Source organism: Heteronotia binoei, chromosome 16, assembly GCF_032191835.1.
Source record: "Heteronotia binoei isolate CCM8104 ecotype False Entrance Well chromosome 16, APGP_CSIRO_Hbin_v1, whole genome shotgun sequence".
In the NCBI taxonomy this organism is placed as follows: domain Eukaryota; kingdom Metazoa; phylum Chordata; class Lepidosauria; order Squamata; family Gekkonidae; genus Heteronotia; species Heteronotia binoei.
Window position 1 is genome coordinate 44579319 of NC_083238.1, and position 60948 is coordinate 44640266.

The following is a 60948-nucleotide window of genomic DNA, read 5'->3' on the forward strand; positions in this document are numbered from 1 at the left end:
CTGGGTCATGTGGGCAATGACACAGACACGCCACTGCATGTCAGACGGGTCTCCTTGCTGTTCCTGCTAAGTCCGTTCCATCCCTTGCCAGTTGCCAAGAGGGAACTGGCAACTTTTTCATGGGGTCACCATGAGTCAGTCATGATTTAACAGCACACGCTTATTATATAAGGCAAATATTATATCCGTATATATTATATCAAAACTTGTTGCAGTGATTAAAAAAAACCCCCTGCATAGCATTTTAATATCTCTGTTTTAAAAAGGCCGACTGTTAGCCTGGGCGTAACAACTTCTAGACAAGGCCAGCCCTGCCACTAGGAAAACTAGGTGATTGCCTAGGGTGCCAGCCTGAATTGGGCACCCCCCCATGTGATTCAGTGACATTGTTAGTGCTGGGAGGGGAGTGTTAGAAGTTAGCCTTGCCTAGGGTGCCAGGCAGTCTAGGGCCGTTCCTGCTTCTAGAGGACCCTCTACCTGCTCCATACTCTCCTCCAGGGCTTTTTTTTGTAGCGGGAACTCCTTTGCATATTAGACCACGCACCCCTGATGTAGCCAATCCTTCAAGAGCTTACAGGGCTCTTCTTACAGCACCTACTGTAAGCTCCAGGAGAATTGGCTATCTCAGGGGTGTGTGGCCTAATATGCAAAGGAGTTCCTGCTACAAAAAAAGCCCTGCTCTCCTCCCACTTTTAGATTTAAAAGTAATGGAGTGGAGGAACCATGACCCAGTTACAACAGCCCAACCTTCCTTCCATCGAAGAACACAGACCTTTCCCTCAACAACTGCACCAATCAGGAAGATTCAACCTCAATTCTTCTTTCCCAGCTACTTGCTGCACTGCCGTCATTATCAGCAGGGGAGCCATCCCTGCAAGTCTTCCAATCCGCTGTTTGCTAGCCTCTGGGCATTCAGAAATATACCGTCTGCATTCAGAAACACCCTGTCTCCAAACGTTACCATTCTACTTAGCTGCGACTTGTCGTGTCATACCGACATCAGCATAAACCCCAAGTTCTTCCCATGTTCTTGGCTTTGGATTGATCCGTTTGGGGATCTTATTCTGCACATCTTAGTACTCTTGGCCCGTGTAGTCGATAAGAGCTCATTCTTAAGTAAAGGTCTTCAGGGAACGACACTCCTTGGAGGAGACATTTTTGCATCAGTGGCTCCTACATTAGTAATGATGGCTCGATCGGACCTTAATAGACGTACTTACCGAATATTCCCTTAACCGTGTGCTAAAAACGTAAGGAGGAAGCTGGGACTAGTCTGCGCTGGAAATTAGTTCACTCTCTCCTTTGTTCCCCTCACGTTGCTCTAGGCCAGGGGTGGGGAACCTTTTCTCTGCCAAGGGCCGTTTGGATATTTGTAACATCATTCATGGGCCATACAAAATCATCAACTTAAAAAAACAGTGCTCTGCCGAGGCAGAACAATTCAGGCCGAGAAATATAATGCAAATAATTGTTTTTCTATTTGAAGTCATGTGGGGAGAGCCTAATTTGGCACACACACACACCCGGCCTGCCACCCTAGACAAATGCCTAGGTCCAGGGCATTTTTAATAGAAAAAGCCCAGCAGGAACTTATTAGCATATTAGACCACATCCCCTAATATTAGCATATTAGGTAGGGTTGCCAATTCCAATTTCAGAAATATCTGGGGACTTTGGGGGTGGAGCCAGGAGACTTTGGGGGTAGAGTCAGGAGACTTTGGGGGTGGGGCCAGGAGACACTGGGGTGGAGCTAGGAGCAAGGGTGTGACAAGCACAATTGAACTCCAAAAGAAGTTCTGTCCATCACAATTAAAGGGACCTCACAACTTTTTAAATGCCTTCCTTCCCTCCACCCTCCCCTTCTCTGATTTCACCTCAGAGGCGGAGCGGGCGACGCCGCTGCACTGCTGCCACCTCTTCTCTGCTTCACCGTAGCTCCTCCTCTGAGATGGGCTCAGCCTGAGCCCATCTCGGAGAAGCAGCTACGGTGAAGCGGAGAAAAGGCGGCAGCACAGCGGCGTCGCCCGCTCCGCTCCGCCTCTGAGGTGAAATCAGAGAAGGGGAGGGTGGAGGCAGGCCAGGAGCGTGGCGAGCCGCGAGTCCGGGTCCTAGAAGGATGGAGCCCATCTCGGAGGAGCAGCTACGGTGAAGTGGAGAAGAGGCGGCAGCAGTGCAGCGGCATCGCCCGCTCCGAGATGGGGCGGCTCACCACGCTCCTTGGTGCCGTTTCCTCCCCTCCCCCCGCTTCCATTTTTTGGGGGAGCAGGGGAAGAGGCTGGAAATCCTGGGGTCCCCCGCCAGGGCGGGAGGGTTGGGAAGTCTAATATTAGGTCACACGCTCATGAGCACATTAGACCACACCATCTGGAATAATCAAGTGCAAATTGAACTGGTGCTAGCTGGCTCCCACGCCCCACCCCTGCCAGCCCTCTCTTCCTTCCTTCATGCAGAAACTGCAGCTGCTCCCAGCAGGCCTTTAAAGATGCCCACATACCCCAGCAGCAGTCCTTCACAATGCCCACCACTCAGGCTCCACAGAGAGCGCGAGCCAGGCCCCAGGGAGGCCACTGCTCAGCATGGCTGGACCCCACAATCCTCACCGGCCAGCCGGGCCTCAGGGAGGCTGCCACGTGGCTCAGCTTAGCCCAGCAATCCCCCTGGGGCTGCCACATGGCTCAGCTTAGCCCAGCAATTCCCGAGGGCCAGACCAAGTGATCTCGAGGGCAGTAAACAGCGCCCCCCCATGAATGTTCCCCTCACACTGCTCTAGGCAAATACTTTCTCTCCTGTTCTTCTCTCTCCACCCCCTTTCTTTTTCTGGACATGTTGTTGAAGAATGGCCTTTGCTGGTCTCTCCGGTCGCTTTCCCATGTAATGAGATTCATTTCCTGTTAAACATTTGTTCAAGTAGATGCAGACAGTGATGGATTTTTCAAAAGAGGTCTACGCAGGAAGTAATCGGAGACGCACGCTAATAACAGGGGGTGGGGAGAGGAGAAACCCCCACGCCGCACCGCAAGACGGTGATCAGAAAGCTCTGCTTCTTTAATTCCCATTTCTAATTTCGGAGAGTGTATTAAAAAAGAAAAACCAGGAGAGGAGGCAGCCACTTTGCCAGTCTTTGCTCGTCCTGTCAGGGGTATAAAGCCTTCAAAGTGACACATTTCTTTTTCTATATAAATAACCAGTGAGTAAGAGATGCTGCTCCGATTTCTATAAAAATTCTCCTACAAATGATAAAAGAGTGGTAAATAATTTAACAAAGTGATCCAACGGTACTAAATGTAGTACAGTGCCATTTATATTTCAAGAGGCTGCTTATTTATAGGCAGATTAATTTAAGACCTTGAGGGTGGTTAATGAAGGGGCCTGTACATTCCCTGCCCAAAGGGGCCAGGATTCCTCACTGTACTGAGGAGAAGACTGGAAATTCTGTCATACACCAGTGAATAAGGGGTACATTCCTATTTACGGTATATCCTGCGTATGCTAGGTAGGGTTGCCAGGTCTTACCTGGCTCCGGGTGGGGGGAATCTTCTCTCTCACACTCAATGTGCCCACTGTGATGTTGTGACCCTGAAGTGATGTCATCATGCTGGACATGTTGCACAGGTCGCTCTAGCAATTTGGGTAAAAACTCTATGGTACCATAGAGTTTTTACCAGGACTTTTTGGGTAGGAAAAGCCCAGTAGGAACTCATTTGCATATTAGGCCACACCCCCTGATGTCACCATTATTTCACATAGGGGTTTTTTGTAGAAAAAGCCCAGCAGAAATTCATTTACATAGTAGGCCACACCCCCTGACACCAAGCCAGCCGGAGCTGCGTTCCTGTGCGTTCCTGCTCAAAAAAAAAAGGCCCTGGTTTTTACCCAGATTGCTAGAAGAAGAAGAAGATTGCAGATTTATACCCTGCCCTTCTCTCTGAATCAGAGACTCAGAGCAACTTACAATCTCCTATATCTTCTCCTCCCACAACAGACACCCTGTGAGGTGGGTGGGGCTGAGAGGGCTCTCACAGCAGCTGCCCTTTCGAAATTCAAAATTCATGAACAATTTGATTGGTTCCAATTGGTGTTCCATTTGCCACTTCCACTGGCCACCTGTAAATAACAAACAAGAAGAATACAGGCGGCCAGTGGAAATGGCAAATGGAACACGAATCAAACCTGGGACTAGTGTAGCCGCACCTGTTGAACAGAGGACTGCTACCTCTACATCTACAAAGGAAGGTATACCTGCACCTTTCAGGAAATGGGACTTCAGGACAGCAGGAACATATACCTTATGAACATAGGACTATACGTGGACTTTATTGGAACCAATCAAATTGTTCGTGAATTTTGAATTTGCTCTGAGTTATATGAATTTTGCTTTGAAATATGTGTGAGTTCCAATGAGATGCATAAGTGAGAAACAAAAAAAGTGTATAAGAAATTATTTGTGTGTATAAGTATTCACAGTGTTTCCTCCATATTTTTTACCCACCTGGGAATTGGCAGCCCTACGTGTGAGACAGAATGCTGGACTAGACAGACCACTAGTCTGATCCAGGGCTCTTCTTATGTTCCTAGCTCTGCCTAGAACCTAAAACGACTAAATTGAGTCCATTGTGCTTTGGTCACATTTTGAGAAGACAGGAGTCACTAGAAAGTACACTAATGCTGGGAGAAACTGAAGGCAGCAGGAAAAGAGAATGACCCAATGTGAGATGGATTGAGTCAATACAGAAAGCTGAGTTTGGAAGACCTGAGCAAGGCTGTTAATGCTAGACATTCCGGAGGTCATTAATTCCTAGAGTCACCATAAATTGGAAGTAACTGACTTGACACACACACCTTGAGAGAGTAGACCAGGGAGAGACTTCCTTATTTTGGCAAATGAACCCCAACTGATGAGTTTGAGAAATTAGGCTTTAACCTTAAACTGTCAGCAAAAGCCGCATCGTCTCAATGGCATCTTTCTTCTCCTGCCATGTTGACAAATAGCAAGCCAGCCTCTGCAGAGCACTTAAATTTTAGCCACTTACTTGGTGGGGGAGCTCCTCTATTTGCGTCTTGAGCAAATTATGAACAGACTGTGCACCAACAATGGAAATGCACATGGTCAGGGCTTTTATTGTAGTAGGAACCCCTCTGCATATTAGACCACACACACCTGATGTAGCCAATCCTCAAGAAGAAGAAGATATTGGATTTATATCCCGCCCTCTACTTTGAGTCTCAGAGTGGCTCACAATCTCCTTTATCTTCCTCTTCCTCCCAACAGACACCCTGTGAGATGGGTGGGGCTGAGAGGCACTCTCAGAAGCTGCCCTTTCAAGGACAACTCCTATGAGAGCTATGGCTGACCCAAGGCCATTCCAGCAGCTGCAAGTGGAGGAGTGGGGAATCAAACCCAGTTCTCCCAGATAAGCAGGGGCGAAATTCTAGCAGGAGCTCCTTTGCATATTAGGCCACACACCCCTGGTGTACCTAATCCTCCAAGAGTTTACAGTAGGTCCTGTACTTAAGAGCCCTGTAAGCTCTTGGAGAATTGGCTACTTCAGGGGGTGTGGCCTAATATGTAAAGGAGCTCCTGCTAGAATTCCACTCCTGCAGATAAGAGTCTGCAAACTAACCACTACACCAAACTGGAGCTTACAGTAGGCTTTGTACTAAGAGCCCTGTAAGCTCTTGGAGGATTGGCTACTTCAGGGGGTGTGGCCTAATATGTAAAGGAGCTCCTGCTAGAATTCCACCCCTGCAGATAAGAGTCTGTACACTTAACCATTATACCAAACTGAAGCTTACAGTAGGCCCTGTAAGAAGAGCCCTACAAGCTCCAGGAGGACTGGCTGCATCAGGGGTGTGTGGCCTAATATGCAGTGGAGTTTCTGCTACAAAAAAAGCCCTGGAAGAGAGTGTGGTTATTTTTGCTCCTGCGTACATCTCAAAAATGCAGAGTGCTCCACCATATCAAGCCCTCTGGTCATCCTGTAACTTTAACATCAGCTCTACTCAATCAGATTCCTGGGAGGATGCTGAAAGTCCCATGAAACCAGTCTACGAGCAGATGATACTGCTGTCTATGAAATCACACCATTGACTCATCCCGCTCTGTATTAAGAGTAAACAACACTGCCGGATCTCACGGGACTCAAGGCAGAGAAAGACATTTCCCAATACCTGGTACCAGAGATTGTTTAAGGGCTGGCAGCAGGGACTGACTCTGAGGGCGCCTGAATGCAAGGCATGTATTCTACCACTCAGCCATGGCCCCTCCAGAATGAGAACTGAAAAGGTTCATGTATATAAGATACATATGATTGGAGAAAGGTACATTAGATAAGAGGTTGACAGGATGTATTGCAATAGTAGCAACATGTAAGATGTAAGTATGGAAAGGAAAGGTCCCCTGCGCGAGCACCAGTCGTTTCTGACTCTGGGGTGATGTTGCTTTCACAACGTTTTCATGGCAGAAATTTTTATGGGGTGGTTTGCCATTGCCTTCTCCAGTCATCTACGCTTCCCCCCCCAGCAAGCTGGGTACTCCTTTTACCGACATTGGAAGGATGGAAGGCTGAGTCAACCTTGAGCCTATTACCTGAAAACCCAGCTTCCACTGGGGATCAAACTCAGGTCATGAGCAGAGCTTAGGACTGCAGTACTGCAGCTTTAACACTCTGCGCCTGAGGCTCAAGATGTAAGTATAGGAAAGATGAAAATGTGAATTATAAGATGAGCATTAACAAAATTAGGGTTTGTAGAATCTTTCGGGATCAAGTGCCGTGTTCTACTGGAGAAAGTTTTCCTTCCAGACGTTTCGTTCTCAGCTGCGGAGAACATCCTCAGTGGCGTTGCAGCCGGAGCAGGCGCTCAAACCTTCTTGGCTGCTGTGCATTGAGTGGGGCCAGGGCTGCTGGAGAGCTGCTATTTGTAGGCTGGAGGGGGTGTGATGAAAGGGCAATTGGTTTGTGGATGTGCCCATTGTTTGGTGGGGCTTCCTGGAAGGGTAGTGTTAAGGAAACTGGCTGTTGAATGTGACCATTGTTCTGTGTTAATTGCTGGGAAGGTTGGAAGGGGTTTGAAGATAAGGAAGATGGTTGTTGACTGAGCTGATTGTTCTGTGGAATTTGCTGGTTGTTCTGAGACTTTCTGCAATTTATAGTCTGTAGGGTGTTTTCAAGCCCACACAACAGATCCGCCACATGCTGCGCTCGGCCAAAGATATGAGAGATCCACTTTCAACCCCTGGAGTCTACAAAATACCCTGCTCCTGTGGTGCAGTCTACATTGGCACTACCCAACGCAGTATCAACACCTGTCTCACCGAACACAAGAGACACTGTCGCTTGTTTCAGCCAGAAAAATCAGCTGTAGCTGAACATGCACTTCAAGAAGGAGACCACGTCATCCACTTTGAAAGAACTGAAGTCCTTTCTACGGTCTCACATTATCATACTCACCTGAACAGAGAAGCTATTGAAATTTACAAACACCAGCAAAATTTTAACAGAAAGGAAGAAGGCATTTTCATCCACCAATCTTGGTACCCAGCTCTGCAAATTCCACAGAACAATCAGCACAGTCAACAACCATCTTCCTTATCTTCAAACCCCTTCCAACCTTCCCAGCAATTAACACAGAACAATGGTCACATTCAACAGCCAGTTTCCTTATCACTACCCTTCCAGGAAGCCCCACCAAACAATGGGCACATTCACAAACCAATTGCCCTTTCATCACACCCCCTCCAGCCTACAAATAGCAGCTCTCCAGCAGCCCTGGCCCCACTCAATGCACAGCAGCCAAGAAGGTCTGAGCGCCTGCTCCAGCTGCAACGCCACTGAGGATGTTCTCTGCAGCTGAGAACGAAATGTCTGGAAGGAAAACTTTCTCCAGTAGAACACGGCACTTGATCCCGAAAGATTCTACAAACCCTAATGATGTTACCAGCCGTGAAAACCTGAAATCTTTCATTAACAAAATGTTTGGATGATATAAGAGATGAAGAGAAAGGACAAATATAAATGTAAATGTTATAAAGATTATGAAATGATAGTAAATATTAAGTGATAACATAAAAAAATGTAAATGGAAAAGATATGTGCTCTTCCCCCCCCCTTTCCTCTGCCCCCCATGTTCCTTCTTTCCCTCCCCATAACTGAAAACTTAATGATAAAAAATTGTTATAAGCAGAATGAGAACTGAGAACAATTCATCCATAGTGGGCAGTGGAAGAGCTCTGTATGGATTGCATTCCTGCACTGAATGAATCAGTAAGGACAAGCCTCTGAGGTTGCCAACCCCCAAGTGGTGGCTGGAGATCACCCACTGTTACACCAAGGGGTGGAATTCTAGCAGGAGCTCCTTTGCTCGTCTTACAGGGCCTACTGTAAGCTCTTGGAGGATTGGCTACATCAGGGGTGTGTGGTCTAATATGCATCCTGCGAGAATTCCACCCCTGGTTACAACGGATCTGCAGGTGACAGATACCAGTTCACCTGGAGAAATTGGCTGCTTTGGAAGGCAGACTTTATGGCACTATTCTGCACAGATGTCCCTCCTCCCAAACCCCACCATTCTCAGCGTCTACCCCAAAAATCTCCGGGTATTTCCCAACCCAGAGCTGGCAACCCTACAAGAACACCAACTGTATAAATGTATTTATTTATTTGCTTTATTTATATCCTCCCTTTCTCTCCAATGGGGACCATAAAGTGGTCTTACGGTGTTTTTCTCTCCCTCACAACAGCCCTCTGAGGTAGGTTACGCTGAGCGTGTGCAGAGGTCACTTCAGTGGGGGGATTTGGGGGGCATTCTGGGGGTGAGCGGAGATGTCATGAGTTATCATCCAACGCGCTGACATCATCCGGAAGTGACGTCATTATGTAGGTGACATGATTTTTGTGAGAAACTGTGTAGTAAATTCTCACTCACACCATAGAGTTCTGCCCTAAAACAAGAGCATCCCTGACACAATGACATCACTTCCGGGTGACATCATTGCATCAAGGATGTCGCACAGTGATATCCCTGTATAGGGGTGGGGCCAGCCAGATGGTCCACAGTGGGGAGAAGCCCCCAAAACCGGGGGATCCCCTGATTGGACTTGGGGACTGGCAACCCTAAGTGTGCAGCTGGCCCAAGGTCACCCAACAAGCTTCCATGGCAAAGCGAGACTTTAGACCTGAACCTCTCAGATCCTAGTCCGACACTCAGGGCTGCCAAGCTCCCGGGTGGGGCGAGGGTTATCCCACTTTGGTGGTCCCCAACCTGCAGTGAGCCAGTGGGGGGGATCCCCTCCTAACATTGGTGCAGCGATGATGTCACTCATAAGTGACATCATCACACTGATGACATCACGTGCTGGCCGCTCTAGGAGCTTCCTGGAAAACTCTATGGTTTTCCCAGACGCTCTAGCAATTTGAGAGGAAAATTCTATGGTACTAGGTCTGTGCTGGAAGATACCTGGAGACTTTGGGGGTGGATCAGGGAGAGGACAGGGGCTGGGGAGGGGCCTCAGCATAGTACAACGCCATAGAGTTCACCCTTCCAAGCAACTATTTTCTCCAGGGGAGCTGATTCCTGCCAGCTAGAGATCAGCTGTAAAAGCAGGAGCTCTCCAGGCCTCACCTGGAGGCTGGCAACCCTAGTTTGGGGATTCCTATAATCTAGAGCTCAGTTGTAATTCTGGGAGGGCCTGGAGTTGGCAACTCTATCCACATGCTTCTTTTTTCACCATCAGGGCTATGGGGTTGCCAAGTCCAATTAAAGAAACATCTGGGGACTTTAGGGGTGGAACCAGGAGCAAGGTTGTGACAAGCACAACTGAACTCCAAAGGGAGTTCTGGCCATCACATTTAAAGGGACCGCACACCTTTTAAATGCCTTCCTTCCATAGGAAATAATGAAGGATAGGGGCACCTTCTTTTGGGGCTCATAGAATTGGACCCCTTGGTCCAATCCTTTTGAAACTTGGAGAATATTTTGAGGAGAGGCACTGGATGCTTCTACCTCAAATAACAGCCCCCCCAGAGCCCCAGATATCCACGGATCAATTCTCCATTATTCCCTATGAGAATCAGTCTCCATAGGGAATAATGAGTGCCCAGCAGACATTTCCCTCCCCCCCTCCCGCTTTCTGGTAACCCTGAAGTGGGGGGGAGGGCTCCCAAACCGGGGGATCCCCACCTCCCACCTGGGGATTGGCAACCCTATGGGGTTAAGAAAGAATACCTTTGTTGCTGACTCATCTAGATCGGCCCTGAGTTTCCTCAGCTCTTTCTTGTCTCCTTCAAGTAACACCCCCCCCCCCCCAATTCTTCTGCATCTTTAAAATCTTCCAGCCTTTCTCTCACTTTGCCTGGAGCCTTTCCTCCAATATGTTTAGAAGCAGTGTTATCACCCTCACTGGGGCATTACACAATTGCAGGAACAACAATAGAAAACGGTTCAAAAGGGAGGGGGGGGGAACCCTGCAAGCATTTGTCATAATCTGTCCTACAGAACCTAAAGAAGGAGGCAGCACAGCCTTCTAAAAATAGCACACTGCATTCTAGCAGGATACCCAAATTCACCTTCTGTGTTACGCGACTTGCAAGAGATTTAAATCCAGGCGATGACGGAGCAAACATGATTTTTATTCGCACATTCCTTAGCAATCAGAAAGTTCTTCAGCTCTTCAAGGTGGGCTGTGAGCATGAACTAACAATGGGGGGGGGAGGTCAAATCCGCTGACTTTGGTTGGAGCATGGTGCCGACCGCAGTCTCCATAAAGCAAAAGGTACATGATCTTGGCAGGAGTGCAAAAACGACAGCGTTCTGGAACAAGATGATATACAGCCTGCCGTTAGAGAGAGGCACATAAGCACAGACAAGCCATGCATGTGTCCTGTAAAATGGAATCTTTAAAAAATTTAATATATGAAACATAGGCAATGTCTGATCATGGGGAGAGTTGATTCGCACAATTATGTGTTACCCTCTCCCAGATCTGCCTTCTCATCCCAACTGCTGGGACATCTTTTGCTCAGGCGGTATTACTTCCCCAAGGACAGTCCTTGATTAGATAAATCTAGCCCAAGTTGAAAATGCTCTCAAATTTTCCATTTGAACCTGAACTTGGGCACAAAGCAGGGCTTTTTTAATAGCAGGAACTCCTTTGCATATTAGGCCACACACCCCTGATGTAACCGATCCTCCTGGAGCTTACAGTAGGCCCTGTACTAAGAGCTCTGTAACCTCTTGGAGGACTGGCTACATCAGGGGTGTGTAGCCTAATATGCAGATGAGTTCCTGCTACAAAGAATAAGACCGTAGATTTATACCCCATACTTCTCTCTGAATCAGTCTCAGAGTAGTTTACAATCTCGTTTATTTTATTCCCCCCAAACTGACACCCTATGAGAAGATAGAAGAAGATATTGGATTTATATCCCGCCCTCCACTCTGAAGAGTCTCAGAGCGGCTCACAATCTCCTTTACCTTCCTCCCCCACAACAGACACCCTGTGAGGTGGGTGGGGCTGGAGAGGGCTCTCACAGCAGCTGCCCTTTCAAGGACAACTCTGAGAGAGCTATGGCTGACCCAAGGCCATCTCAGCAGGTGCAAGTGGAGGAGTGGGGGAATCAAACCCGGTTCTCCAAGAGTCCGCACACTTAACCACTACACCAAACTGGCTCTCCAAAGCCAGGTGGGGCTGAGAGAGCTCTCGCAAGAAGCTGCCCTTTCAAGGACAACTTCTTCAAGAGCTATGACTGACCCAAAGCCATTCCAGCAGCTGCAAGTGGAAGAGTGAGGAATCAAACCTGTTTCTCCCAGATAAGGGTCCGCACACTTAACCACTACAGCAAACTGGCTCTCCAAAAAAAGCCCTAACAAAATGTATGGTAGAGTGAAGAGCCTCCAAACAATGACTGGACCATTCTTCAACATGGCTTCCGGAAAGGTTGGCAGCTCTGGGTCAGGAAATACCTGGAGTTTTAGGGGATGAAGCATGAGGAGGGTGAGATTTGGGAAGGGGAGGGGCTCTAACTAGGATGTCATCCACAGAGTCCACTTTCCAAAGCAGCCATTTTCTCCAAGGAAACTGATCTCTGTAACTTGGAGGCCAGTTATAATTCCAGGAAAACTCCAGGTGCCCCCTGGAGGTTGACATGCCTAGCTCCCCACCTCTTCTTTGATGCTGTTCAGTCAGGAGTTCTCACACAGTGTGTCGTGACCCGAAAGTGGGTCTTGACTCTTTGGCAGGTGGTCACAAGGCTCACACTCAAGTGGGAGAACGAGCACTTGGTAACATTTCTTTCCAGTGTGAAGAGAGGGCCATAGTTGCCAAATGTACTCGCTCCTCCGCTCTACACCTCCATTAATTACTGGGAATGTACCAATAGAGTACCAGATCCATGTCAAGGTTTTGGTCTTACCATTTAAAGCCTTACGTGGCCTGGGACCGACATACCTGCCGGAACGCTTCTCCCTATATGCGCCCCGGAGATTGCTGTGTTCCGCTTTGCAGCATCTTTTGACTACCCCTTGCCCAAAGGATGTTCAACAAGCCTCGACCAGGGCCAGGGCCTTTTCAGCCTTGGCCCCGGCCTAGTGGAATCAGCTCCCTATGGAGATCCGGGCCCTACTTAATTTAATGCCATTCTGTAGGGCCTGCAAGAGTTATTCCGCCGGGCCTTTGGTTAAGGCAGCGGACATCCTTATTCCATCTGCTTGGCCTTCCTTGCCTGTTATGATGCTATCTTATTTTAATCTTAATTTATTATTCCACCTCTGGGCCTACTGCTGTACTGGTAATATAAAATGCGCCCAATGGAAACTGTCGCCTGTGACATATATGTTGTTTATTTGATTGTTTTAGTTTGTAGTTTTTAATTGTTTTAACTTTTTATCTGCCCTGAGCCCATTCGTGGGAAAGGGTGGAATACAAATTAACACAAATAACACAAAACATTTTCAAAACCACACAGGTCTTAGTTTTCCTTAGCCCTTTCTGTGTGATATTACTGTGTGGTATTTTTACTGGAGACCCGTGATGAGACATAGAGGCGGGTAGTGTTAGACTCCCTGCTGTGAGACTGAGGTAACTCTCTCACTCCATCCTGTTTTCACAATGCAAATTGGTCCAGGCAGGACTTATTACTTTACTAGATAAAACTCAGAGCTCAATTTGTGTCTCTTTAACTTCCTTCTCTGTACATGCAGAATCTACTTTGGGTCAAACTAGGGTCTTCGGTTCGTTTTCTTGTTCACAGAAGTGTCTCTCAGCATTGTTTTAACAGAAAAACAGCCCAGAGAGATTTCAGGTTTAGTAGAATAGGAGAGGGGCCCGGTAGAGAAAATTCCTTCGTTTCCTGCAGCTTTTTCCTGCTCAAAATGTTCTAATTTTTTCCACCCATGGATGATCATCTCACTTTAATTCTTTTCCCATAATGGGAGGGAATAGTGGCATCTTTTCCCACGTGGGCAAAAAAAAAAAAGGTGGGGAGCTGCTGAGGGCAACTTTAAGTGAAAAAACGACTGTAACGAAAAGGCTTAAGTATGTCCTCTTCCTTTCCTTGGACTGGCAGTCTCCTGTGAATGTGTCATATTTACACTCATCTTCCAGTAGATTCGCATCTGGAGATTACATATCCTAGAGCAGTTGGAAGATGGGAGAGACCAGCTGTCCTGGAGAAGATGGCCGCACTGGTGGGTGGACTCTGGAACATTCTATCCCACTGAGGTTCCTCCCCAAATCACCAGGAATTTCCCAACCCAGAGTTAGCAACTCTGAGCCTAGTACTCACACAGCACTGAGGTGATAGACTGTAGTATTTCAAAGAATCTGTAGTACGAGATTATATTTTGAAGTTCCCTGTAATTGGAAAACTAGTACAGCATGCAAGAAGCTGGTCTTGATCATGTGGGGATTTTTTGTGTGTGTGTTTTGTTATTTACAGGGAGTTTTTACCTGGGAGAGCATGATAAACGTGACTCTCTCCACTAGGAGAGTAGCACTGCACCACAACAGATTTTTTTCTTTAAATCAACTAAACCTCAAAGGGTTGCTGCCTAGATGACATTGCCAAGCTCCAAGTAGGATTGCCAGCGCCCAGTTGAGGGCAGGGGATCCCCCAGTTTGGAGGCCCTCCCCTCACTTCATGATCATCAGAAAGCAAGGGGGGGAATGTCTGTCAGGCACCCCATCATTCCCTATGGAGACCAATTCCCAGGGTATAAAGGAGAATTGACCTGTGGTTATCTGGAGGGGCTGTTTTTTGAGGTAGAAGCACCAAATGTGCAGCACAGCATCTGGTACCTCTCCTCGAAACACCCACCAAGTTTCTAAAAGATTGGACCGGGGGTCCAATTTTATGAGCCCAAAAATTAGGTGCTCCTACTCTTCATTATTTCCTAAGCAGGGAAGGCATTTAAAAGGTGTGCGGTCCCTTTAAATGTGATGGCCAGAACTCCCTTTGGAGTTCTGTTATGCTTGTCACAACCTTGCTCCTGGCTCCACCCCCAAAGTCCCCAGATGTTTCTTGAACTGGACCTGGCAACCCTTCCTCCAAGTCTGGAGATCAACTGCAATTCCAGATTTCCAGGCACCATCTGGAGATTGGCACCCCTAAATCTGCTGGGGTTCAATGCTACTTTCTCATGGTCAGATAAAAAGACCCTGCAGTGTTTGAAAATATCCTGATGCAGAATTTCATTCCTGCTTGACAGTCAAATGTTTCCTGGTTTTCAGACAGGGTTGGGAGCCGAAGTTCCACAGCTGTGGCCTGTAAGAACATAAGAGAAGCCATGTTGGATTAGGCTAACGGCCCATCCAGTCCAACACTCTGTGTCACACAGTGGTCAAAAAACCCAGGCGCCATCAGGAGGTCCACCAGTGGGGATGGGACACTAGAAGCCCTCCCACTGTGCCCTCCCCAAGCACCAAGAATACAGAGCACCACTGCCCCAGACAAGACCTCTGCTGTGGGTAATTAATTGGTACAATACATTTATAAAAAGAGGAAGAAAGGTACGGTACCTAGCTATTTCTCAGTGTCCACTTTCCATATAAACAACTGCTGCAGTTCCCACAGGGGGTTGCTCGTTGTTGTTGTTCAGTCGCACAGTCGAGTCTGACTCTTTGCGACCCCATGGACAAAGTCACGCCAGGCCCTCCTGTCTTCCACCATCCTCCGAAGTCTGTTCAAATTCGTGTTTGTTACATTAGTAACACTGTCCACCCATCTCATCTTTTGCTGTCCCTTTCTTCTTTTACCTTCTGTCTTCCCCAGCATCAGGATCTTCTCCAGTGAGTGCTCCCTTCTCATTTGGTGGCCAAAGTATTTGAGCTTCAGCACCTGACCTTCCAGGGAACAGTCTGGGTTGATTTCCCTTAGGACTGACTGATTGGATCTTCTTGCAGTCCAAGGGACTCTCAAGGTTCTTCTCCAGCACCACAGCTCAAAAGCTTCCATTCTTCTGCGCTCGGCCTTCCTTATGGTAACAGGGGCTTACGCAATTGTAAATGGTAGGGGAGTTGTCCATGACAATTACGGTAGGGCTTGGAGCCCATGAAGCAAATTCTGCTTTATGGGATTCAACATTTTCTATAAAGAGCACAAGGAATTCTTCACCAAAGTAGATAACATTGGTGTGTATTTATGTGTGTTTTGAATTCCTGCAACAGAAAAAGAAAAAACCCCAAACTATGAAATATTAAATCCAACCTTTATTCTATGAAAAGAAAATGTGCGGGGTCTCTCCAGATTTTTGCTGAAGGAACAAACAAAAATATTACAAGGCATGAGAAAATTTAAATAATTAATTCTGCACACGCCTGCTGAATTTGCCTTAGAAAGATAAGTGTGGTTTGACACGGCAGCATTTACAACAGACCAGCTTTTCAGGTCAAGGGCAATGAGCTGAGCCTTTCACACTATCAATTAGGTACTTTTCCAATCCAGCTTTTTTTTTTTTAAACAAATTTAAACTGCAGTAATTGCAAAGCGTATGTTATGATTTTGAGCAAGTCATTCTTCCAGCGGTCCTATATTCTGCTGCAGTGGAAACAGAGCCTTCATAATTTGCCAAAAGATGAAAAAAGAAAGAACGGGGGGTGGGGGGAAAGAGAAGATGATATTGGATTTATATCTCGCCCTCCACTCTGAATCTCAGCATGGCTCACAATCTCCTTTATCTTCCTCCCCCACAACAGACACCCTGTGAGGTGGGTGGGGCTGAGAGGGCTCTCACAGCAGCTGCCCTTTCAAGGACAACCTCTGCCAGAGCTTAGTGACCCTAAATTCCACGGTGGTCTCCCATCCAAGTATTAGTCAGGGCCGACCCTGCTTAGCTTCTGAGATCTGATAAGAGTGGACCAGCCAAGGGCAGGGTCTGATTAGCTGGTAGCAGGGCTTTTTTAGTAGAAAAAGCCCAGCAGGAACTCATCTGCATATTAGAAGAATTGCAGATTTATACCCCGCCCTTCTCTGAATCAGAGACTCAGAGCAGCTTACAATCTCCTATATCTTCTCCCCCCACAACAGACACCCTGTGAGGTGGGTGGGGCTGAGAGGGCTCTCACAGCAGCTGCCCTTTCAAGGACAACCTCTGCTAGAGCTCTGGGCCTCTGGCTGACCCAAGGCCATTCCAGCAGGTGCAAGTGGAGGAGTGCGGAATCAAACCCGGTTCTCCCAGATAAGAGTCCGTGCACTTAACCACTATACCAAACTGGCTCTCTTTCTTGCAAGAAAGAGCGATGAATAGGACATGGGTGGCCAAACTTGCTTAACATAAGAGTCACGTAGAATAAACGTCTGAGAGCGACAATACATAAATGTCAGATGTTTTTAGCCACAAGACAGGGAGGTAGTCAAGCCGATGGGGATGGGAGAGGTGGAAATAAAGCAACTTTAAATGCATTCTCCAAACTGGCCAATGGGATGGGGTGGGGGGCTTCAAGAGCCACACAATATGTGCATAGGAGTCACATGTGGCTCCCGAGCCACATTTTGGCCACATTCGGAATAGGATTTCTTGTTGCCTGCAAAGTTTCAATTATGAATTAAAGTGTGAAAATATTTAAAGATATTAGCCCACCAGATTGTTGATTTTAACCCAAAAAGGTAGTTCCGTGCTTTGCATTTATAGACAGAAACTGCACTAAAGTTTGTAATGGTAACCAAGGGTGTAGATTCATTGAATACATATCCCCAAACACGCTCCCATTTGGCAGAGATGAAACTGAATTTTAAAGACACGAACACAGAAATCTGAAGCAGCTATACCCTTTTGAGCCAGTGCATTGTAAATGGAACACACTTCAATTCGGCACTTCTAACAAACCTGGTATAAAAAGAACCTGAGTTCAAGGCTCCCCAATCAGTATTCATGGTACTGAAACCAAGCCAATCAAATATGCTTGCCCCATCGGCAATGTGGATGTAAACTGCTCTTAAAATTTTTGAATCTCAATTTTAAGTCAATGGTGAAGCAGCTCCATACTTGAGACTGTAGATCTAGCGCCTGAAGGCGTCAGTGAGCTAGCAGAATCCCCAGAGCTGACTGCTGACCCCTTCACTCTGAGTTTGTGTCCCCCCTCCCCATCTGTTCCTGAAGCTTTGAGAACCTACAGAAGCATGTGGGTGATGTTTGGGGAAACTGCAGAGAGGGGAAATGGGTGGAAACTGCCTGTCCCTTGCATCAGGAAAAAACTGTGCTACTGGTTGGGACCAATGTTCCCTCTAAGACAGTTTTGTGGAAGACAATTTTTCCACGAACCAGTGGGGGGGAGGTGTCAGTGCTGTTTTTGCTGCCTCAGGCTGACCCCCACCAGTGCCCCATACCTGCCCCACATGGGGGTCTTTAAGAGAAGGAGAGACTGGGGCTCTTTCTGCCACCTCCCCACTAGGTGGCCAGGCGGCAGAAGACCGATCTGCCTCCCCCTCCCATTTAAAGACCCCGCCCCCCGCCCATCAGCTGATTGGCAGTGGTCTATAAATGAGGGGTAGGCTATGGTCGCAACCCTGCCACCCCTTTCACCCACCCAGGACCCGGGCAGGCGAAAGGGGTGGCAGAGTTGCTCTGCCTCGCTCCAAGGCTGCCTTCCTGCCTGGGAGCGAGTCCACACTGCCTCTTCGTTCACCCGGGTCCCAGGCAGGGGTGGTGCAGTGCCTCTGCCTCGCTCCGCGGCCCGGTTGCTAGCAGGCCACGGACCGGTGGTTGGAGACCCCTGCTCTAAGCAGTGGAGTCTTGTGAGCAGGAATTCTACTTTGTGAGCTACTAGTCTCAAAGTTGTGAGCTATTACTAGCATTAAAGTTGTAAGCTACTGCATACATTAGTTTGCTCTGGGGCCATTTTTCGTGAGCGAAGACAAAAATGTGTGAGCCAGAGGCTAAAAAACTGCGAGCTAGCTCACACTGACTCAGCTTAGAGGGTTGGGACCCATCCTGATATTCTGCAATGAAACTGGCGAAGAAGGGAGGATCTATAAAATATAAATATACTACAAAAGAAACTCTTGAGACCCCTTTTTGTCACCTCACGGCAGCTCACTTACTAACTAGTAAGTTACTTCTTACTTGCAAGTTAGTAAAAATTATCCTATTACTAGCACAGACACTGGATTCCAGCTCTTTGGATCTATCACACCTCCTGCATTTATTAACAAATCTTTGTTATTCCTGCACCTTCATCTCACTCCTGTATTCGCCAGTTCACACAGAAAATGAACTAAAACTTTTAAAACTCTCCACTGGACTTAAATATACCACCAGGCAAGATTCTGCCACCATATGACTCTCCTATTAAATAGTGCACTGCAGAGGTGGAATTTTAGCAGAAGCTCCTTTGCATATTAGGCCACACACCCCTGATGTAGCCAATCCTCTAAGAGCTTACACAAAAGAGCCTTTTAAACTCTTGGAGGATTGGCTACATCATGGGGTGTGGCCTAATATGCAAAGGTGCTCTTGCTAGAATTCCACGCCTGGTGCACGGCACAATAATGCTGTAAAACACCCCCAGCATATCTGGAAAAGCATTTCAGTGAGGGTAGTCTCAGAGCCTACAGAATTTTAGAGGGGACAGGCCTTTTAAATGGCATGTTATACGCTCTCTTCTAAAGGGACCCTGTTTTAAAGCACTAATCAAGCATCATTCCCATCCAGGCTTTATACATGTGGTTTATTATACATATATTTCTTTGGCAGATCTATTCTCCTTCCTAATTTTTTTGTAAATATTTATGGTCAGGAAACAAGAGCTGGGTGATCAGCCTCTACATGCACACCCAAGGCTGAAATATTACCTACTTCAGTGAGACTTACTCCTGTGTAAATCAGTTCAAGATCACACTGCACAACTCCTGAGTTATGCCCCCACCCCCAATTTGCTTCCATGTGATCCCTGAAAGCTGCTCCCCAAAGCTGGAAGGACCTTCCAGTAGGGCTGGAAACTTTGGGGGTGGAGCCAGGAGAGGGCGGGGTTTGGAAAGGGAGGGGCCTCAGCATGGTAAAATGCCCTTCCAAGCAGCCATTTTCTCCAGAGGAGCTGATCTCTGCCAGTTGTAAAAGTGGGAGATTTCCAGGCCCCTTTGGAGTTCAATCAATTGTCACACCCTTGCTCCTGGCTCCACCCCCAAAGTCCCCAGATATTTCTTGAGTTGGACCTGGCACCCTTAGCCCATTACCCAGGATTTTACTCCTTCCTCTACCCTGTAAAAGCAGACAGGGCCAGATCTAGGGGGAGGGGGTACTTGCCCCGGGTGCCGACGGAGGGGGGGGGGTGCCAAATAGGGTATGGAATCCATTGTATTCTATGGGCCCATAAGATAGAAGGGCCCATAAGGGGTGCCATTTTTTAATTTTGCCCCCCCCCCTCAAAAAACAAACATGTAGATCCGGTCCTAAAAGCAGATAAACCCTGGTCAAAGCTTAAGAGTCTGTAAGGACTGGGACTGAAAATTTTGGCATGATCTCAATTGGAACAAGAAAAAACTGGAACAAGAAGTGGCAGGCAAAAGGCCTTGGATGGATGCTCAGCATTCTGTGGATTCCGGCCCACTTGTTAAACTGTTTCAGTTCACCCCACACGACGGCCTTAGGTTGAGTAACAATAAATCAAGAACACACACACACACGCAAATTTGATTCAACAAAATATATCGATAACCAAAATGTCATGGGTCTTCCCAACATTGTGTAGCGAGCAGAAATAGAAAAGGTCTTTTAACAGTCTTGCGGAAGGCATATACATGAGTAGAAACAAACAGAAGACTCTTTGAGCACTTGTAAGAACCACAGCTTTTTGAGACTCGTACTCTAAGCCCTTTTACCTTTACAAAAAAATAAGATTTTTGTTAGTCTCCATTCTTTTTAAAGAAAATATATCATTACTGAACTTTAAATATAGCCATTTTCCTTTTTAAAAAAAACACTCTGAGGGCAGTATTTACAAAAGGGAGATTTTCATGCAAATATACAAAAGAGTTTTAAAGTTAGAATGTACCTAAGCATCTTGAGATTGTGAAGGAAAATGGGAACGCAGAGAACGGAACTGAGTAAGTAAAACCGTTTATTAACTGCCCTGAACAAATATACTTAAACTAAAACCCTCCTAACATTTTAAAAACAATATGAATGTGTGTACCTGCATTTCTACGCCATTAAAAAAAAAACAAATCTGCAAAAGTTAGGTAGAAAGGACACTCTTTTATCCATAAAAATAAGCTAACTTGAAATCGGTCAGTAGTAATTATTATAACCTACCATAAAATTTTGCTTTTAAAACAGTTTACGAAGAACCCTTTTCTGTCAAACCTTTATTTATAAAGCAACTTCATTGTAAAAAAACCTCTCAGGTTAAGAACTTCTGTTTTAAAAACCATGTTTGTATTAGAGAGAATATCAAATGAGGCACTAATAATTAATGGGCTACTACTGCTCAGGTGAAAAAAAAATATCCCAACGACCAGCAATGCAGTATAAACATTCCAACTTATGTGGATGCCAGGTTAGAAGGCCACTTCCCAGAAAGCAATGTTTTCCAAACCAAATGGACTCTATGTAAATTTTTTAAGGTAGCACATTTTACATACAGCCATAGTAGCTTATATTTCATGGACTATAAAGTTAAGAGAGATTCTGCATTTAAATATGTTTCCTAACAACGTATTCTATAGGACGGGGGGGGGGGGGGGGGGGCAATGGTAGCTCTCCAGATGTTTTTTGCCTACAACTCCCATTAGCCCCAGCCATTGGCCATGCTGGCTAGGGCTGATGGGAGCTGTAGGCAAAAAAAAAACATCTGGAGAGCTACCGTTGGCCACCCCTGCTATAGGACATTCTCTTGCAAATCCAGACTTAGTTAAAAGTAAACGGATGTCTAAACCCTAAACCAGATTTTCTTTGCTTTATTGGGTTTATTTGCAAATACTTCCACCATTTTGTTCTGGGATTTATCAGAACCGTGCTGAGATTTCTTACCTAATGACATTTAAATAAAAGTGTGCATAAATACAGCTTATTGCCAAAGTTGCACACACATTCCCTCCCCCCTTCTTGCATGGAGAATTATGGTTTAAAATTAAAATGCATACAAATGCAGTAACTGGGTAGCAGGGCTTTTTTGTAGCAGGAACTCCTTTGCATATTAGGCCACGCACCCCTGACGTAGCCAATCCTCCTGAACGGCCGGGGCTCCAGGCTCTGCACTGGCTGCCAATAATATACCGAGTCCGGTACAAGGTGCTGGTCATTACCTTTAAAGCCCTATATGGCCTAGGACCTGCCTACCTGAGGGACCGTCTCTCCCCACATGTTCCCCAGAGAGTACTGAGATCGGGAAGCCAAAATCTTTTCGTTGTCCCCGGGCCAAAGGAAGCCCGCCTGAAATCTACCAGGGACAGGGCTTTCTCTGTAATGGCCCCTGCCTGGTGGAACCAGCTGCCGGAAGAGGTGAGGGCCCTGCGGGACCTTGCTTAGTTCCGCAGGGCCTGTAAGACAACCCTCTTCCGGCTGGCCTATAACTAACTGGCATAGGAAATTGAGTGTAGTTCTATGAGATTTCTGCTATGTATTAATGTTTTTAACTGTGTAAAATGCTTAATTTTAACTGTGTAAAATGCATAATTTAATATTTTTATGTTAGATTTTACGTGTTGTGAGCCGCCCTGAGCCACCTTGGTGGGAAGGGCGGGATATAAATCATAAATAAACTAAACTAAACTAAAGCTTACAGGGCTCTTAGTACAGGGCCTACTGTAAACTCCAGGAGCATTGGCTACATCAGGGGGCGGGGCCTAATATGCAAAGGAGTTCTTGCTACAATAAAAGCCCTGCCGGGTAGTAACTGAAAATAAAACAAATTCCCATTAACCACATGCCTGCATTTGTATTTTATGGGTAACTGCAGTTAGTTTTCTATGCAAGGAGGAGAGCGGGGGAGAGCAAGACATGTACTGAAGCCCTACAAACTGGGTTAGTGGAGTTTTATGGCAGTAAAATTTGAACACACCTGTCTCTTCCTACCCAAATGACACAACATCCTGGATTGACAGCTCTCCACTAAGAAGCTGTAGATCAATTTTTGTCGCACGGAGAACATTAAGGATTAGGGGGGGAAACGGTTCTCTTTTCAGCACTGGCCTTAATTCTACAGTGATGGTATCCAGTGTGAAGTTAGCATGATTTTGGAGGAAATAATAATTCTGCAGACTTTGCACAAGGTCTTTAAAGCTACCTAAGATTCATGCTGCAATCTTAAACAGATTCACTAGAGATTAAATCGAGGTTGCCGGGTCTCCCACTTTGGAGGGAGACCTCCTGATTCTATCTGCTGTTCCCAGTGGGAGGAGAATCAGGGGAAAAGGGATGCGGGTGCCAGTGACCTGACGTCATTTCTGGCACAGCTGGAAGTGACATCATTGCACCACCGGCAACGGTGTAGCGTTGGGCCTAAACGTGATGAGCTTTGACCAAATGCTACCATGTCACCAGCCATGCAATGACATCACTTCTGGTTGAGCCAGAAGTGATGTAGTCTCATTCTTGGCAACGGGCAGTATGGTGAGAAGTGACCCCCCCCCACCCCCCACTGGTAAATCTCCTGTTGGTTGCCAGCCTCACATGCTGGCAACCCGAGATTAAATTCCACTGAACGCAGTGTTGTTGTTGTTGTTTTAGTGAACACGTTTAGAATTGCACTGTTCATCTGACTGTTTTTTTCAATACATTATATTGCTGGTCAAAAACTAGACAGATCTAATATATATATATATATATATATTATGTTCTTTAATTTCTATAGCAATTTATTTGGATTCCATAATCCCACTGCATAAACCCAGGGGTGGAATTCTAGTAGGAGCTCATTTGCATATTAGGCCATACCCCCATGACGTAGCCAATCCTCCAAAAGCTTACAAGGAGGGGTGTGTGGCCTAATATGCAAAGGCGCTCCTGCTAGAATTCCACCCCTGCATAAACCTAAAGGATTTATGCTCCTTCGGGGTGGGGGTGGGGGGAAAGCAATTAGTTTCTCCCTTCCCCGTCATATGAAGTCTTCATTATGCTCCCTGAAAATTGGCTCCAGAGGCATGTGGGGTCCTTCAAAGTAGGTTTTACACGGAAAGGACATGGAGGGCTAAAAATCTGGTGAGTCTCCTCCAACATGTGGAAATGCCTTCTCTCCAGCCAAGGCTCTCTTTGTACCCAAGCCACCGTGGGGTGAGCTTTTTTTTTGTAGGACCAGTTTGAAAACTGGAGTCTCCCATGCAAGGCAGCTATGATCTACTACTGTGACGTAATGCAAAACGCTTTAGTAGGGTGGAACAATACACAGCTCAAATTCAACATGTCACTGAGGTGACACACAAAAAGGCCAACCAAACAGGGCCTTTAAGTGCTTTCGACAGTTAACAGAACAAGTGCAACATGAAGAAATACAAACCATATGGGTTAGCTTATTGGGGGTTCTGAACTAGTTCTGTCTGCAGCTCTGGTGCACCAAAAGATTTATAAGCCCGCCCACATCTTTCTTCTTCAGCCTATCCCTGGATGAACGACATTTTAATTGGCCAGCTGTCTATTACTAGAACTGAGACGGAATCCAGTCATTTCACAGTGCAGTGGAGACCCGTGTCTCCATTCACCTCCCATTTTTTAATTTTCAAAGATGCCCTTGTAGCAGCTCTCCGCCTCTTTTCGGGAACGCCCATGATGGCCGTAGTGTTCAAAAATGTCCTTTTGGGCTTCCTCACCACCTTTAGCTTGTTCGTGTCAGGTTTTTCTTTCTTAAGGTGCTTACCTACAGTAGTTTTCTTTGTTTGGTGTCTGTTAATGGGCAAGGCGGAAGATTTCAAGGCAGAAGAAGAAATCTTTCTTCTCTCGCTTTGTTGGGTGCTAGTCCTGGATGGTTGCTTCCTGCTGCTTCTATGCCTGACAAAAACTGGTCCTAACGTTTTTTTGGAAAATCCCGGTTCTCTACTATTGCCTTTTCTTCTTTGCCATGCCGTCTTTGGGTTGCCTTTTTCCAAACAGTCGGCCACAAGCGACTTCAGAGGAGGGTTGACTTCCTTTCGATTCAACAAAGCTCGCGTAAAGTCATCTTCCCACTGCGATCGGCGAGGGGGCCGGGATGAAAGGACTAAGTGTTTGTAGGATTTCTCTGAGTTATTGCAGACCAAACACTCCGGTTTTTCTGTGGAAACGGAAGACATGTCTGTCCTGTGACCCGAATGCGTGTCATTCTCCTTCACTGGGTCCAAGCCGAAAGACGCAGATGAATTGTGGAAGTCGAGCGAATTGAACAACTTGGAGGGGACGCCTCCCTGCTGCATGTCGGCTTGTTTCTTCCTGTTCGCATCGAGGCTGAGACTCCTGAATAACTGCCGAACATGTGGAGGCTTCTTAGCCTTCTCCCCAGCTGTGTTTTTGGGAGGTGTTTTTAGGACTCGATTAGTCAATGGGTCATAATATTTAATAGAACACTGCTTGTACTTGTATCTCACAGATTCCTTACTATCTGTAGAATGATGACTTCTCCTCATTTGGGGGGCATCTACAGCTTTGCTCCTGAACGGCTTCATCTCTGGACAGGAAAGTACATAAACCACAGTTTGGGGCTGCAAAGGACTCATGATTTTGGTGTACGACTCGGGAAGCTTGAGCGCGCACAGCCTCGTTTTCATGTTTGGAGTCTTGTCGTTCTCTGACCAAACAAGGCCAGCTTTCTGACCTGGCGGGTTCTGCCCCTTCCTAACGATTTTCTGTTTCACGATTGGATAGTGCACCAAACTTGTCTGGGTGCCGTGGCTGACCTTGACTACTTGGCATCTTGAGGCAAGGCGCCAAGTTCTTTTCTGAGGCTTCTTCGTCTCTGGAACTGGCCGTGTTTCTGAAGTTACCAAGGAGTTGCTGAAGTCGGAGCCGGCAGTCAGCACCCCGTTAAATTCCGGCAGGCCTTGAGCTGTTTCGGCTTCTATTTTGTTTGCTGTGTTGGTGTCACTCCTCCTCCCGACTTTCTGCTTTTTCTTTCTCACTCCCCTCCTTGCACAGTTAGCCAGGGACTCAGAATCAAAGTGGCATCGGAAACGACCTTCCCGGAAATCCCGAACGAGGGCTTCGATTTTCAAGTCTTCTTCACGCATGATCTGGGACCATGTCTTTCCTACAAAGGAAGGAGGCACATGGGGGAGATCTGGAAGAACCGGCTCTTTGCTGGACACGCCCTCGTCCGCTTCTACAGCTTGCTGCACTGAGTTGCTTTGGAGGACACTACTGAGCTGGGTGCCGTAGCCCTCGTCCTGCAGATTTACCTGAGCCTCTTTAAGAAGCTCCAGATTCTTAACTGCTGACTTGAGTGGGGGTGCCCCAGACTGGACGGCTGCATCACAATCAAAGCTCATGTCTGAGCCATGCAGGCTGCTGCGATCCAGAAGAGACAGGATATTGATGCAGGAATTGCTCTCTTCGTCTTTGCGAGGCAGCTCTTTGGGGGCAGTTTCGTAGCAATATTTCAAAATGACCTCTTCGATGATTTCGTCGACCGAAGTTTCGTCCCTTTGGCTCACCTTGCGTTCTTTTTTCCCTGCTAGCTGAGGGGCAGCTCTGAAAACGAGAGAGCTGCTTTTACCCACAGGGTCGCGAGTGTCCCTGAGACAGACGTCGGAGATCCGAGTTTCATCCTGAGGTTGGGAGCCGTCTTGTTTCCAAAGAAGCTGACCTGAGATTAAAGAGTTGCCTTGGCTGTGGATGGGGCTCTCGTGCGAAACGGTTCTCGACTGGGCAGACCACAAAATGGGACTGGAGTTTGAGTGCAGGAATCCGTCCTGATTGCAAATGCCCTGCTTGGTTTGCTCATACGTGCTGCTTGAAACTAAATCTGGCATCGCTGAGCATCGAATATTTTTCGCAGTTACAGGAGGAGTGGGTGGGAAGTGGCCGGCGGGAAACAAATGGGACAAGAGGTTCACGGCTGCACATGGGGATTTATGGCTACTACCTTCAGTCCGAACACCTTCTGCCTGAAGAGGGGTTTTGGTACTACTGGGGATGCCTGTGGTGTGCTGTGAAGTTCCCAGACTGTGCTCTTGTCCCCTTTCTATCCTTGGAACGGATGCCGCTGGCATAGAAGTCTCTTTCGGTTCCTCCTGCAGTCGCTGGGAAATGAGGCAGCCGGACTCGGCGGTGAATCCGCTGTCAGTGCTGGGTTCCTCCCCCCTGCATGCTGTCCCCTCTTTCTCCAAGGCTTCCACTGAAAGAAGAGATTCGTCCCTGGGAACAAGCAAGGAGCTGGGCAGGGGCATGTCATCGTAAGTTGGTCTAGAGAAGGAGACAAAAATAAAAAACCTCTGGGTGAATGCTGCATTGCACACACACTTAATATCAGAAATGTGTAATTAAAGACCTAAAGCAGGGGTGTCAAATACGCGGCCCAGGGGCTGAATCAGGCCCCCAGATGGCTCCTATCAGGCCCCTGAGCAACTGGCTGTTATCTGCTTCCGTCTCCCTCTCTCTTGCTTCCTTCTACATCACAGCTTGCTTTGCAAGGCTTGCTCAATAACGCAGGAGCTACAAAACCTCTATTTTCTCCATCGGCTGAGGCTCCTCTCTTGGAGAGGAAGGGGGGAAGGTAGAGCTTGTTTTCCCAGGCTCTCTCAATCACACAGCAGAGCTACTGAGCCAAGCCTCTCTCCCTTCTATTGGCTGAGGCTCCTCCCTCCGCTGTTCCCTCAGGGAGGAAGGAAAGAGCCACAGCTTCCTTTGCCCAGTTCCCTGGATCCCATGGGAGAAATACAAAGAAAGCACCTTTAAGACCAACGCGTGCTAACATTTTAAGCATGTTTAAAGGTTTGTTTTTTTAATTTTTAATTTTAATTGTGTTTGTCTGTCCTTTATAAAGTTTATATCACTGCTAATAGTAAAGGTAGTTCCCTGTGCAAGCACCAATTGTTTCTGACTCTGGGGTGACATCACATCATGATGTTTTCACAGCAGACTTTTTTAATGGGTGGTTTGCCATTGCCTTCTATGCTTTCCCCCCAGCAAGCTGGGTACTCATTTTACCAACCTCAGAAGGATGAAAGGCTGAGTCAACCTCAAGCCGGCTACCTGAAACCAGCTTCCGCTGGTATCGAATTCAGGTCATGAGCAGAGCTTAGGACTGCAGTACTGCAGGTTTAACACTCTGCGCCAGAAAGCGTAGATGACTGGAGAAGGCAATGGCAAACCACCCCGAAAAAGTCTGCCGTGAAAACATCGTGAAAGCAACGTCACCCCAGGGTCGGAAATGACTGGTGCTTGCACAGGGGACCTTTCCTTTTCCCTTGCCATTGCCTTCCCCAGTCATCTACACTTTCCCCCCAGCAAGGTGGGTACTCATTTTACAGACTTCGGAAGGATGGAAGGCTGAGTCAACCTTGAGCCAGCTACCTGAACCCAGCTTCCACTGGCCTGGGCCAACAAGGTCTCATTTATGTCAGATCCAGCCCTCATAACAAATAAGTTCGACACCCCTGTCTAGTAGGGTCACTAAACAGAAAATAACAACAATGGTATTGTTATAATTTAAAAACAAAAACTAGGTCCAGCTGGACCACCGGCTCAGCTTATAATCGATTCCAGAACTCACAGGAGTAATGTCACGGGATATTAGAACTGCTCTGGTTCAACCCCATTAATGCAACCCTACGATGGCAGAGGGGGAGAGAAGGGAGGGAAGCGTTAAAATCCTGCTGCACAGTAGAGACTGCAGCAGTATTCCCAGAACTGTTTCAAGTGCCAAGAATCTCTACCATGGTGATTAACGCTCTTTCGAGCTACCAAAGCACTGGGGGGGAGGGGCGGGGAGGATCTTTGGGGACGGCACAAATAAAGGAAAGAACGCTGGCCTTTACCCTGACGGCTTTAGTTACAGCAAAGCGCTCTGTTGCATTTTGCTGCAGGAAAAGCTTTTTCATTTATATATTTTATTGAATTTTGAAAATATACAAGTTAATATCAATATTAATATTCATATACAATTAATTAATCTTATGGAATCAGGTTATAAACAAGCATAGATACCTACATACATACAATAAAATATCTAGTAAGAATTTTAAGTTATATAGATGTGTCTAGATATGTAAACCATTTTCTATCCAAGGAGAGAGATCAAGATGAAAACAAGATGAAAGTAAAGGCAATAATTCCTGCATCAAAATACAATCAATCAAATTGAACCCATATTATCATTAAACTATTAAGGAAGCATTGCGAAGAATTCTTAACTGCCTAAATAATTTTTATGCAAACTATTACAGATTATTCCAAAAATTACTATTGAGTAATTACTATTAGGTGCGATCCACGACTAGCACGGTAAAAGAAAAGGAAGGTAGAAAAAGAGAGAAATAAAAAGTACTAGTGAAAGGAAAAGAAACAAAAAGAAAAATGTTAAAAACTTATAAGTAGAGAAGATCAAGATATTCTGGTTTGTGTGGTTGAATATCATTTGCTGTAATGAACTCAATAAAAGGAAACCATTTCTCTGTGAATTTTGAGATATCATTGTCTGAGTTTGAATGTTGGATATGATCTGGTATTTTTTTCTAGTATGAGAATGTCCCAAACCTTGGATAACCAGCTGCAGATTGTTGGAACTTGAGGTGATTTTGCTGCAGGAAAAGCTGACGGTAACCATGCAGCTAACGGTTTTGCCTGCGCCCATCGCAGCGTACTCTCGTTCAGAAGAGACAAAGCATACCTGCCGGGCCCTTTCTAGTACATAAGAAAAGAGACAAACGATCTGGACAGATTTGTACACTGCCCCAAATTCAAAGAAAGCAAGGAGAGAAGAAATAAGCTGAATTTAGACGCATGCATATAAACCCATTATAGCTCGGAATCTTCGCATAACAGACCGCGGAAGGCATTAAACAAACAACCACAGGACTGTACCAAAGAGTGCAGTTTTATGCACAAGGGGTTAGATCTAGACAATTTCTGCTTTCCCCTTTCCCACTGCAGACACCCTCATGTCACTCCTCAGCCCCCCCCCCCCCAATCCTTCAGGAGCAGCATTTTGTGGAGTTCAGTGGCTAGCAGTAATTCCATTCCACCCCTGGAAAATTTAGTCTGGATCCAACTTCAGGTCTGAACACCAATCTCTATTTAATTGACCTTCCTATGAAAGAAATATGAATGTATATAATTCCTAAATTTTTTGAGATTAATTTTGGGAGCCAGTTTGGTGTAGTGGATAAGAGCGTGGACACTAATCTGGGAGAACCAGGTTTGATTCTCCACTCCTCCACATGATGCCAGCTGGGCAACCTTGGGCAAGCCACGGTTCTCTCGGAGCTGTTCTCTCAAGGGCAGTTCTCTCCAAGCTCTCTCAGGGTGTCTGTTGTGGGGAAAGGAAGGGAAGAAGATTCTAGACTCCAGGTGAAGGTCAGGGTATAAATCCAATCTTTTTCTTCTCCTCTTATCTGTCCTCCAATAAGACCTACCCCAAAAGACTCCTAAGCTCTGCAGCTCTTCATTCATCCCTGTGTACTGCAATACTTCATACCTATTCCCTGGATTTTTTTGTCAGCTAAATCCAAGCTTCCTCTTTTCCTCTAAGTCAATCCTGTAGAGAACTGGGTTTATTCTGGTTCCAAGGGTGGCACCTGAGCTGCTTACCTGGCCCTGTGTCTCCTCTCAGCTACCTCAGCACAAGGGGGGGCGTGGCATGCTCAGCTGAGAGGAAGACGTGTTTTGTTTGAGCTCCCGGTAGAATGCTAAAGGGAATTAAGTATTCCTTCTTCTGGTGATAAAAATAACAAAGCCTTGAAGACTTTAAAATAAGTCGGTGATAGTTGTGAAGTGGGAGTCTGGAAGTTGGCCATAGGCTAAAGTTAAAACTAATTGGTGCTGAGAGAAACGGCAATGGCGACCTCGGACTCAGAAGTTGAAAGTGAAGATAAGGTAATGAAACCAAAAGACTTTCAATTAGAAGTTAAGAGGGCTGTGGAAGCTGCCAAGAATAGCATTATTAAGGCAGTATCAAAGATTGTGGATGAAAAAATAACTAATTTAGCTGAGGCCGTTGAAGCCATGGCAGAGACTGTGAATAGTGCATGGGAAATGGCGCAGCTAAATGAGAAGAAAATTAACTTGTTGCAAAAACAGTCCAGACAGTTGGAAAAGCAAAATAAATACCTTAAAGATAAACTGATGGACTTGGAAAATCGGGCCAGAAGGTCAAATTTGCGGTTGAAAAATATTCCAGAAACGGAGGACATGGATAATGTGATTAAATGGATGGCTGAAATGCTCCCAGACTTAGGAATTTCAAGGGAAGATTTGGATCGTATTCATCGAGTTGGGAAGCAGACAGCTGAGTGGAGGTGGCCGAGAGATGTGATAATGTGTTTTGGAAAATATACATTAAAGGAGCAGGTGCTTAAAGGCATGAAGGCCTTGGATAGGCAAGATAAGTTACTGTATAATGATAAAAAAGTGTTGGCTTTTGAAGATTTATCACAGGAAACAATCAACAGGAAGAAAAAGTTAAGAGTGTTTACCAAGGTGCTGCAGGATAAAGGAATGAAATACAGCTGGAGAATGGCACCCTTTGCTCTGAAAATGGTGCATGAAGGAGTAGAGCTGTTTGCAGAAGATCAGAAGCAGATGGAGGAGCTATTTAAACGTGTGGGACTGCAGCTGCCTAAGGATTACAAGCATTCCCCTGACTGGGACTCAGAAGGGGAAAATAGTTTGGAAGAGCAAATGGGGAACACTCAGAAACAGAAGAAGAAGAAAAAGGAGGAAAAAAAGACTTGGGACTTCAGGGAAAGGACTAAGACTAAGAAATGATTGAGGGAAGATGGATTAAGGAAGAAGGAAAGAAGATAGAAGGACCGGAATAGCTCAACATGAACAGTTTTTTTGGTGTTTTTTTTTTAATTGCTGCTGTTGCTCTTTTTGAGTTTACAGTGTGGGAGAGATGTCTTTTTTCTCCCCCCCCCCCCCCCCAATATGGATGTTAGTGGTAGCTGGATGTCTGATGTGTTTAGTGGTAGGATTGGGAAGAAGATGTGTAGATGGTGGCTGATTGGGATGATGTTGGTATGTTTGGATGGTGTGATTGGGGTATGGATGGATAATTGGGACCTAAGGGGTGAATGGGTGGAGTATGAATGGAGTAAGAAGGTGAGTGAATGCATATTGGGTAGAATTCTTTATACAAGAAATATGCCACGAGCATTGGCATATTGCATTTTTCTTGGATGGGTAGAATTGGTAATGGAGGGTAGGTGGAGGGTAGATAAGCAACATCAGGTGGGGTTGGTTAAGGGTGATTGGGGTTTAGAATTCCAGGCTGGTAGAGAACAGAAGAGATATGGGGAAGAGCTATGGTTAGGTATAATATGATAAAAAATGTTAATGTTATATGTACAACTCTTAATGTTAGAGGGCTAGGAAATCCAGTGAAACGGGCAAGAGTTGGGAGATATATTCAAGAGTTAAAAGCAGATGTGCTGTTCTTGCAGGAGGTATATAATGGGGGGGAAAGAGAGATGAATTTCCCTGGATTTGGGAAAGGTAAGAAATTTATTGCTCCAGGCTCCTCAAAGAGCAGAGGGGTGGGAATAGTATTTAATTCTAAAATAGATTTTGTTGCAGATAAAGTAATGAGAGATAAGGATGGAAGGTTTATTTTTGTACAGGGTCATTTGGAGGGAGAGCCGGTGGCTTTAGCTTCTTTGTATCTCCCTAATGTGCATCAGTTGAATGTATTGTATAGATTTTTGCAGAAGTTTGAAAAATTTTCACCCTATACTAAAATAATAGGGGGGGATTTTAATATTAACTTGCAGGGGAAAGGTAATGTTAAAAAAAGGAAGGCGGAGAAATTTAAAAGAATGTGCGGGAAATTTGGTCTGCTAGAATCATGGATGGAAATGTTTCCTAATGATGATGTATATTCTTTTTACTCTGCCGTGCATGGAACTTACTCAAGATTAGATGGAATCTTAGTCTCTCAAGAAATGAGGAATTGGGTAAAAGATATGGAGATCGGGATGATTAAGATTACTGATCATGCCCCTGTTTCAGCCTTTTTGCAAATAGGTCATTGTAATAGATCGTATAATTGGAAGTTTAATCCATGGTTAGTGGCAGATGAAGAAAGTAAGTGTAACATTAAAAATGCAATGGAAAGATATTTTGAAGAGAATAGGAAATCAGATACTTCATTAACAATAGTATGGGAAGCAATGAAAGCCACTATTAGAGGTGTGTGTATACAGAATTTGGTGAGATTGAAGAAGGGTAAAGATAGGAAAATTAAAGAAGTAGAAGAAGAAGTTAGAGTATTGGAGGAGAAATTTAGGAAATCTAAGAAGAAGGAGGATAAAGAACAAGTAATTAGGAAAAGGGAAGAGTTGAATGTATTGGATGTTAATAGGACTACGTTAAAATTATGGTATAACAGACAGAAGTATTATGAGTTTGAAGGGAAAGGAGGAAGAATTTTAGCAAATAAAATTAAGAATTTTCAGGTTAGGAAAAATATTAAGGCAATCAGGAACGATATAGGGTTTTTGGAAACTGAACCTAAAATGATACTGGAGAATTTTATAGAATTCTATAACAAATTGTATGCAAACAAAGGGATTAAAAAGGAAGATATAGAAAAATTCTGTGAGGGGTTGGAATTTTTAGAATTAAGTGAAGATAGTAGGAAAGAATTAGATAAGGATATAACGGAAGAAGAAGTTAAGATGGCTATAGATTCTATGAATATGCAATCTGCACCCGGACTGGATGGTTTTAATGCGGTATTTTATAAGCATTTTAAGGATATATTGGTGCCTCATGTGACTGAATTGTTTCAAGGAATTTTGGATGGATCTCCTACACCGCCTACATGGTTGGAGTCGAGATTGGTGTTAATTCCGAAACCTGGGAAAGATCAGACTTTAAGGGATTCATATAGGCCAATTTCAATCACCAATATGGATTATCGAATATTTGCAAAGGTTATGGCAATGAGACTCAAAAAATGTATTGCACAATTGATAGGGAAAGAGCAATTTGGGTTTATGCCTCAAAAATATTTAGTAGAGGCAGTTAGGAAGGTGATGGGTATGGTTTATTTAGCTAAAAATAAGGATTTGCCGCTTACGCTTTTGGCGTTGGATATTTATAAGGCCTTTGATTCTGTGGATTGGACATACATGAAGACTATATTTCAAAAGTATAGGTTTGGGGAGAAATTTCAAAATATGATTGAGGCAATATATTCTAAATCTAAGGCGTTGATAGGAGTTGGTGGTTCAGTAGAGGGATATGTTCAGGTATTGAGTGGTACGAAGCAGGGATGCCCTTTATCCCCTATGTTATTTATTTTAGCATTGGAACCGTTAGTGAATAAATTAAAAAAGGATAAAAGAATTATAGGCTTTGAAGTTCCAGGGAAAGGGAAAATAGATGGGAATCTCTTAACAATGTATGCAGATGACATGATGGTGACAATTAAGGATGTGGAGCCCGCAGTGGCACCTTTAAAAAAGATACTACAGGAATTTGAGGAAGTGTCAGGGTTAAAAGTGAATTTTTCAAAATCTTCAATGATGTGTGTTAATGTAAAACCAGGGTTACAATTAGCAGCTTCAAAAATTTTGGGTATTCCCATAGCAAATAAAATGGTGAAATATTTAGGGGTTAATATTCCTAGGAATATTAAAAAAATATTTGAGTATAATTATAAAAAAATCTGGAGTGGAATTCAAGTTAAAATGAGAGACTGGAGGAAGAGGAAGGAGTCAATTAGTACAAGGAATGCCATGGTTAAAATGTTTCTAGTTCCTAGGTTGACTTATTTATTTTATGTATTGCCTTGGCATATACCAGAATACGTACTGAAGAGATGGCAAGGAGATATAGATAGATTTGTTTTTGCATCAAAGAAACCAAGGACAGCCAATAGGTATAGATATTATGGTATTAAAGATGGGGGATGGGGGATTCCCAATATAATTTATTATTATGATGCATATCAATTAAGGCACTTAATGATTTGGTTGGAGGGAGAGTTAGGAGAAGAGCTGAACGGGATAGAAAAGGAAAATTTAGAGGTAGTAGGAGGAAAGGAAAGTTTATTTGATAGAACGAAAAGGAGGAAGAAGATAGGTGATAAATTATCAACTTTTATAGGGCCCAGTAGGGTATGGGAGAAGTGGAAGATAGAACTCGCTCCGGAGATATCATCTATTATTAAAATGTGGTACTATGATAAATTTGCTCCATTAAGGGGATCACTGTCAAAGGAAGTAGGAGATAAACTGAAGAGGATTACGATTCAAGAATTGAAAGAGGTTTGGGGTACTGATGGGGTGAAGAAAGAGGAGTATAATATTTTGAATAATATTAATTGGTTGTTAAAAAGTCAAATCTCCTCATTGCTGAAGGAGGAAGAACTTAAAAATATTGGTAAAAGAATTAATACTCCCTTTGAAAAATTGGTGAAAGAGTATAGAGAAGATAAGTCAAAAATAGTTTCAAAATTGTATAAGATTTTATTAGGTACAGGGAAATCCCCGAGAGAATTTTTGAAGGAACATTGGGAAACAGATATTGGAGATAAAATTTTAGATGAAGATTGGGAGAGGATGTTTAGATTACCTCCCTTTGTTACAACATCTAGGTTAGTGCAGGAGCAGGGATTGAAGATGATACAGAAATGGTATTATACACCCATTAAGATGTATTATATTTCTAAATCAGGGAGTAAAAATTATTGGAGGAAATGTGGAGAAATTGGAACTTTCAGTCACATGTGGTGGGATTGTCCCTTAGTGAAAAAATTCTGGATGCAGGTTGGCATAGAGATGACAAAGATTATGGGATGGAAAATAAGTATATCCAAAGCAATGGCAATTATTAATTTGGATGGTGTGGGATTAAGATCAAAAGAGGATAGTAAATGGATTAATTTGATGTTAGTAGCAGCAAGACAAGTGATAGCAAGGAATTGGAAAGAAGCTGAGGAATTGACAATTAATCACTGGAGGGATAGAATGAATAGTATAATTATTTTGGAGTATTTAACGATGAAGATACGAAGAATGAATGGATTAAAGGTTAGGGAACAGGAGGAGGGATGGTTTAGGAAGATGGTGAGATATTTGGAAAAGTTTAAACAATTTAAGACGATTGGTTGGTTAATAAGAAAATGAATGGATAAGATGTTTAAATAGAGTGACGGAGTTGTATTTGGACGGAATGTTAATAGTTATAAATTTATGGATTATTATAATGTATCTATGGCCTGGGACTCTCACAGAGGTGGATTGGTGGTGGAATACATAACAATAAAAATTTTTATTAAAAAAAAAAAAAAAAAAAGCTACCTCAGCACAAGCCTGCTGCCCCCTGCTGACTGGAGGAGGAGCCTGTGCGCTGGGCTGGTACTCAATTGCCCCAGGATTTGTGGAAACAATGCGGAGTTCTAGCAGAGGAGCCTCAACTGCAGCCTTGAGAGCCAGTTTGGTGTAGTGGTTAAGTGCGTGGACTCTTGTCTGGGAGAACCGGATTTGATTCCCCACTCCTCCACTTGCACCTGCTGGAATGGCCTTGGGTCAGCCTTAGCTCTCCTGGGAGTTGTCCTTGAAAGGGCAGCTTCTGGGAGAGCTCTCTCAGCCCCACCCACCTCACAGGGTGTCTGTTGTGGGGGAGGAAGATAAAAGAGATTGTGAGCCGCTCTGAGACTCTGGTCGTTTTCGCACTCACCTTAATCAGCAGCGACGACCCTCTTCACCGCACAGGATCTGCGCAGATTTCGCACTAATTGCCGCGGAGCACCCAGAAGAGCCGGAAAGTCCCGGCGCTTTTGCGGCGCAAACGGAAACCGCCAAAAACCAGTTTCCGTTTGCGCCGCAAAAGCACCGGGACTTTCCGGCTCTTCTGGGTGCTCCGCGGCAATTAGTGCGAAATCCGCGCAGATCCTGCGCGGTGAAGAGGGTCGTCGCTGCTAATTAAGGTGAGTGCGAAAACGACCTCTGAGATTCACAGAGGAGGGCGGGATATAAATCCAATACCTTCTTTTTCTTCTTCTGAAGGTTTGTTTCTTTTATATCAACAACTTATTATTTTACTTGTAGCCAAACTGAACCCAATTCTGGAAAGGTAGCGTAAAAATCTCCTAAATAAAAGTAGGCCAGAATCCTGTAGAGAATCAGGTCTAGCATAGACAGCTTCAAGAGGGGATTGGATAAGCATATGGAGCAGAGGTCCATCAGTGGCTATTAGCCACAGCTTATTTGCGTGGCCATTAACATCCACCAGCTATGTGACGTCATCATGGAGGAGTGGAAGAGGACTCCAGTGGCAACCTGTGAAGCTTAAGTGAACTCTATGCCCAAGAGGGTTAAGGCAGTGCTGGAAAATAATGGTGGCCACACAAAATATTGATACTTTGGGCCCCATTTGGACATTATCACTTAGGGGTGTACTCACTTTTGTTGCCAGCAGTTTAGACATTAATGGCTGTGTGTTTTGTAATTTTGAGGGGACAGCACATTGTTATACACTGTTATACAAGCTGTAGACTCAGTACTTTACATTGTAACCAAGTGTCATTTCTTCAGTGTTGTCACATGAAAAGATATACTTAATTATTTACAAAATGTGAGGGGGTGTACTCACTTCTGTGATGTACTGTGTGTGTGTTTGTGTGTGTGTGTGTGTGTGTGTGTGTGTATATATATATATGGCAGCCCTGAAATGCTTCCAGAGTTAAACAGAAAGGTCTACAGAGGGCTCGTGACTGTGTGGGTGCATTAAGCGAGAGCCAGAACCTGCCTCCGTGCAGAGGATGGAACCTGCCTGGAATTCAACTCCCTCAGGGAAATGGCTTTAACTACTTTTGCTTTTAGTATTAATGGCCCTGCAGGGGTCTTGTTGTTTTTGACTCTTTGTTTTGCCGTCAAGTCACAGCTGACTTATGGCCACCCTGTAGGCTTCTCAAGGCAAGAGATCTTGGGAGGTGGTTTGTCCATTGCCTGCTTATTATTTTACTTATAGCCAAATAGAACTCAATTCTGGAAAGGTAGCATAAAAATCTCCTAAATAAAAATAGGCCAGAATCCTGTAGAGAACCAGGTCTAGCATAGACAGCTTCAAGAGGGGATTGGATAAGCATATGGAGCAGAGGTCCATCTGTGGCTGTTAGCCACAGCTTATCATTGGAATTCTCTGTCTGGGGCAGTGATGCTCTGTATTCTTGGTGCTTGGGAAGGGCAACAGTGGGAGGGCTTCTAGTGTCCTGGCCCCACTGATGGACCTCCTGATGGCACCTGGGTTTTTTGGCCACTGTCTGCCACAAGAGATTGGACTGGATGGGCCATTGGCCTGATACAACATGGCTTCTCTTATGCTCTTATGCTCCTGGGTAATGACCCTGGGTTCCCTTGGTGCTCTCCAATCTGGATACTGGCTGAGGCTGACCCTGCTTAGCTGCTTCTTCCCTCTCTCTCTCTTTGTATTTTTGTGTGTGTATGTGAGCCCGTGCCTGGAAGTCATGGCTGACTTCTGGCGACCCCTAGTGGGGCAGAGAGGCAAGGACATCCAGAGAGGTGGCTTGCTGCCTGCCTCTGCGTCCTGGCCCCAGTATTTCAAGGAGGTCTCCCACGGTCCCATCCAAACACTAAGCACAGTCAGCCCTGCTTAGCTTCTGAGCTCTGACCAGGTCGGGCTAGCCTGGGCTATCCAGGTCAGGGCCCGGAGGGCTTACTCCCAGAAAAAATAACGTTCTTAGGATTGCAGCTGCAGCCTCTCAATGGACCCAACGCATTGCAATCTCCGGGGGTGGAATTCTAGCAGGAGCACCTTTGCCACGAACCTGCCGGCGTGGTATAGTGGTGAAGGGCATAGGACTCTAAACTGGAGAATCAGGTTTGATTCCCTGCTCTTTCACATGAAGCCAGCCAGGTGACCTTGGGCCAGTCACAGTTCTCTCAGAACTCTCTCAGTCCCACCCACCTCACAAGGTACCAGTTGAGGGGAGAGGAAGGGCATATGATCATAAGCTGCTTTGAGCCTCCATAAGGCAGAGAAAAGCAAGGTATAAAAACCAACTCTTCTAGAAGCTGATAGGATACAGCAGGGGTGGAATTCCAGCAGGAGCTTCTTTGCATATTAGGCCATGCACCCCTAATGTAGCCAATCCTCTAAGAGCTTAAAAAAGAAGAGCCTTGTAAGCTCTTGGAGGATTGGCTACATCGGGGTGGCGTAATATACAAAGGAGCTCCTGCTAGAATTCCACCCCCAACGATCTCTCAAGCCTTTGAAAGCCGCAGAGAGAACAGAATGATCGGCCATTTATGAAATTCCAAAAATTGCATTGTGTGTTCCAGCTGGATTCTATAGCCTTAAGAACTGATGCACTGTCTTTTCAAAACGGAGGCCTTTGGTGGCATGAAACATCAGTCTCTGCAAACCTCCTCCCCCTACCATCAATACAGCATATAACATAAAAGGGTAATGTATAAAACACAAGTAAATAAAATGCTCTCTGCTAACTTTTATAAATAATATATCAGCTACCAGAGCAAAATACTATTTTTGTCTGTGCTCATTAAGAGTGACCTACTCCTCAGTTTGCGGCTGCCACATGTGAGGGATGTGATTATAGCTAACCCAGAATAGTCAGGTGTTTATTTCGCTCCGGGAGTTGGCGGTTCAAGAAGCGGCGATGGTGACCTCAGAGCTGAGGCCCAAATAAGATTTTGCTTTCGGGGCAGGCTTCAAAAGCCAGAAAACAGAACAAAAACGGATGAGTGAGAAACGTCCTTCACGTTGTCCCACTGCACAAGAATGGGACTCGTTTGGTTTGTTATCAGGTCTAAACTGGCCTCTAAAACCAGGCCTGCCAAACGCAGGCCGCCAACCACACACTGGCCCTGACCTAGACAGCCCAAGATGCTAAGCAGAGTCAACCTTGGCTAGTATTTTGATGGGAGATCACCAAGGAATACCAGGTTCATGAGCTGGAAGTAGGCAACGGCAAACCACCTTTGAGTGTCTCTTGCCCTGAAAACCCTAAAGGGGTCGATGCTGATATTGGTGATGACGTTGGATTAATAGCCCGCTCCACTCTCAGAGTTTCAGAGCGGTTAACAATCTCCTTGACCTTCCTCCCCCACAACAGACACCCTGTGAGGCGGATGGGGCTGAGAGAGCTCTCCCAGAAGCTGGTCTTTCAAAGATAGCTCTGTGAGAGCCAGGCTTTGAATTCAGCAAAAGCTCACAGAAGCGCAGCTCCTGAACCTTTCTGAGGGTTCCCCCTCCTCCTTGCCCATTGAATAGTAGGTGCAGCTATGTAACAAACCCTGGATGAGTTCCGCCACCTATTTTTCTACAAAACGACCCCTGGTGAGAGCTATGGCTGACCCAAGCCGATTCCAGTGGCTGCAAGTGGAGGAGTGGGGAACGAAACCCAGTTCTCCCAGATAAGATGACACTGGATTTATATTCCATCCGTCACTCAAGAGTCTCAGAGTGGTTCACAATCTCCTTGACCTTCCTACCCCACAACAAACACCCTGTGAGGTAGGTGGGGCTGAGAGAGCTCTTTCAGAAGCTGCCCTTTCAAGGACAACTCCTGAAATAGCTATGGCTAACCCAAGGCCATTCCAGCAGCTGCAAGTGGAGGAGTGGGGAATCAAACACAGTTCTCCCAGATAAGACGACGACACTGGATTTATATTCTGCCCTCCACTCAAGAGTCTCAGAGTAGTTCACAATCTCCTTGACCTTCCCACCCCACAACAAACACCCTGTGAGGTAGGTGGGGCTGAGAGAGCTCTTTCAGAAGCTGTCCTTTCAAGGACAACTCCTGAAATAGCTATAGCTAGCCCAAGGCCATTCCAGTAGCTGCAAGTGGAGGAGTCGGGAATCAAACCCAGTTTTCCCAGATAAGAGTCCACACGTTTAACCACTACACTGTAAGTTAGCTGTGATTTGACAGCAAAAACAACAACAAATCTATACACCATATCCTGTAAGTGGAAGAAGAGTTGGTTTTTATACCTCGCTTTTCTCTGACTTATGGAGGCTTGAAGCAATATGCCCTTCCTCTCCCCACAACTGGTACTTTGTGAGGTGGGTGGGACTGAGAGAGTAATGAGAGAACTGTGACTGGCCCGAGGCCACCCAGCAGGCTTCATGTGAAGGAGTGGGGAATCAAACCCAGTTCTCTAGTTTGGAGTCCACTGCTTTTCGCCACTACACCACTCTGGCAGGTACATGGCAAAGGTGGGGAAAACATGATGGCACAGACCTGGCAGTAGAGTTCTTGGACTAGGGTTGCAGTTTAGACCTCCAGTGAAGGAAAGATCACCATGGTAATGGGTGGCCCGATCCATGGCACAATCTTTGTCCAACTGTGAACATCTGTTGTGAGCATTAACCATTTCCAGCTCTGAAATACCATTACTTAACCATATCATTTCATTACATAATTGCAATCTAAATATGCAAAACCATGTTCAAAGTGCCTTGCTCTATGCCTTGCTCAAAGTAAAAGTAAAGGTAGTCCCTGTGCAAGCACCAGACGTTTCCAACTCTGGGGTGACGTTGCTTTCACAACGTTTTCATGGCAGACTTTTTACGGGGTGGTTTGCCATCGCCTTCCCCAGTCATCTACACTTTCCTCCCCGCAGCAAGCTGGGTACTCATTTTACCGATCTCAGAAGGATGGGAGGCTGAGTCAACCTCAGGTTGGCTACTTGAACCCAACTTCCGCTGGGATTGAACTCAGGTCGTGAGCAGAGCTTAGGACTGCAGTACTGCAGCACTGCAGCTTTACCACTCTGCACCACGGGGCTTTTGCTCACACAAAAATAATTCTCTGAATAACACAGAGGGTTTTTTCCCCCTTTGTGAAACAGCAAGCTGCAAGTAAAAACAACCAAACCCCACCCCCTCTTCTACAGAAGTAAAGCCTTTTGTGCTAGCAGAAGTGAACAACAGAATAAATAACATTAAAATTACATGTGTGTTGGAAACCCTTCTCTTGTTAATCCAGGACGCAAGACACACTAACCCTAACATTAACCCACATCAGAGCAGTGGTCCTGAACCCCAAACTGATTCCGATTAGCCAGGCACACAAAAGAACGCCTCCAGTTATATCTCCAACTCCGGTGCATCAGAATTATGGCTCTGGTTTCTTGTACGAGTGCAACAGGCATTGTGGAAACAGACTACGAGAGACGTCAGCTGCTTTGGGGCGAGCAGATTTTGCTTACCATATGTCATGATCCTGGGCCTAGTGAGGCCTGCAGGCCCCGAGAAACCTGCCTAGGAGTTACAAAAGAGCCAACATTTCCCAGGATCCCTTCTGTCCCTCTGATTGGGTGGCAAGGTTTTGGAGGGAAACTGGCCCAGGGAGGGGTGGGGCCTGGGAGGAGAACATAAAAAGGCCAATCCCAGGCAGGGGTTTTTCTTTCCCTGGAAGGCTGTGTTGGGAGCGGGGGGGGGGGGGGGCAGTCTGTAGCCTGGAGGGCTTGAAACAGGGGAAAGCTCCCTCATCCAAGGCAAGGGGTGAGTGTTGGTTAGTAGAGTAGGGACAGTTTAGTTAAATGCATCAGGGCTTTTGTTTATTTTCACCAACCTTTACTGTAGATATATTTCACTGTTTTGCCCACTTATTATTTGAACACTGTAAATAAACTGTTGTTATACTTCTTGGGTCCTCACATCTCCTTGGTCACAATTAGGAGCTATCTATTAATAAGGAAAATACAGGGGTGGTTGAGTGCTCTGGGCCCTCCATACAGACCCTCACCAGAGTGGTGGCAGCCAGTAGAAGGCCCTGCTAGGCCTGGCTGTGTGACAACATACAATTTACATCATAAGTTTCATACTCGATTTGTTGGTTATAGTGAATGAAATTAACCCTGTGAAAGAAATTAGCTAGCCTGATCTTGTCAGATCTCAGAGATTAAGCAGGGTTGGGTTGGTCAGTATTGGGATGGGAGATGGCCAAGGAAGTCCCGGGTCGTGAAGTAGAGGCTGCCAATGGCAAATTTCTCTCTGACCGTCTCTTGCCTTGAAAACCCTACAACGGGAGTGTCGAAGTCATGTGCTATGAGGGCCGGATCTGACATAAATGAGACCTTGTTGGGCCGGACCATGGGTATCATAAAATCGCAGAAACATAACCTTTATAAAGGACACAGACAAAGACAATTAAAGATTTAAAAATAAAATAAAATAAAACATGCTTAAAACATTATCACTTGCTGGTCTTAAAGGTGCTTTCTTTGTATCTCTCCCACGCAATCCAGGGAACTGAGCAAAGGAAGCTCTGGCTCTTTCCTTCCTTCCCCAGGGGATCAGGAGGGGGAAGAGCCTCAGCCAATGGAGGAAATAGAGGTTTTGCTCTGTAGCTCCTGTGCAATTGAGCAAGCCTAGCAGAGCAAGCTGTGATGCAGAAGGAAGCAAGAGAGAGGGAGAAGGAAGCAGATGACAGCCAGTTGCTCAGGGGCCTGATAGGAGCCCTCTGAGGGCCTGATTTGGCTCCTGGGCTGCATGTTTGACACCCCTGCCCTACAAGGTCACCATAAGTCAGATGTGACTTGATGGCAATTTCCACCACTACTGGTAAATGAAATCACATAACCAAAGACTCTGCAGTAAAGCAAGGTGGATTCAAAATATATTGTTTCCCGTTCATCATTTAAAACCCCCAAACGTAGAACCAGACAGAGCGTTTACATCATCTAGAAGGGTACATATAATTTAGAGATAATCTGATTTCAACCCTGCAAATTTTAGAAAACAGTACAACGTGATTTATTAAACAATTTTTTTAAAAATTATTACTCTGTGTCAGACAGCAGTATGTTAGGAATGTTAGCTAGAAGCCCACGCAATGCATCATGAAGTTTCCATAAACCAGAGGTTCATCTGTGCCACGGCCTCCTGAGTTCTCAAGGCTAGGCTTTTTATTTTCAGGCTTTATTAACTCTAACAGGCAAGCCATCAAAACAGTAATGGCCGTCAAGCTGGATTTATCTTCCCTGCTCCCATGTTCATTTTTTATTCACAGACTGAAGCGGAAGTTTTCCTCCTTTCCCTTCCCCACTCCCAGCTAATTTCCCAGTGTGAAATGAGTAACAGCAAATCAGCAAAAAGGAGCAACTGCTGTAGAAAGTTTGAGGGGCCTGGATAAACACTTCTGCCAGTTCCAGGGGAGTAACTTCCGTCAGAACATCACTGGCAAACACGTATGGTTTAAACACTTGTCCCCCCACCCCTGAAATTTTTTGCATACACAAGAAATACCACTCTTTTTTATGTGCTACGCCCAAACATTTTGTTTTACCCAGGGTTTCATTAAGGGTGACTGTGTCATTTTAATACTCTGCTTTTAGCCTGAGAACTGTGCAAGGTTCATTTGAAACTGCTTGATGTTTCATAGTTGTTGTTTTTTTAAATTACATTTTATTTTGTAATTGCAATTCAACCCTAGTCCAACAGTTTAACCACTACACCGGGGTGGTCACACTTGCTTAATGTAAGAGCCACAGGAAGGAAGGAAGGAAGGAAGGAAGGAAGGAAGGAAGGAAGGAAGGAAGGAAGGAAGGAAGGAAGGAAGGAAGGAAGGAAGGAAGGAAGGAAGGAAGGAAGGAAGGAAGGAAGGAAGGAAAATAGATGGGGAAGGGGGAGGGAGGGAAAAATGGGGGGGGGGACCATTTTAACTTTTAAATGCATTCTCCAAGCCACCAGGTGGCTTCCCTTGGAGAAGTGATTTAAAGAGATAAATGCCTTCTCCTAGCTGGTCATTGGGGCAGTGGGGGCTTCGAGAGCCACACAATATGTGTGAAAGAGCCACATGTGGCTCCTGAGCCACAGTTTGGCCACCCCTGCACTACAGCATACTGGCTCTCTAGCTGGACCAAGACAGAGAAGTTACATAATATAGAAAAACATGTCAGAAATAAGCATGTCAGAAATAAGCAGAGGGTCTTCCTTCATATCAAAAAGTAGCTTTTAACTCAGCAAGTGACAGGGAACCAGCTACTGATTTACTATTAAGAGATTATGGGTAAACAGATATGGAGCTGCCTTATATTGAAACATGAAGCTGCCTTCTACTGAATTGGTCCATCAGGGTCAGTATTGTCTGCTCAGACCAGCAGCAGCTCTCCAGGGACTTGGGCAGAAGTCTTTCCCATCACCCGCTACCTGGTCGTTTTAACTGGAGATACCAGGAATTGAACCTGGGACCTCCTGCAAGCCAAGCAGAGGCTCTTCCATCGAGCCATGCCCCCTTGATTTAACATGACTTGCACAGAGACTTATTTCATTTTGAAAATTAGAAAAGGGCAGCTCCTGTGAGAGCCCTCTCAGTCCCACCCACCTCACACAGGGTGTCTGTTGTGGGGGAAGAAGATAGAGGAGATTGTGAGCCACTCTGAGTCTCTTATTCAGAGAGAAGGGCGGTGTATAAATCTGCAATTCTTCTTCTCAAGTTGTGTGCTACTGGCATTAAAGCTGTGAGCTCCTGCACCAATTATTGTGCTCTGGGGTCATCCTTCCTGAACGAAGACAAAAATGTGTGAGCTGGAGGCTAAAAATCTGTGAGCTAGCACACACTAACTCAGCTTAGAGGGAACACTGGTGTGTGTGTGAATTTTCATGGATTCCACACACACACACAGAGCTGACCTCCAACTGCCCCCTCCTCCTGGTTCTCCATCCCCAGGAACAGCACGTTTGGTGATAATCTGAGCCTGCAGTGGGAAGGAGGAGGAGTCAGAAAGTTATGCTGCGGTGACAGAAATCCTCCCATTAGCAGAAGTGTTCACTGGGATCCAAGCCAGTAATTGATTTTTTTTTTAAATCTGATTTTAAGAACCTGATTTTTTAAAAACCTGGTTTTGATCCACCCTGGTAACAAGTGCAAAAAATATTAACTCAATCCCCCCGTCATATGCAGTCTTTCTCTTTGAAACCTGAGTCTCAAAGTGTATTCCAAGTAAACTTTCCCTCTCCAGATACAGTTCTAAGTGGTGTCAATTATCTGAAGTTGTGCCAAAGCCGTGCCAATTAGCTGAAACTGTACCAACTGCTTGAATTGTGGTCTCAGGCTGTGCCAACCTTCTGAACTATGGTTCTTTGTTTTAATCTCTATGTTTTATATTTATGAGACAGTTTAATTTTGTTGATATGCTTTATTTATTGTTATTGTAATGCTCTCAATGCTGTAAGCCGCCCTGAGCCCGCCTTGTGGGATAGGGTGGGATGATGATGATATAGGGTTGCCAATCCCCAGGTGGGGGCAGGGGATCCCCCAGTTTGGAGACACTCCCCCCGCTTCAGGGTCATCAGAAAGCGGGGGGAGGGGAGGGAAATGTCTGCTGGGAACTCTATTATTCCCTATGGAGATTTATTCCCATAGAAAATCATGGAGAATTGATCCGTGGGTATCTGGGGCTCTGGGGGGGGCTGTTTTTTGGGGTAGAGGCACCAAATTTTCAGTATAGCATGTAGTGCCTCTCCCCAAAATACTCCCCAAGTTTCAAAAGGATTGGACCAGGGGGTCCAATTCTATGAGCTCCAAAAGAAGGTGCCCCTATCCTTATTTCCTATGGAAGGAAGGAATTGAAAAGGTGTGCCATCCCTTTAAATGTGATGGCCAGAACTCCCTTTGGAGTTCAATTATGCTTCTCACAGCCTTGATCTTGGCTCCATCCCAATGTGTCCTGGCTCCACCACCAAAGTCTCCTGGCTCCACCCCCAAAGTCCCCAGATATTTCTTGAATTGGACTTTGCAACCCTATGATGATATTGGATTTATATCCCACCCTCCACTCCGAATCTCAGAGCGGCTCACAATCTCCTTTTCCTCCCCCACAACAAACACCCTGTGAGTTGGGTGGGGCTGAGAGAGCTCTCCCAGAAGCTGCCCTTTCAGGGACAACCTCTGCCAGAGCTATGGCTGACCCAAGGCCATTCCAGCAGATGCAAGGTGCAGGGATATAAATCGCAAATTAAACTAAATTTAAATTAAAGATACCTGGGGAAGAAAAATACTGAGTTTGCAGCGCTTTTATTGCAACATTCTACACAGCACATACAGAACAGCCAGATAAGCCACAAGCTAGATCTTTACCTGTTGTCATGGTATCTTGAGGGATGATGCTGCAGCACATCTTGTAGAAAACGTTCCATCAAACTAGCGGTACCCAAGCGATTCCTACAGTAAGTGGCAAAGAGCCTGTGCTGGGAACTGTATACATGCTGGGAGGAAAAGAAGGAAAGAGAAGTTTGGTTTTATAACTGATTCGATTCAAACTTATGAAGTTATGTAAAACTAAAATGGCCTCCATTAGAACACACAAATACAAGAGGGATTCTGGTGGACAATGGGGGGGCTTTGAGAGCCACACAACTAGTGTTCCCTCTAAGCTGAGTTAGTGTGAGCTAGCTCACAATTTTTTAGCCTCCAGCTCACACATTTTTGTCTCAGCTCAGGAAAAATGCCCCTAGAGCACACTAATTGATGCAGTCGCTCACAACTTTAATGCCACTACCTCACAACTTTAATGCCAGTAGCTCACAAAGTAGAATTCTTGCTCACAAGACTCCACAGCTTAGAGGGAACTTTGCACACAACATGTGTGAAAGAGCCACATGGGGCTCCTGAGCTGCAGTTTGGCCACCCCTGCTGTAAGCTGTCCTATTCCTTATTTTTAAGCTTCCCCACCCATCCTTGTACATTTGAAACGAATCAAGCCCTTCTACGCATCACAGAAAATACTTTCCCATAATGGGACAACGAGGATAAGTCCGGCTCTCATACCTGCTCAAGGTTACTGTAGTGTACGTGGCAACAGCTGCAGTAGCCTTGCCTGTTCTGCATAACAGATGGTCCAGGCCCGGCCGGTTTAGGTTCTTGTATGCTTAAACAGGAAGAAAAAAAGAAAAGAGAAACTTTTAATTTTAACATCACTGGAAATTTTCAGAGTCGGAGAACAACAGAAAACATCTGATCCTTGAATTTTAAAAAGGCGATTAAAGCAATGTTATTCATTCAGGTCGGTAGCCATGTTGGTCTGAAGCAGCAGAACAAAGAAGAGTGCATGCACAGGAAAGCTTATACCTTGAATAACACTTTGTTGGTTTTAAAGGTGCCACTCGACTCAAACGTTGTTCAATATTATTCAAGTTACTCTTCTCCTGCATTAGGATTCTGAACATGACAGGGGTGGAATTCTAGCAGGAGCTCCTTTGCATATTAGGCCACACACCCCTGATGTAGCCAGTCCTCCAAGAGCTTACAGTAAGCCCCGCAAGAAGAGCCCTATAAGCTCTTGGGAGGATTGGCTACATAAGGGGTGTGGCCTAATATGCAAAAGAGCTCCTGCTAGAATTCCACCCCTGGAACACGATGTTAAGTGCATGGAAAGGTTTGGTGTAGTGGTTAAGTGAAGGGAAAGCTTCTGACCATAAGAACATAAAAAGAGCCCTGCTGGATTAGAGCAGTCGTCCATCTAGTCCTGCATCCCCATCTCACATAGTGGCCAACCAACTATTCTAGAGGTCCAAGAAACAGGGCATGGAGAGAAAGGCCTCCTTCCTATCCTGCCTCCCAGCCACTGATAGACTGACTTGCTCCAAAGAATGCACATAGGTTTCAGAATGCTAGTAAAAATTCAAGGTTATTCACAACTTGTATCCCATTACCCATACTCATCATAGACCAAGGGTGGCCAAACTGTGGCTCAGGAGCCACATGTGGCTCTTTCACACATATTGTGCGGCTCTCAAACCCCCATCGTCCCATCAGCTGGCTTGGAGAACACATTGAAAGTTAAAGTTGCTTTCTTTCCACCTCTCCCTTCTGCAATCTATTTTTCCTTCCTTCCTTCCTTCCTTCCTTCCTTCCTTCCTTCCTTCCTTCCTTCCTTCCTTCCTCTTGTGTTCATGTCTTGCGGCTCTCAAACATCTAACATTTATTCTGTGTGGCTCTTATGTTAAGCAAGTTTGGCCAACCCTGTCATAAGACTGTAGAGAACATAAAGAACTGGCAGCATCATCACTGGAAATTAATTATCTGTTATCACAGACTGACACGAAGCCACCACGATGCTCCTAACTAAAAAGACGTTTAATTAAAGTCGATTAATCTAATCCTCAAATGCTTTCTGTGATGGAATTATCAGCTGGAATGGATTCAAGCCAGCGTTGTTTCATGATTACGAGGCCCTTTCCAATGCCCCACGGCGAAGCCAACACTGCTAAAGAAAGACTTCAGAAATTATTCCCCGTTGGTCCCGCGCTCTGATCCTCCCTCCTGCTTTTTTCTTCCAAAAAGTAGACTGGCTCATGCGTGAAAACAAAAGCCAGTCAATCTACAATTGCATCCGCGTTTCTCCATCTTGCCACAAACAATCTTTAATTAATTAATATGGAGTCAACTGCTTCGTGAATCACTCCCTCCACTACAAATATTTATTGTTGTGAAAACCAGGGACAGAAGAAATTAACACATTCTGAGGTTTTTTTAAATACAAGCAAAGAAGAACTGAAGGAACCCAGTGCTGTTCTACATGCTAAAAGGTAAAGGTGCAAGCACCAGTCATTTCTGACTCTGGGGTACCATCGCATCATGACGTTTTTACCCACGGCAGACTTTTTATGCCACTGCCTTCCCCAACCATCTACACTTTCCCCCCAGCGAGCTGGGTACTCATTTGACCAACCTTGGAAGGATGGAAGGCTGAGACAACCTTAAGTGGGCTATCTGAACCCAGCTTCCACCAGGATCAAACTCAGGTCATGAGCAGAGAGCTCAGACTGCAGTACTGCAACTTTACCACTCTGCGCCACGGGGCTGTGTTCTACATGCTAGGGTTACATAAACTCTAAAATGGGAATTTGCTTCCTTCTCTGCTACATGCCAGGAAGTCTCTACTGCCCTAAGAGAAGACCAGTTTTTAAAAGAGGTACAACGTGAGCAGCGTGGCAAGACTGCATAGATGGCCGAGCAAATCAAAACCATCAAAATATGCCTAGAAAATAATACTGCAATTGATACAGGAAAGCAAATTAGATATTCAAAAAGGCTGAGCTTTGGTTCAGGAGCCCATATCAAGGGAAGGAGGTTATAGTTCTTTCTTAAGCAATCCCCCTTGCTAGCCTTTGTCCAAAGAGAGTCAGTTTGGTGTAGTAGTTAAGTGTGCGGACTCTTATCCTGGAGAACCAGGTTTGATTCCCAACTCCTTCACTTGCAGCTGCTGGGATGGTCTTGGGTCAGTCATAGCTCTCACAGAGCTGTCCTTGAAAGGGCAGTTTCTGAGAGAGCTCTCTCAGCCCCACTTACCTCATAGGGTGTCTGTTATAGGGGAGGAAGGTAAAGGAGATTGTAAGCCACTCTGATATTCAGAGTGAAGGGCAGGGTATAGCTCCAATATCATCATCATCATCAAGAGGCAGAACCAGCAGCAGATGGCTCTGCAGGGGCCTTCTGGTTCCGTTCCAAACAAACAGCCCAGTGGTTGCACGGCCGCTGGAAGGAGAGGCTGACTTAGCACCAGAGCTTTTTTGTAGAAAAAGCCCAGCAGGAACTCATCTGCATATTAGGCCACACCCCCTGACATCACCATTATTTCACACAGGGCTTTTGTGTAGAAAAAGCTCAGCAGGAACTCATCCACATATTAGGCCACACCCCCGACACCAAGCCAGCCGGAATTGTGTTCCTGTGCATTCCTGCTCAAAAAAAGCCCTGCTTAGCCCCCTCCAAGGCATTATGCCCAGCTGATAAATGACAACACTCAAACACAAATGGCTGCGAGGGAGGCGGGCACCAGGGAAGGCGCTTACTTTGGCCTTCTGCCGGCTTAACGGGAACGGTATTTTTTGTGGCTATGTTTCAATTGTATGAAAGTCTTACATATAACCATCGTGTTACTTTGGTCAGAGCGCTTAAAGCAAGAGGGTGATATTGCTGCTTGTGAGATTTTCTTTTTTAATCAAAAGATGAAACAGAATGTTAGATTAATTAACAATGTATCTATTAACAAAAGTAGATTTATCCAGTCCTCAAATTCTTTCTGGGACGGAATTATCGACTGGAATGAATTCAAACCAGCGTTATTTCACAATCGCGAGACCCTTGCCAACGCCCCGCGGCGAAGCCAACGCTGCTGGAGAAAGGCTTCCAAATGATTTCCAGTTGGTCCTGTGCTCTGATCCTCAGTAGATTTTCCAGAATCCACTGAAATATTAAAACCCAACATGGATTCCTTTATCCTGTAAGGTCACTGTGAGTTCTGGGTCCGAAATCAAAGGATAAACTTAATAGATATGTTATCATCAATGTTCCCTCTAAGCTGTGGAGACTTGTGAGCAAAAGTTCTACTTTTGTGAGTTGCTGGCATTAAAGTTGTGAGCTCCTGCATAAATTAGTTTGCTCTGGGGCCATTTTTCCTGAGCAGAGACAAAAAATGTGTGAGCTGAAGGCTAAAAAATTGTGATCTAACTCACACTAAATCAGCTTAGAGGGGACACTGGTTATCATATATTGAAAATGTGCCAAGAATACAGCTTGCTTCTGATGATATAGTCCTCTCACTCACCTGCCGCTGCTCTGTTGCTTTAAAGAGCCTTCATTCACTTTTCTTTCTGCACCTGTAAGGAAAGGTGCAAAACAAGTGAAATTCACCAGTCTTCCCAACCGTTTATGTATTACGCATCGGCGCAATGATGCTATTTTTCAAGCTGTTGCTGTGATTCATCCAGTACTTTCAGTTGAACAAGAGGCTTACCTTTTGCCGAAGCTGCCGAAGCCCCATCGGCTTGCTTGTTCCAATCAAACATCTGTAAGACAAAAGTCAAATGGATGCCAATGAAAGCTGGACACACGCAAGAGTTCTTCCAAGCATGGGCCACTCAATCATGTCAAAGAGCAAGATCACGTTAAAGCTTCAGTTTATGGTCAACAATTTGAGGCTGGATAAAAAGATGTTGTTCTCCCACTAAGAAATCAACATTTTCAGGAAAATCTTCACTCCAGATTCTACCAGTTCCTTTAGGATTAGAGCAGGGCTGGCCAAACTGTGGCTCTTTCACACATATTGTGTGGCTCTCGAAACCCCCACCACACCACTGGCCAGCTTGGAAGGAGGCATTTGTCTCTTTAAATCACTTTGCCAAGCCAAACCAGCCAGTGGCTTGGAGAATACATTTAAAGTTAAAGTTGCTTTCTTTCCACTTCTCCCTCCCCATCTATTTTCCTTTCTTCCTTCCTCCCTTCCCTTCCCTTTCCCTCCCCTCCCTCTGGCTCTCGAACATCTGACATTTATTCTATGTGGCTCTTATGTTAAGCAAGTTTGGCCGCCCCTAGATTATACCATATGTTCACAGGACCGGGGTGGAGGTCAGTCAGACCAGTTTGGAGAGGGATCCTAGAAGTTTTGCCATCTTAAGAACATAAGAAAAGCCATGTTGGATCAGGCCAATGGCCCATCCAGTCCAACACTCTGTGTCACACAGGGGCCAAAAAACCCAAGTGCCATCAAGAGGTCCACCAGTGGGGCTAGAAGCCCTTCCACTTTGCCCCCCACCAAGCACAAGAATACAGAGCATCACTGCCCCAGACAGAGTTCCAACAATAAGCCGTGGCTAATAGCCACTGATGGACCTCTGCTCCATATGCTTATCCATTCCCCTCTTGAAGCTGTCTATGCTTGTAGCCGCCACCAACTCCTGTGGCAGTGAATTCCACATGTTAATCACCCTTTGGGTGAAGATGTACTTTTTATCAGTTCTAACCCGATTGCTCAGCAATTTCATTGAATGCCCAGGAGTTCTCATATTGTGAGAAAGGGAGAAAAGTATTTATTTCTCTACCTTCTCTATCCCATCCATAATCCTGTCAACCTCTATCATGTCACCCCGCAGTCGATGTTCCTCCAAGCTAAAGAGCCCCAAGCGTTTTAACCTTTCTTCATAGGAAAAGTGTTCTGACCCTTTAATCATTCTAGTGGCCCTTTTCTGCATCTTCTGGACAAGGAGCAGGGGTCACTGGGGATATACATGTGTGGGGGAGGTATCTGTGAATTTCCTGCATTGTGCAGGGGGTTGAACTAGATGACCCTGGAGGTCCCTTCCAACTCTATGATTCTACCACTGGTACAGCCATGGCCTTGGGGAGGGGAGGGCTGTGTCCATATTCTTCCTGATGACCTCTGGAATCATTGTTCCTGTTCACTTGCCTGGATGTCCAAGCAGGAGCTGAAGATTAGGGGAAAGGAGACCCTGAATTCTGTGTGAATCCCACACCGTAAAGAGAGCTTCATGCTTAGCAAGGTTGAGGTTCTGTTGTTTCCACATGAATTTTGGAACTCTCATAATGCATCTTTGGTGTCAGAGAGCCAGTCTGGTGTAGTGGTTAAGTGTGCGGACTCTTATCTGGGAGAACCGGGTTTGATTCCCCACTCCTCCACATGCAGCTGCTGGAATGCCCTTGGGTCAGCCATATTTCTCACAGAGGTTGTCCTTGAAAAAGCAGCTTCTGGGAGAACTCTCTCAGCCCCATCTACCTCACAGGGTGTCTGTTGTGGGGGAGCAAGATAAAGAAGATAAGCCACTCAGACTCTGATTCAGAGAGAAGAGTCTATGGCAAGGGTGGGCCAAGGGTAGCTCTCCAGATGTCTTTTTTGCCTACAACTCCCATCAGCCCCAGCCATTGTCCATGCTGGCTAGGGCTGATGGGAGTTGTAGGCAAAAACATCTGGAGAGCTACCCTTGGCCACCCCTGGTCTATGGTCTTCTTCCATTTCATACTAGAACCTTCCCTGTGGCCTGCCTGTGTTTTTCTCCCCTCCTTGAGCTGAACTGCCTGGTTTTTTTAAATATAAAATCAAATTATAACTCAAGGTTTTTGAATGGCTCCTGGCAGATTTTCCTTTTTCCAGTTGTTTACAGCTTAATCTTGTATGTTCCTTGTCATAATTCCCATTGTTATTTAATTAATTAAACTGTATACTGCTTTTCTAGATCTGTTTTGAACTTATGTACTAAACTAAAATAAAAGCAATTATGTACTATACTAAAATAAAAACTAAAAAAATGAGGGTGGGTTGAAGAAGCTCTGCTTGTATAAGCTGAAACAGAAATTTAACACACATACTTTAACAACTCACCTTCTTCTTGACTTTCACATCCACAAGGAAAGTGAACTTCACTGTTTTCAAGCACCATTATCTCATGAAAAAGGTGATTTTCCAAGCAAGATTCTTTTCATCTTTATTGACAGCCTGTAAATCAAAGTTGAAGCTGCTGAAGCCAACTAGTCTCTGACTTGGAAGAAACAAATCCTGTAAGTTGAAAAGCAAAATCACATCTTAAAACTAACTGGATTTGAAAGCTGCCGTTTTAATTTTTAAAAATTAAAATACTTGTTATAGGTTCTGGGCCTTTTGTAATCTATAATGCACTCTCTTTCAAAGAAAGTGAAACTCCCAATACCTTGCCATTTAAACAGTTATAATTTCCTTGTAGAATGAGTGACAAACCTCATATGGCGATAAACGCATTCAAAGCAAGACATCTCCAGATAGTCGATAAATATTATGACCTCTAGTTTACAAGTGCAGGAGAAAAAACAGCCTACATAAAATAACAAGCACATAGCACGTGTTTTCTGTTAACAGATCCCCTCATAAGAAGGTTATTTGCTTTTATCATTTAAAGCATTGTCAAAGGTAAGAATCAACATGAATGCAGTCAGTTTCCTTCTCTAACTAGCGCCATCTTCTTCCTTGTGAACCTGCTTCAGTGGGGAGGGGGGGATATAAGCCAAATAAATTAACTAAATAAACAAAATACAGTTGTAAGGGCTCTCATCCTTTTGAACTCATTGGGGCAGAGATCTGTATTTTTTGCTTATGCAATAAAGCACTATGGAGATGGATGGCACCAGGGTTTTTGGTTTTTTTTAGGAAAAGCCTAGCAGGAACTCATTTGCATATTAGGCCTCACCCCCTGACATCACCATTGTTTCACACAAGGCTTTTTTGGTAGAAAAAGCCCAGCAGTTACTTATTTGCATATTAGGCCACACCCCCTAACGTCAAGTCAGCCAGAACTGTGTTTTGGCTTAGAACAAGCCCTGGATGGCACTGTATAAATCACACCATCTGGATTCATTGCTGCAGAAAGCAGCCCCATCTAAATCTTATAGACTAACTATCTTAGGCACATTCGCTCGCAAGTGAGCCCCATTGAATCCAACTTTCTTAGGACTGGAATGTGAATGTGGCAAATTACTACACACACACATATATATGGATCTCCCACCAATGGCTTCCAAAATGGCTACTATAATAAACCACATGGTTATTATAACCCAAGAACCATATAAGGTGAATATAAAGCAAAAACACTTTGAACTACTAACACACAGGATGGGGGAAAGTAAACAGCAATGGCGGGCAAAGACTCATCTAATCTAAATATATTTATCCCACATCACAGTGCACTAGATTAAGGCCCAGTTTATAATCACATGCTAGAAAAAATAAATTATCCTACGGCACCAACAGTGTTTTTACTTTAATATAAGAACAAAGTTTAATTGGCACCTTTAAGATGGTTTATTCTAGGTATGAGCTTTTGTGTATGTACACACGTCTTCAGTTATTTCTTAGAACCCCAGAGTTGGAATGGGCCAAACAGGCCATCTAGTCCAACCCCCTGAATGCAGGATCAGCCTAGAGCATCCCTGAGAAGTGTTTGTCCAGCCATTGCATAAAGACTGCCAGTAAGGGAGAGCTCACCACCTCCCTAGGTAGCAGATTCCACTGTTCAGCAACTCTTCCTGTAATAAAGTGTTTCCTAATATCCAGCCGGTACCTTCTCGCCCTTCGTTTAAACCCATTATTGTGAGTCCTCTCCTCTGCTGCCAAGAACAGCTCCCTGCCCTCCTTTAAATGACAGCTCTCCAAATACCTAGAGAGCAATCACGTTCCCCCCTCAACCTCCTCTTCTCCAGACTGAACATTCCCAGGTTCCTTAGCCCTTCCTCGTAGGGCTGGGTCTCCAAGTCCCTGATCATCCTCACCACTCTCCTCTGCCCCCCCTCCATTCTGCCAACATCCTTCTTGAAGTGAGGCCTCCAGAACTCAACACAAGACTCCTGGTGTGGCCTGACCAATGCAGTGTACAATAGAACTATGACATCCTGCAATTCCTTCTTCAGTAGTTTAATACAAGTAGACTCCATCTGACTTTAGAAGACTGTGATTCAACTGCTTTCATGGTTCATTTTTAACTCTCAGCTACAGTACAAAGAAGGAGCCCTGTGGCGCATAGTGGTAAAGATGCAGTACTGCAGTCCGAGCTCTCTGCTCACGACCTGAGCTTGATCCCAGAGGAAGCTGGGTTCAGGTAGCCGGCTCAAGGTTGACTCAGCCTTCCAATCCTTCCAAGGTTGGTAAAATGAGTGCCCAGCTTGCTGTGGGAGAAAAGTAGATGACTGGGGAAGGCAATGGCAAACCACCCCACAAAAAGTCTGCCGTGAAAACATGATGCAACGTCACCCCAGAGTTGGAAACGACTGGTGCTTGCACAGGGGACTACCTTTACCTTTACAGTACAAAAACTCTGGAGCATTTTCAGCAAATCTCCGACAACGAATTTCATTCAAAAAATAACAGCTACGATCTCTGGCTCACACCTCAGGTGACAGCTACAGACCAAACTCGTTAATCGTCAAGCAGAGTCGTTACTGGCCCATGGGGTGACGCTGCATCATGACATTTTCCTGGCACTTTTTACAGGGTGGTTTGTTGTTGTCTTCCCCAATCATGTATAAAAGTGTGGGTGGGTTCAAGGGGGTGGATTTTATGGGGTATAGGAGTGAGAGGAGCTCATCACAATATCTCCTTCCTATGGCTGGCCTACTTGCAGTCTGTTACTTGAATACTTTTTTTCCCCACTGAGGGAAAGAAACGGCTCCAGGACTGGAAAAGTGTACGGAGAAAAGGGCTTCAAGGAAGGAAATTAAGCCTATTGTCTCCCCTCTCACCTTTATATATGACTGGGGCCCATCCAGGTTCAAAACTACCAACCGTGTGTCTTTGGAACTTCAGTTGCTGTCAGCTTCAGAATGCAAAGGGTGTCGGTTGCTAAAGAGCAAACCAGTAAGCAACGCTGTCATGTGTGACAGATTCAGGCCAAAGCAGTCCCCACCCTGCTAAGAATCTGCAGCTACTCAGAGCTGGTTTAATACAAGTTGCGAATATACATGTCTTCATATAAACAAACAGGCCAAGGTGTTCTGGAAAACAATGTCATGCAATACTTCCAGTCAGACGGGAGTCACGACACGGAACAGGCCTGCACAACCGGCTGATAATCAAGAATTTGCAGCCCATTCGCAGCCTGAGAAAGCAGCGTAACTGCAGTCTTCAAAAGACAAGCAAAAACATAGGTCTTCTGAGCACCTAGTGGCAGCGTCTGGTTTGGTGAGCCATAAGCTGTGCAGGCCTGTCATGATCCTGGGCCTAGGGAGGCCTGCAGGCCCCAGGGAAGCCTGCTTAGGAGTACTAGGAAGAGCCTATATTTCCCAGGATCCCCTCTATCCCTCTGATTGGGTGGCAAGGATTTTGGAGGGAAACTGACCCAGAGAGGGGTGGGGCCTGGGAGGAGAAGATAGAAGGGCCAAAGCCAGGAAGGGGGTGTTCTTTTCCTAGGAGGCAGAGCTGAGGGGGAGCTACTGCAAGGGAGGGACCCTTGCCCTTAGAGGAAGGGTGAGTAGGCTAGGTCTGACAGTCAAGACAGTAAGTTCAAACGCGTTAGGGCATGTTTATTTTTCCCTTCACCCCTTTTACTGTTTTATGCATCTTGTTTGTTATATTGCACTGACATTTTAAATAAACCTTTTTGTTGTCGTTGTTCACTCTGCCTGGTCCTCACACCTATTATTTGGCCTAAGCTACAAGAGGCCTGAAGGGCCTGAGAGGGAACTCTGGGCTTCTCAAGGGGAACCTTTAACCCAGAGTGGTGGCAGCAATTGGTAAGACCCCGAGTCATGACAAGGCCCACTACAGAAGACGTTCCTTGCATACAAGCACCAGCATCGGCAGGAAGTATGTTAATGTGTCAGCTGGGGGGTATTTAATGCAAGCCATAATTTCACTGATGGAAGCCGTGCGTGCATCTCTGAGTACAGTTTAGCCATCAAAATATGACAAAAACCATAAGTGTATCAGCTTCACCACCATGGACGCACAACCCACAAGCAGACCTGAGTCACACCTGAGGGAGCCTCATCTTATTTATTTATCTGCTGTATTTATAATCCTCCTTTCCAGAGAGAGACAAAACAGATCACACTGTGTAACTTGGTACAGTCAACACGATGAGATGCTTAATAAGCAATGTACCACCACAGCATATTAGACATGATAAAAATGGTATTCTATTATAGCAGTATTGTTGCTAACCATTCAGTTGTGACTATAGCAGGGTTTCCCAAACTTTTATTTCCCGTGGCCAGGTTATTTTTATACCTCTCCTTCGTGGCCCACTAAAATTTGGGGGTGGAGCCAGGAGACTTTGGGGTGGAACCAGGAGGCAGGAATTATGTCATTTCCTGTGGTGTCACTTCCAGGTCAAAGGCCAAGTGATGTCACTTTCAGGGCACACTGAACCAAAACTCCACCTTTTTTGTGATGTCACTTCCAGGGCACTCCCCCAAACCTGCCTCTTCTGTAGTAACTTCGTTTTCAGAAAAATCTCTCTGAAACTCATGCTGAGCCAAAATGGGGGTGGAAAGTGGGTGGTCTGCAACTTTTTCCTACATTCCCAGGGTCCTCTATTTCCACCCTCACACCTGCACACACCTATCAGCTTCTCCACCATGGATGCACAACCCACGTGCAGCGTCTGTACATAACCAGCCATCACAAACAATCCCTGTAGTATTTCCAAGGATTACTTCTGACTTGAGTTGGGAAACCTGTGCCCAGGCTGTCCTACTTAGGATTCTCCCAGGCCCAAGCACTTCTCCCTGCATGCAGAAAATTACTGTGCGGGGCAGAAGGTTACGCTAAAATTATTCCACCCTGCCAGGGATACTTTTAAAAAGCTGTCAGACCTGAGTCACACCTGAGGGAGCCTCATCTTATTTATTTATCTGCTGTCTTTATAATCCTCCTTTCCAGAGAGAGACAAAACAGATCACACTGTGTAACTTGACACGGTCAACATGATGAGATGCTTAATAAGCAATGTACTACCATAGCATATTAGACATGATAAAAATGGTATTCTACTATAGCACTATTGTTGCTAACCATTCAGTTGTGACTATAGCATAGGCTCTATTAAAACAGCTTCCGTGTAGATTTGTAGGACATGGAAGCTATGAGAATGAAGACTAGCAGAAAAGGTCTCCCAATGAAAGTTTATGCTAGGGTTGCCAACTCCAGCCTGGAGATTTGGGGCAGCACCTGGGGAGGGACTCAGTGTCTCCCAGGTGCTGTGGTCTCCCTTCAAATCCACTCTCTCAAGCTGCCATTCCCTCAACAGAAACTGATCTCTGAGATCTGTCGCCAAGAGAACTCCAGGCCTCATCTGGAGACTGATACTCCTAGAACAGAGGTGGCCAAACTGCAGCTCAGGAATCACATGTGGATCTTTTCACACATATTGCGTGGCTCTTGAAGCCCTGTCAGCTTGAAGATGGCATTTGTCTCTTTAAATCACTTCTCCAACTCAGCAGATTGCTTGGAGAATGAGTTTACAATTAAAGTTGCTTTATTTCCACCTCTCTGCCTCCCAATCCATTTTCTCTCCTTCCTTCCCGTCTTATGACACTCAAACATCTGACGTTTGTGTCCTGTGGCTTTCAAACATCTGACGTTTATTCTACGTGGCTCTTACATTAAGCAAGTTTGGCCACTCTTACCCTAGAACAGGTGGCTGAACTGTGGCTCAGGAACCATATATGGCTCTTTCACACATATTGTGTGGCTCTCAAAGCCCCCACTGTCCTGTCGGCCAGCTTGGAGAAGGCATTTCTCTCTCTATATCACTTTTCCAACCCAAGCCTGCAGATGGCTTGGAGAATGCATTTGCAAATAAAGTTGCTTTCTTTCCACCTCTCCCTCCCTCCCCATCCATTTTCCTCCCTCCCTTGCAGCTCTCAAACATCTGACACTCATGTTGTGCAGCTCTCAAACATCTGATGTTTACTCTATGTGGCTCTTACATTAAGCAAGTTTGGCCACCCCTGTTCTAGAACTTCAGACTGACAACCAGTGGGGGAACACCAAGGGAAGAAAGAGGCCCTCGTTGGAGCACAAGGAGAAAAAGTGGCACCTGCCTAGGAGCTGGACTTTTTAGGCGACTTTCGACCTACTATCATCACAAACTTGCCCCCCCCAACCAGAGTTCCCTCTAAGCTGAGTTAGCGGGAGCTAGCTCACACATTTTTGTCTTAGCTCAGGAAGGATGACCCCAGAGCACAATAACTGATGCAGGGGCTCACAACTTTCATGCCAGGAGCTCACAAAGTAGAATTTTGGCTCACAAGACTGCAGCTTAGAGGGAACATTGCCCCCAACCCACCCCCCATTCAACAACCAAGAACTCTGTGTTTGAAAAGAGGCCTTTGCGGGCGGGGGGGTTGAGCAGGGGAAGGGGAGCTCGCGCTCCGGAAGCAGCCAGGAGGCTCCGCCCCTCCCCTTGAGCCAGGGAGGGGGGGAACGGCGGCCTCCCCGCGTATCGCCCTTCCCTTCAGGCCGCCTCCCGCGAGAGAGGGAGCCTCGCCGCCCGTACCCTCCCCTCTTTCGCCCCTCTCTGGACATCTCTCTTACCTCCATCACGCTTCTTCCCCCCCTCCCCATGCTCCTTCCGTGCTACGGTCGGGTCAAAGGGCATACGCCCTGCTTCCGGTTCCGGGTCAACAGGAGCATAGAGAGGGGGTTTTTTTGCCCAGGCCAGAGCGGTCGGTTGGGCGGCTGTTGTTTCCTTCTACTCGTTTATAGCAGAATTGCTAATCCCCAGGTGGAAAGCTTGGGAAAACCCGTGTTCCAAAATTGTACAAAATCACTCTGAAATTTCTTACAGAAATATACGAATTTAAATTCTTCTTTGGGGACTCTTAAGTCTCTAGACTTTACTACGTTTTTTGTATTGTTCTAAACTCTTGTATTTCTGTACGTGGCATGAGCTATTGATTGCTTAGTGCTTTGAGTGTATGTTATAATCCTTGAATTGGTCTTGGAGTAAAGCTAATTCTTGCATTAAGCTTTTGTATATTTCTGTAAGTGTATAAGAAATGTCAGAGTGATTTTGTGCAATTTTGGAACACGGGTTTTTCCATGCTTTCAATCATACTGTGTTCTTCCCGTTTGGTCTTCAAATCCCGTTTGGTCTTCACAATATGAAGCATGATCAAGAGAATGTACGTTTTTC

General features: G+C 45.4%; 1 protein-coding gene across 1 annotated transcript; it reads right to left on the reverse strand.

The window, feature by feature from the left end:
* Positions 1-24004: 24004 nt before the first annotated feature.
* ZDBF2 (zinc finger DBF-type containing 2) lies at positions 24005-60377 on the reverse strand. Its single transcript, XM_060257124.1, has 7 exons — positions 60348-60377; positions 53667-53840; positions 51288-51339; positions 51099-51150; positions 47318-47417; positions 46628-46755; positions 24005-26793 (listed from the first exon to the last, which is right to left on the reverse strand). Exons 3-7 carry the CDS (start codon positions 51337-51339, stop codon positions 24084-24086), a joined length of 3042 nt encoding a protein of 1013 aa, XP_060113107.1. The 5' UTR covers positions 53667-53840; positions 60348-60377; the 3' UTR covers positions 24005-24083.
* Between the last annotated feature and the right edge of the window lie 571 nt (positions 60378-60948).

Coding starts and splice junctions, on each gene's coding strand:
- ZDBF2 (XM_060257124.1), bottom strand. CDS start 51,339: ATGTTTGATTGGAACAAGCAAGCCGATGGGGCTTCGGCAGCTTCGGCA. Junction 47,418..51,098: donor AAGCAACAGAGCAGCGGCAG/GTGAGTGAGAGG, acceptor TTCCTGTTTAAG/CATACAAGAACCTAAACCGG. Junction 26,794..46,627: donor TCAAGATACCATGACAACAG/GTAAAGATCTAG, acceptor CTCCTTCTCTAG/ACCAACTTACGATGACATGC.